Source organism: Silurus meridionalis, chromosome 17, assembly GCF_014805685.1.
Source record: "Silurus meridionalis isolate SWU-2019-XX chromosome 17, ASM1480568v1, whole genome shotgun sequence".
Classification (NCBI taxonomy): Eukaryota; Metazoa; Chordata; class Actinopteri; order Siluriformes; family Siluridae; genus Silurus; species Silurus meridionalis.
In genome coordinates this window covers 9,691,100-9,752,047 of record NC_060900.1, presented here as the reverse complement: position 1 = coordinate 9,752,047, position 60,948 = coordinate 9,691,100, and the positions used below count along the sequence as shown (strand labels likewise).

The 60,948-nt window shown below is 37.1% G+C and overlaps 2 protein-coding genes across 2 annotated transcripts in view; both read left to right on the top strand.

Moving 5' to 3' along the window:
• The first annotated feature begins 912 nt into the window (after positions 1 to 912).
• Positions 913 to 27,847, top strand: LOC124399393 (guanine nucleotide-binding protein G(s) subunit alpha-like). The gene is made up of 12 exons (XM_046870250.1): positions 913 to 2,521; positions 14,493 to 14,565; positions 17,221 to 17,275; positions 17,939 to 18,058; positions 21,242 to 21,339; positions 21,684 to 21,738; positions 22,149 to 22,222; positions 22,926 to 22,984; positions 23,332 to 23,452; positions 24,088 to 24,218; positions 25,785 to 25,852; positions 26,023 to 27,847. Exons 1-12 carry the CDS (start codon positions 2,383 to 2,385, stop codon positions 26,167 to 26,169), a joined length of 1,140 nt encoding a protein of 379 aa, XP_046726206.1. The 5' UTR covers positions 913 to 2,382; the 3' UTR covers positions 26,170 to 27,847.
• A 6,280-nt stretch (positions 27,848 to 34,127) lies between these two features.
• LOC124399392 (dedicator of cytokinesis protein 3-like) overlaps positions 34,128 to 60,948 on the top strand; it is an 81,372-nt gene continuing 54,551 nt past the window's right edge. Inside the window, exons 1-11 of the mRNA XM_046870249.1 lie at positions 34,128 to 34,950; positions 49,025 to 49,108; positions 49,189 to 49,229; positions 50,598 to 50,653; positions 50,836 to 50,932; positions 52,849 to 52,997; positions 54,566 to 54,650; positions 56,269 to 56,310; positions 56,417 to 56,559; positions 60,398 to 60,479; positions 60,602 to 60,662. Coding sequence (XP_046726205.1) covers positions 34,914 to 34,950; positions 49,025 to 49,108; positions 49,189 to 49,229; positions 50,598 to 50,653; positions 50,836 to 50,932; positions 52,849 to 52,997; positions 54,566 to 54,650; positions 56,269 to 56,310; positions 56,417 to 56,559; positions 60,398 to 60,479; positions 60,602 to 60,662 — 877 coding nt within the window. The 5' untranslated portion in view covers positions 34,128 to 34,913. The remainder of the gene's footprint in view (positions 34,951 to 49,024; positions 49,109 to 49,188; positions 49,230 to 50,597; positions 50,654 to 50,835; positions 50,933 to 52,848; positions 52,998 to 54,565; positions 54,651 to 56,268; positions 56,311 to 56,416; positions 56,560 to 60,397; positions 60,480 to 60,601; positions 60,663 to 60,948) is intronic.

Genomic DNA, 60,948 nt, shown 5'->3' with positions numbered 1-60,948 from the left:
TATATTTTTTTACAGTATATCATATCATTTGTAGCCTATATACCTATATTTCACACTTCACCATTCTGTTATCCGTCCTAATTCTAGACTGAGGTGTAACAGCTGTATAGAATCCTGATGTCAGTTTAGCTATGATTCAGAAAAAGAGAACACTGATGAAAAGAAAAGATGTTTAACTGGTGCCTTGTCTGCGTTTTTGATTGGTCAAAGAGAGAAGGAAAGTCAGATGATTTATGCTTTTCGTACTGGATCATCTGGTATTGGGTGTTTATTATTTTGGCCTGTGCTGGCCTAAAGCAATAAATGCAATGAATATATTCTTCCTATGGTACATCTAATAAATATATCATCTGTGCCATTGTTATCATTTACCCATATTTCACGCTTCACCCTTTTGTTATCATTCCTAATCCTATAAAGGTATGCATATGTTTTTATTACTGCTGAATAAAGGCATCATGACTAATAAAGCATTGAAGGAAGTAGCAAAGATAGTTGGTGCTCACGTGCTGCTAGAGTATAGCTAGCATGTTTAGATCATGCAAAAGGAACGTTAATGCTAGGCCTGGTATGTAACATGCAAATGTAAAATTATTAAAAAATTATGGGGGAAAAAAATCGTATAATGTGCTTGTAGTAAAAACACACGTTCGCTACTTTCTTTTTAGCAATGGAATTAAACAAAAAAGTTATTGACGATAGGGGGCGCTGCACGTCTTGAAGAGAAAGAGATTTGATTGGAAGAATGAGAATCGAGAGAACTCACGCATGCTCTCTAAATTCTAGATCTGCAGATTCGGGAATACAACTTGTCGTAATTACGACTTTCGCGAGTGGGACATTTTTAACGTGTGAGGGAAGTCGCGCTCGTGCCTCTTCTCCTCCCCCTCCTCCTCCTCCTCCTCCTCTTTCCCCGCGATTTCAGCGTCGCTGACGTTCCGGAGGGTCATGTGATCTGCTCCGTTCCCAGGGTTCCGTGAGAGCCTATTTGCCCCACCCCACCTCTTCATTGCTGCCTAAAGATTGCTTTTGCCCTGCTCTCGGACTGAGACCGGAGAGAGAGAGAGCGCGAGAACGCTAGACAGACGGACAGACGGGACAAGAGGGGAATAAAAAGAATTAGCGTTAAAAATAAAGCATTGTATGGGTCACCGGGGCAGCGGCAGCAGCTCGCCGAGGGACTCGCGCGCACAACGTGGAGGAATGTGAGAGAGCGAGTGAGCGCGCGCGCGGGCGGGTTCACATCTCAACCGGCCTTCTGCACGTGCGCGAGGAGGCGCAGCTCCTCCGGAACGCTGAGAGCCCGAAGCCGAGGCTGGCAGCGCCGAGCTCCGAGAGCCGCTTAAAAACCCACACATCCCCCTCGTTCGGTCTGTTGGAGCGTGTCGGGGTTGGGACTCCTGGCTTTTGGGGGTTGTTTTTTTCCAACGCGAAAGGACAGAAAGACCCTGAATTTCAGTAGAAGCTAAACTAACGAAGGCCCCTTGGATCGGAGCGGGGTGGGGGGAGCAACAGCAGCAGACGCCGCCATCGCAGAAACGGGCGAAAAAAAAATGAGCATAAATTGAGTTCTTCTCATTTTCAAAACGAATCCACGGATTTAGGATTGTTCCTAAACACGACGGGACATGTTTTGTGATTCTTATGTCTGTGTATGTAACGAGAAAAGCACGAAGAAAAAGCAGAGTTGTAGCTAAAATAATTTCTTGCTAGCCAGCTAGCTCGGCTACACGACCGCCACTTGCGTGGATCCGGGCTCCGTGTAGGAAACGAGACGAGGGCCTCGCTGTGCTGAAATGCTTAAAAGCGAACCGGAGCCGTGTGGATGTGTGTGTCAGCGCTCCAGGAAACCGCAACGAGTTGTTTCTTTCAGCCGCTGCTTTGGCTAAAACCCGTTTCGTGACATGAGCTCGTCTTTTCTTCAGCTCTTCGTTGGAAAGTTGAGGGTGGAGGCCTCAAGTGAGCACTGGATGGATCTTACGCGTCTTTGAGCGGGTCTAGGACGTGAGCGTTAGCGTCTATCCGGGGGAATTAAACCTCTGTGGCCTATTTCTGTTTATTATAAAAGAACTATAGAACGAACAATAGAAAGAACAAATCAGACTGGTTTTCCTCTTTCACTCAGAGCTCTGAAAACAGGCAGAATGAACTCGTTAGTCATACATCAATGTCATGGCTGAAATGGTCACTGAGGCAGGCTGTAGGTTCCATCGCGACCACTTGGACCATGTCTAGTCCACATGTCCTCAGCAGTGCGAGTCATTTCGTGGATCGAGCACAACTAGAATAAGCTTGTTCGTTTGTTTTTGGTTTTTTTCTTTCTTTATTATCTCTTTTTCTACGCCGTCACATTTCCCCTGGACCTCCTTTTCCGCGGGAAAGATGGGCTGCTTGGGCAACAGCAAGACCGAGGATCAGAGGAACGAAGAGAAGGCGCAACGGGAAGCGAACAAGAAAATCGAGAAACAGCTTCAGAAAGACAAGCAGATTTACCGGGCCACGCACAGACTGCTACTACTGGGTGAGTTGAAAGGAAAAGAAGGGGAAATGTTTGTTTGTTTTGAAGGCCTCGACGGCGTCTGTTTGGCATTTGATCGCATTCGCCCTGTTTTTTTTCTTGAGCCTTGTATAGGAAAGTGTGTGGCTCTGAGGCTCGGTCGTGTCAGGCACGGGACTGAGGTGATCGCTGGCTAAATTAGCACTTAAAGGTGACTTTTACAGCTGGAATGCCGCTGTCACACCTACGGTGTGTCACAGCTGTGCGCGTGCGCGCGCGTGTGATTATAGTGGTGACATTTGAATAGCGTTAGTGGCCAGACAGAGCGGAAACGCGCGACATGCATCGGCATGTGGGTGTGTTCTGGTTGAACTGGTAAGATGCAGCCCTGCGCTGGATGCACCGTGGCTCGTGTCTCCATTATTTACTTACAGATGTCACTGTTATATTTTTACAGCCTCCGCTCGGTGTCTTAATGTTATATTATTTACTACCAGATTATTTGACTAATAAAAAAAAACCCTTGTTAGGACACCGTAAACCTGTTAGCCTGAACTGTCATTTGTACCGCTCATGTCGAAAAAAGTGGATGTTTTGTTACATATATAAAAACGTAATTTCCGGTGTCTGATGATTGGCTGAGCGCACCATGACGATCTCGTTGTTTACACGTCGTTTTGAGATGTAATAATTATAGTGGCAAATTGTTTTCAAATTCAGTTGGTTTTCCATTTTCTAGACCTACAAGACTTCAGCTTGTTATTCCCCATATCAGGTTTAATGTCACTGATAACCCGCTGGTTCTTGTGATCCACTCTTCTCTTGTCCAAGAGTATGACTGTTCTGTTGCTTTTGATTTATAATTGTTGCAGTAGGTTTTATCCTAAAGAGAAACAACCCAAACAAAACTCACTTGGATGCAACCTTTATAAGTTTGTGTGAGTGGAGGATTGGGGGGAAAAGCCAAATCACTCTAACAGCTGACTGAATATGTGCTATTTAATAGTTTGACTATGGTCATGATTATAAATATGTACCGGAAGATGGAGTTTATTTTACAGGTATATGTTACCAAGAATGTTTAAGAATCAATGCTGTAGCTGCCTGCTGGATTTTCTTTAATATAGATACAAGGCAGAAAACGTGATTGTGGCTTTTTTTGCATCAGGATAGACTCTGGATCTTACTGTGTCCTGTAAGGATGGTTACCCTAAATATGAAGGAATAGTGATCTGATGGTAGTCTAGTATTGTGATTTTATTTACTAACCGAGATTTCAAAGCACTTTTTCAAGTCACTCTTGATATTAGCATCTACTAAATGCCAAAAATCTAAATGAATGAATGAAATGTTGATAAAATTTTACATTAACATTTTAATTTGTGTTAAAAGTGACCTAGTAATCAGGTTTATGGCAAGAATACAGTGTATTCTTATACATTGTATGAGACTCTTGTCAGATTATTTAGGTAGATAAGGGTTAGCATTGTTTTATTTTTCTATTTTAGTGGTTTATGTTTTAAAGAGAATCACGCCCTAACCACCAGTTGTGATGAGTATTGGCATTGTCACGCTTAAACATCATAACATAATTAGAGAGCAACTAATGACGTCCATTTCTATTTTCACACCCCTCTTTGTCAGACCTCTTTTGTGTCACTGGCTGCTGGGCAGCGTAACATGATCATGGGCGGGTCTACCATAGAAAGCCGCTTTTCAGTTGAGAACATTCTGCAGAAGAAATGGACGAGCTGCTTTGGGCATGTTAACAGCTCAAGTGTTTGACAGAGAATTCAGTAAGCACTCTGTTTCCTGTAACAAAACACAGTTTCAGCAAGCCTTTTGCTGTTAGGTGCCATGTCTGATTAGAGTCTGTTTTTCAGTAATATATTTTAAAATCAGTGTACTAGTAGAAAAGTTGGACTCCTTCTCATGAGGTAATTGCAAAAGACATAGCAACACTACAATTGGCACAGAGTGAGACACCTGCTCTAAACGTGCTGTATATTGTTGTTAGCAAACATGTTTCCAATAATTTTACAATTATTTTTACTTTAGTCTTTGTCCATTGCAGAACACATTCTATTGACACGCTCAGACAAATCTTAATGGCTTTTTATTGGTGCCGATTTCTTGAGATTTTAATGCACAAATCCATCTTGAATAAGTTTTACATCAGCCATAATTCATGTGTTCTATTTCAAGATTGATGTTACATTGGAATTCAGAGTTGAATTTCTACATTTAAAAGTCGTTCATCTGCTTGTTGGGTTGTTTGTTTTGTTTAACTATTTCCAACCCATAGTGCTGTTCAGCTGCCAGCTGCTGCTTCTTCTTTCGGCTGCTCCCGATAGGGGTCACCACAGCGGATCATCCGTCTCCATACCCCCTGTCCTCTACATCTGCCTCTTTCAAGCCAACTACATGCATGTCTTCCCTCACCACCTCCACATCCTCAGCACTCTTCTACCTTTGTACTCCATATCCCTCTTCCGCACGTGACCAAGCCGTCTCAATCGTGACTCTCCTGAATGCCCAGTCCCTCTAATAAACACATTCAGCTGCCGGTTTTTAGTTAAACCTAGAAATTTAAAGTTGAAGCACAGATATGACATCTCCTAATCCCTAAGTTTAAGTTGTGCTGTTGGAGAATTGTCTCTTGTCAGCTACAAGCCAGTAAGCTTGAGAACTTAGTGATCAGTGTTATAATTGTTAGGTTCAGTGGTTTATAACAGAGATGCACAAACTAGAGCCCACGGGCAAGAGTTGTCCCGTGGTGTCCTTTGATTTAGCCTGCCGTGCCATGTATGAAAAGAGAAGAAAATGCCATTTGCAAAAACTTTGAATAATAAGCAATAAATTGGATTGATTCACATTGGACTATACATTTCATTAACCTAGAGCTTTCAAATTATATCTACTTCAGTTAAACAGATTTTTTTAATATATATATTATTTTGAGCAGAGTTATTTGGCCCACATCCCTCAAGTTGAATTATTTTACTTTTTCATAGGGAAAATTGTGTGCATCTATGATATAAAGGGAATACACATTCTCATTTTAAAGTAGAGAGGAGAAACTCCACTGTGAACCTTTTTTGTAGGATGGGCTGAAGACAATGTACAACTTGGAAATGTTATTCAGAAGGTGCATTTTGTCATATGGTTCAAATATTAAGCCGTGTGTTTTAGCCGAGTTCAGATTTACTCTTTGCTGTATATGCGCTTGAAGGAACCAGTGCAGCAGCGCTTTAGTTGGTTCAGCTCTCTATCTGTGCTCTATGGTCAAACTTATCAAATTTTTAAGGGTCAGCTTTCATGTTTAATATCCTCATTAAGACCATTATGCTGGCAGCCTAACAGATCTCTAGCCAGTGATGCCACTTTACTAGGTTTATATATTGGGGGAAATAATTATTTGATCCTCCTGTAAATTTTGTAAATTTACCCCCTTACAAATAAATGAACAGTCTAGAATTTTTATGGTAGTTTTATTTGATCAGAGAGACAGAATATAAAACAAATAAACATTTTAAAACATTTTATTAATTCATTAATAAATCCCATAACAACCAACAAGAATTCTCTCCCACAGCCCTGTCCCTTTAGCAAAGAACTCCTAATATCAACTTGTCATGTGTATAAAACACACCAGTCACAGAACCAACCTCTTCCATTCAAACCTCTCCACCACCATGGAAAAAAAACAAAGAGCTGTCAAAGGATGTCAGCGACAAGATTGTAGACCTGCACAAGGCTGGAATGGGCTACAAGACCATCAGATTGTTGCCTTGGCCGTATGTTTTTGTTTATTGGTTTTCATCCAAGATTCTACAGTGCATGACCCTGTTCATACGGTGAAGAAGTTAGAGAAACAGCCGCAAAGCAGAATGTTTCCTCCTCCATGTTTGACAGTGGAGATGGTGTTCTTGGGCTCTTTCTGCATTTCTCTGCCTTCAAACACGACGAGTCGATTTGATGCCAAAATCTCAATTTTGGTCTCATCTGACCACATCACATTTTCCCAATCCTTCTCTGAAGCATTCATGTGTTCTTTGGCAAACTTTAGACAGGTCTGTTCATGTGCATTCTTTAGCAGAGGGACCTTGGTATGTTACCAATGGTTTTCCTGGTGATTGTGGTCTCCGCTCCCTTGAGATCATGGACGTGCAATTTTTTGGCTGATCCCTCACCTTTCTTAGAATCATCTTGAGGTGAGATTTTGCATGCAGCTCCAGAGCAAGCGTCATTGACTTATCTTGTATTTGTTCCATTTTTTAATTATCGTGCCGGCAGTGGTCTCTTTCTCACCAAGCTTCTTGTTGATGGTCTTGTAGCACATTCCAACCTTGTGCAGGTCTACAATCATGTCCCTGATGTCCTTTGACAGCTCTTTGGTCTTGCCCATGGTGGTGGAGAGGTTTGAATGAAAGAGGTTGGTTCTGTGACTGGTGTCTTTTATACACATAATGAGTTGAGGCACAGGAATAGGCACAGGAATAGTTTGGGTGTGTGGGAATCAAAATTCTTGCTGGTTGGTAGGGGATCAAATACTTATTTCACTCAATCAAATACAAATTGATTGATATATAATAATAATACATAATATCTGTTAAAATAATCCTACCATAAACATTCTAGACTGTTCATTTCTTTGTCAGAGGATCAAATTATTTCCCTTTACTGTAGCTGCATTACATTCTGTCAATTGACTAGCACCTAGCAACTAATTAGCACCAGGAGTATTAAAACATGTTTACAAATAAATTAATACATGTCAGAAGAGAGTCAATGGAGTCTTTCTAACACATGTCCAAGACTGATTTTTATTATCTTTTATTTATGAGATGCAGGTAATATTCAATAACAATGTTTTAAAACACGTTTTAACACCTTGTCATTCAAATAAGTTTATATTGTCTGCTGTCAATTTGTAAAGTATTTTAGATACACTAGTGAAAAAAAGAGTACTTTTGTTTTGAATCATGATCACATTGCAAACTCATAGTCTCAGTTCATGGTTATTTATATGGTTTTTATTACACAATGTTTCTTTTTGTGTTTTAGTTAAAGTCTATGAACAGACTTGTTTAATATTTTAATTTGATTTGCAAAGCTTTTGTCTAATTGGCTCTAATTATTACACCATCTTTAATATCTAAGACTTCTGTGTCTGTATAATTGTCTTATTAGCACAATGGATTTGCTAGCGTTCCCCCTCACATTTACTGTCGCTTAAAACAGTAAAAGAACCTCCACTAGACTGGTCACATCACCATAAATAGATCATTTTTCATTTGTTTAGTATATATTCTTTATAGCTAGTGGATCATCTGTACATTCATGCAATTTTCTAATAGTCGGGTTGTGTAAGAGAAATTTAGAATCATGCAGGTTCAGGTTCATTTCATATTCACATGAAACACCAGAATGGTAGAAGTGTGATCTCATTGTCTTTGGCCATTACAGTCAACAGAGCAGTTGCTCACTGTATGTTTTTTGTAAAATATGGTGTAGTGGTCGACTGATTTTACCGACCAGTCGGTTGGATCGTAAACCGCACCTACTGAATTTTACAAATATTTTTATTTTAAACATAAATAAGCCGCACCTGTCTATAAGCCGCAGGTGTCTACACTAATGAACTTTACACAGGCTTTAACGAAAGACACGTTACACACGGTTTAACGGGTGAAATATGTTGCGCTTCCTTTAAGAGCATAGCGGTATTTTGGGAATAGCATGCCGCCGCATTTTTCCAGTATTACTGCGTGTGTTCAAGACGGGGATTATGTCCTTATTATTTTCTGATGCTCATTTCTAAGTTTCTTTGACTAACCCGTAACGCTGTTGCCAAGAAAAATAAAAAAGCACGAGTTTTGGAAACCTGTCTGTGCTTATATGATCTCCCGTCACCCTGACTCAACACGTTACAACGGCTTGTATCTAAACAGTAGCCTACTAAGTAAGTCATTGTTCACTGTCTTCCTCCTTCCTTTCACAACTGTTTCTCTCGGAAGTTTATCTTTTGGCATCGTCGTGCGTTTAAAAAAAAAACAAACAAAAAAAACTTTTTTTTTCCGGAAGCCGTGCAGCTCAGAACACAGGTGAGGTGCGTTTTTCTTTTTTTGTTTGTTTGTTTGTTTCTGTTCGGAAATGTAATTGGTCTAATCTTATGTTGCTCAGTTTTTTGGCCTCAAGTTTGTGAAACCGGGAAAAACCAAGGAAAAATTCATAAATAAGCCGCTTCATTGTTTAAGGCACGGGGTTCAAAACGTAGGAAAAAAGTAGCGGCTTATAGTCCGAATATACGGAACCCCTTCATATAATATAGTACTGTACAGAACTGAATTATGAAAGTGTGCTAAAGGAAATTAATATGAATGTATTAATTAAATCCAATTATATAATTTAATAACATAGCACTCTCGGTGCGGCACGCAGTCTGATGTGCAAAAACAAACGAACGTGGTGTCAGTGATTTGCCTCGGGGGCCGTTCTCGTAATAACAGCGTCCCGGAAGCCAGAAAAATGGTATGAATATTTTTGCAGATAGTTGCAGCAATTCGTGCTGGAATATGGAGTATATTCCAGAGACTGTAGTGCATGAAGCTGTTTTTTCTTAAACGTAAAAAAAAAAAGTTTTATGGCGCTTGCCAGATGCCTTTATCAAGAGCGATCTACAATAATCTCATTGACAGTGAAGCAGTTCAGGGCCTTGCTCAGGGGCCCAGGGATTTGAGTTCATGGTCTTCTGAGCAGAGGTCCAACCACCAAGATCTAGACAAATTGTTATTGAGAGAACATTTTATTCTTGCTTTCTTATCTGAAAATAGTGTATGTATTATAGATGCTAATACAGTATTTATTTCAGCATCAAAACCCTCAATTGCACATTCATAAAAGTGCAAATATTTTCTTCTTATTAAAGCAATTACCTAGTTGTTTGAGATTCATATTTGGCAGTGAAGAACAAAGGATTTAAAGATACATTGTTGCATTCATACTTTATATAATGTACCGCTTTTGTTTAGTTCTATGACTCTGAATACATCACACACACTCGTTATCAACAATCATACTTGTTGAGTCGATGCAGTTTTAAAACCGTATCATAGCCCTTTTGAAACCAGTTTATTTTTGTTTACCATTACACTACATATATATTTAGAATGGTTAATCAAGTGCACCGACCACAGAGGTGGTTCTCCACAACTTGGAATTCCACTTCTCCTGACTGTTTGTCCATGTTTGTATTTTTTGCAGACATCTATTTTTGCAACCGACACGGCCGATTTAGATTTTCTGCCAAAATACTCAATCGTCTGTTGACTGAAAATTTGTTCAGATTTATGCATCTGTGACTTGCCATGCTATCCTTGTTTGATGTGTATGCTACACAATTAAACTCTCTGTGACCCGATGAACTCCCCCAGAAAGCTAAGCAAAACAAAATGGATGCATCTCAAATACTTTATCATCTTACTATATTTTTCAAAATGCTATTGGAGCTGTAGTTTTTATACAGTCATATGGTCATGTGATGCAGATATGGCAGACATTCTGGTTTGTAGAAAATACAATACACAATAAACTTGTTCCTCCTGTGGTCATTTTATTACTGACTGGATGTGAGTTTTATCACTGAGTAGAAATATATATATCTATAAAAATCAATTTTTGAGATGGATCCAGATCGGAATAAGATTTTGTTTCCATTTCCTGAAATTCAAGACAAGTGAATAATTTTAATCACAGCAATTCTAAGCTCAATATAGTAGATACTAAGGATGAAGGGTTGCTTTAAATGCAATTTGTAAAGCTTTATATATGTTATTAAATAAAAAAATGCACACTCCTACAAGGTTTTTTGTTGGTAAATCTCAATGCAGGTGTGGCAATGCAACATTGTGATCTATCATGCAGGAGAGAGAACCACATGTGCTGGGGACACAACTGCAACTGTTTGATCATTTTAAACTACTGATAAAGAGCAGAGAGAGACTTGAAAAATAAAGACACCTTTCCACAAGAAATTTAACTTTTAATGACCTTTTCCCCCCTCCGAATGATCTGCTACGTTTAAACAGTTTGTTCCATGGTGTTGAATGCAAATTGCAAAAGTGTAACTTTTTAATAGTAATAAAATGCCATTTCTTTGCGTTATTGCCAAAGTTAGTTAATAATGACTTTTCCATCACACTGTACAGCTCAGTGAAAGGAGATACAAGATGTAGGAATAGGGAGTTTAAATGTATTTTTTGTTGCATTATCCCAGATTCTATTCTCATGTACATGAGGTGACACACTAGGTAGCGCGTGTTTTACACCCTATTTAAGAAGGAAACACTGTCAATTGAAGAGCTTCGGAATTGGACTTAACTTGATGGCAGATATTACTTTTAGAATAAATACCTAATGAAAAGGAATAATAACGATGAATGCACCAACAGTCTATATGTCCAAATCTGGCATGCCACCAGAGTTAGTCAGGGATCCTGGCAGAAGTGAATAAGGTGAATCTAATTGTTTTAAACGCTAAAAAAAAAACAGTTCCTCCCTGTACTGTTGCCTACAATGTAGAACACGTGTACACACCAGGGAAAATGATAAGCAGATAACTAGAGGCGAATTCCTGTCATTATTGGTTGGCTATTTTTGGTCCACATGATTTATTTTTTATTTTTTTTTGGCAGAGACTAAAGACCAACCTAACCATGGCATAACATTGCTCTTTTTTTAACTTGGTGGCAAAAACTAGGAAGTAAAGACAAATTTAGCATGCGAATGAAATCAGATTATGGCAAACACACACACACACGCACACAAAAAGGAACATTGCCGAATCAACATAAAGATTCAGCCTTATTTCGTTACCCACAGTATTGTCTTGGGATGAATATTTATATTCCAGCAAAAGAATCTTTCATTGGGTGGTGTAATTCAACCCTACCCTGGGCGTAACAATAACTTCAAACCTGTCTGTGCAGTTTATGCTTAACAGAATGCCATAAGTGTTTAACATAGCATTTATATTAGTGCTGTGTAGTGACCTTTCAATTTTGCTAGATTTTTTTTTTTATTATTTGCCTAACACTAGATTAAAGTATTGTAAATGTAATTTATGCTAATTATTCAGTGTACTTAGTAAGAACACAGATGGGACAACCCATGGTTTCAAATTGTATTATTAATATTTCATGTCGGACAAGAAGTCAGTTTGTGAATACTGAGTAATATTTTACTAATTCATTCATGCATTCATTAGTCTGTCTACTGGGCAAGTGAAAGCTCTGATGTACTTGGCCAGTCCCTTTGTGTTGGTTGATTAACTCGCCTGAAAAGAAGCAACCCAAAAAGCGCGATAAGCTGTGATCAATTTATTTGTTAAACCAGTTTTTCAGCTTGATTAAATGATTTATTTAACAATGTTGCAAAAGGTTTTTATTTATTTTTTGTTACTGTAACTCTGTTACGCAAAATGAAATCAAACTCTGACCCTAGGCGAGATTGTAAACATACCGGCATAGAAGCATGAATTATTAGCTTATGGTTGTCATGCCTGTCACTTTAAGTGTTTATAAAAGCACTGGTGCAAAACTGAAGTAAAACCGTAACTATTTGCGAGCGATTTACAAGGCTAAAAGTGCATTCAAACGTCACCATGTGTCAGAATCGAGCTTGAGTATTGGTTGGTATTGCCAATATGTCGCTAAAGTCTCACTCCTAACCCTTTGAAGGTGCTTTGAAGGAGGGCGTGTGGAAGGATAAAATGTAAATGTTTGTTCCGTTTTATTCAGTTCATTTTTGTTTGTATAGCGCTTTTAACAATGAACATTGTCTCAGAGCAGTTTTAGTTTTAGAGATAAAGCCAACAAAAAACAAGTTTGTTACAGCTCACATGACAGAATATTTTATGACAAATAGCCTGCTTTATCATAAAGTTGGTTTAAAGTATGTTTCCTGTTAACCTACTTTGCATCTTATACGAAACTTGGTCAATCTTTCTCTGATGCATGACTGTGTCTGTTATCTGTACTCGCCAGGCTGGTAAACCTGTACCCGCCTTCTACACGTGGAATGTGTTTGCTAATAAAATGTAAACAGGGGTTTGAATTAAGAAAGTGAAACAACTTGAATATACTAGAATTGAGCACGTATTTCAACCATTGTTCAACACAGAACAAGCACCTGAGTTGTATGAGAATGTGTGCGTATTACAAGCGTTCCTGGCCTTGTTTCCTGATTTTATGATTAATAATTAAAACTGGGTCTCTGCAATAATAATAATATGCTAAAATGCTGTTGGATCCTTCACCCGTCTAAAGCCCCAAACGAAACCATCATCAATAAGCAATAGTAATTGCACCTGATAAGATGATGGCATGTTGTATCATACTGTGGGCTTGTGAGGTTATGTGCAGCATGCTCCATAGTAACCACTTCCAATAATCAAGAAATGATGGGGAATCTGGGGGGAAGGAAAAAAAGTCTGGAAAAAAACGTTTGCTAGGTTTCCTCACTGGATGTTAAGTGCAATCGTAGAGATGAATGAACTCCTTATTTTATATTTGCATGTGCCTCAATACTAATAAATACATTCATGAGGCAGCAATGTGGTGATATTGACATGATTCTAAATGGCCAGAAAACTGTTTACTCAGTTTTCTAAACAAGAAATAGCTCTTATATTTTGTCATTTTGCAAAAGTTCTTTTATTAGCTTTTTTTGTTTTTTTGTTTTGTTTTGACGGTTCATATTTTTTAGCATGCGGTTATGGAGTGTACACGGTGTGAAATAAGCTTGTCTCAGCTGGCATTGAAAATATCTCTTTGCTATTATAGAGTGCACTACAATTGGTGAATTTTTAGGCAATCTAGCCGTTGCACAAGCTTGTGTTTTTCCACCATCTGTCTCCCAGCAATGTACTTTCAACAGTAAACTATGAAGAAAAATTATAAATAGCAAGGAAATAATGAGGTAAAGGACAATTGCACATATTCCAGTCCGTCTGACAAAATTCTCAAATGCTTTCTCTGTAATAAAACACGGATGCGTTCTCATCAAAACTCTTCTTACCGCAGGCCTGTGCAGAATGATTATATCAATATTATATCCGTTTTCTGAGATTTTATTTGTAAAGTTTTTTTTATAAGTAGCACTGGTTATGGTACTTCATTTTAAACAGCTTCACCAAATAAGTTTTTCTATTTATTTCTTCATTTATTCTGAAGTATACTGTGTATCAGAAAAGGGTTCTATCATTGTGATATTTGACCATCGCATTTAAAAATAGTGTAGAGAATGAGAACAAGGGCCCTTCTACGGTCCATACTATAGCAATATATTTGATCTTCAAAAAGTTTCAACCATATATTCCAGTTTCCTGTGGTGATGTTTGAATCAGGGGGGATTTACACTGTTCAGTAGCAGCACTAGCCTTGCCACCTAGACTGCTAGTAAACCCGCTTAAGTGCTGCTAGTGTGGTTAAGTAAACCCCCTTTACCTCACCACAAGCTGTTTATTACAGAGAATGTTATCTGTTTACGTTCACTGCAATCTAGCTCAGTACCTTTCAAAGGGGTTGAGGGATTTTCCCTCACCACACCACCTGCTGTCTGCTTCAAAACTTTCTTCTTTTTTAAGGATTCTTCAAGCATATGTTACTCAGGCTTGAGTGTGATTTCCTGTACATTCAGGAGAGTTCCAGATTTGGAATTGCTAGAAGCCTTGTAAAGTAAAAACAGTCCCATTGCCTGATACTGGCTTTTCTCCAGTTACTGATACAAAGCAACACGTGACCTAAATGATTGTGTGGTTGCAAAAGTAATGTTTTTCTGCTATTTAAACAAAAGTGCATGCATATATGCACTTTTGCGGATATATACATTTAATGACCTTTAGTAGGCATAAATCAATAATGGCTTAATTTGTTTTAAATGGTCATCTATTTATTTATTTTTTGTTGACCAGAATCTCTCTCTTTCAATATAGGTGCAGGAGAGTCTGGGAAGAGCACTATTGTCAAGCAGATGCGGATTCTGCATGTTAATGGCTTCAATGCTGAGTAAGTGTACTAATAGTCTTATTTATTTATATATATCAGTTATTGTGTGACTGTTTTACGACAGAATTTATAAAACACAAAATTAGTAAAGAAGAAACAAGCAGTATCTTGTCTGTAACCTACCATAATGCAAGAACAGGTGCATCTCAATAAAATAGAATATCATTAATTTTAGTAATTAAATACAAAAAGTGAAACTTGTATATTATATAGATTCACCACACACATACTGATATATTTTAAGGGTTTATTTATTTAAATTTTGATGATTATGGCTTACAGCTAATAAAGACCCAAAATTCTGTATCTCAGAAAATTGGAATATTGTGAAAAAGCCTAATATTGGAGCCTCGTGGTGTCGCACTCTATTCAGCTACTTGACTTCAAACACCTGCAAAGGTTTCCTTAACCTTTAAATGGTGTCTCAGTCTGGTTCAGGCAGTTGTCCAGAATATGATCATTGACACCCTGCACAAGGTCATCCCTAAAGAAGCTGGCTGTTATTGGAAAGTTGAATAGAAGGAAAAAATGTGGTAGAAAAATGTAAAACAAAGCCCATTCAAGAATTTGGGGAGATTTACTAAGAGGGGACAGCAGCTGGACTCAATGCTTCAAGAGCCACCTCGCACAGACGTATCCATCAGCTACAACTGACTCATTCCTTGTGTCAAGCCACTCCTAAACCACACATCATCACAACATCAGAGGTGTCTTACTTGGGCAAAGGACAAGAAGAACTGGACTGTTGCTCAGTGAGTTGTCTTTTCAGATGAAAGAAAATGAGGTCCAGTGTAAGTTTGCATAGTCAGTGGTGGTTTGGAGAGTCATGTCATCTGTGGGTGTTGGTCCACTGTATTTTATCAAGTCCAAGGTCAGCACAGTTGTCTACCAGGAAGGTTTAGAGCACTTTGTTTTCCTTTGCTGACCAGCTTTATGGAGATGCTGATTTCATTTTCCAGCAGGATTTGGCACTTTCGCACACTGCCAAAAGTACTAATACCTGTTTAAGGACCATGGTATCCATTTGCTTGATTGGACAGCAAACTCACCTGACCTAAACTCCGTGGAGAATCTATGGGGTATTGTGAAGAGGAAGATATGAGACACCAGACCCAACAACGTAGAAGAGCTGAAGGCCGCTATCAGAGCAACCTGGGATTCCAGAACACGCCAGCTGCAGTAATTCATGCAAAGGGAGTCCCGACTGAGCATTGAGTTCTGTACATGTTCATACTTTTTAGTGGACCAACATTTCTGAGATAAACATTTTTTATTTTATTTTTTTATGATTATTATAAAAAAAAATGTATTGGTCATAAGATTTTCATTAGCTGTAAGATATAATCATTAAGATTAATAGAAATAAACACTTTAAATAAATCAGTCCATGTGTGATTAATCTATATAATATATACGAGTTTCACCATTTGTATTGTTTTTTTTTGATGGAATTCAGCAGGTAGGCTGTACCAAATTCCCACCTGTTTGTGGCAGTTCTTTGCTGATGGGACTGTGGGATATCCACCGATGTCAAGGGAAATAAGCATTGTTACTTCTGTTACTGTATCTCCTGCATTAAGTTTCCTTGGCCATCCGCTGTCTACAGTCCTCAACATCCCCCTTTTCATTGTGCTTTATTAAAATAGCTTGACCAGCACATCTTGAACCCTCAGTCTGCTTTAAAATATTTACCTTTGGAGAAACTTTGCTGATGCAGTATACCTTGATGCTGACCACCTTGTGTCTTGTTGCTTTGCTCAGTCTTGCCAAGGTGTATGTCCTGTGGCATCAAACTTTCTCCCACTACCTCACCTTAGTATCAGAGTTTGGCTGTTCCTCGCCAATATTTAAGCCTCCTTTTTTTTTTTTTTTTTTTAATTAATGATTGTGTTTCAACCGACACACATTAAAATTGATTAGTACCTGCTTGGTATAAATGGCTAATCATACGCCTAAATATGATTCACCAAAATCCCTGCCTTTGTGCAATTATACAAAGTGTGCAAAAGTAAGAATCACACTAAATATTTGGATTTTTTTTTTGTTTATTTACTTTCCAATTGTCAACTGATAAAAAAATCTCACAATTTCAGCATTTTTTCCCCCCACAACTGCCTAAAACGTTTACACAGTTAGGTGTGTGTGGGTGTGGGTGTGGGTGTGGGTGTGGGTGTGTCTCTCTCTCGTTGGCTATATGTAGTGTCATTGTCCCACCACCCCTTTAAACCCCTTAAAAAAAAATGTATACTCCAGTTCAGCATGGAATGTCTTGCAGAAATGTTTGAAATGTCTTTTAGATTCTTAACTCTATGCAACCATCTGATTAAAGAAAGTAAATACATCAGTTTCAAGTTTGAATGGGTTACTGTGAGTGCAAAATTCTACACCCTTGAAATGTACCTAGTTCCTTAAGTCTTCTTAATTTTGTCAGGAAAAAACAAACGGTTGCGTAACCATATAATGATCCCCACCCCCCTTTATTTGTGAAACATGCTGAAAATTCATCATGTTTTACTAGAATGCATGGTGTGTGTGTGTTTACAGTAATGCATATATTAAAAGGACAATGTTTTCAAGTGCATCTATAGAAATTTCTTCTTTACATGTTGTACAGTAATCTAATAATTGGTTTGTCTTAATTTCTTTTGATTGCAGAGAGAAGAAACTGAAGATTCAAGACATTAAGAACAACATTAAAGAGGCCATAGAGGTCGGGAAGCTTATTGGTTATTAACGAAAGTGATTGCTTATGGTGTGAATGATGCACATGCAATGCGGGAAAACCCGTATGAACTTTTAAATCTTTTGTGTGTGTGTGCAAGAGGAGTAGTGTTCAACATTCTGAAACCACACTACAAATGTGTTATTACTTTTATAAAAAGTTTACTTTTTATTTTTTTTTTATGTAAATCTGAAAAAAAAGTGTCTTGACCAGTTAAATATTCAATCTGCTGCATGTTATCTGGGTCACTATTTTATATGTAAACAAATAGATGGAGATGTCCATGTTAACGCCTTTGTACGAAATGTCAGATTTTTTTGCCCTTTTATAGAAAGATGTGTTTAGACGACACACTGTTAGATTAAATATACTGTAATTTCCAGACACATTTTTCAACATAAATACGCCGCACGTCTATAAGCTGCATTTTCAGTTAATTTTTAGACCTTACTGTACTTCTGTCTTTCTGTATTGCCATATTATTTCTTTTAATGTTTTAAAGTTTAATATGCCCTGTAGGTTTATCGAGTGCGTGTTTGCTTGGTATATAGAATTGGCCTTGTATAAAGTTACTTTGCTTCACTCATCTGCAAAGGAATGCATTTATGGTGGTAACACTGGTAAACATGTTAATCTGTTTCTCTTTTTCAGACTATAGTTGCTGCTATGACTACTCTAGCGCCACCCGTCCAGGTTGCCTGTCCTGAAAACCAGCGAAGAATTGAATACATAACCAACTTATCTAATCAGAAGAACTTTGAGTTCACACGTGTAAGTATTGTAATAAAGAGGGGGGGAGGATACACACTTTGGTTTTTTGTTTTAGTTTGAAATGATCCCAAACTTTGGAAACATTCTGTCACTTTCTTTGGCCTGAATCAGAGTTCTCTCCAGGGATCAGGGACTTAGTTTGATACATGCGATTCTATTGATTGTGGCCCATTTCATTTCCAATGTGTAAAGCTTTCTGGCACTACAGAGGGGGTGACACTGCCTGGTTGACTAATAAAAATGGAATTGCGATTTAAAACAAAGTCGGAATTAGGCAAACTTTTTTAATGTGGCAGACACGGGCTTCCATATGAATTTTATCCTCGCCCCTTGCCTGTTTTCTCCATGTTCCGCAATTTTTAATTCTGCAGCGTCTTGTGTTTACCTGTCCAGAGCGCTCCAGTTTAGCAGGAGGTGCATCAGTACTAATAGTCCGTGGGGAAACACAGTCCTCCGTGTGTAATTAATGGACTAAACAATTTTTTTTCTTTTTTTTGTATTCCAATTACTTCAGTTACTTGAGGACTTGTTTCATTACTTATTTCAGCATATTTCAAGAATAGTGTTTTTTTATATGAATACATTTGTTAGTCACTCATTACCACCACATCTTATCCTATGGGGATTAATAGAGAGTATAGAACATATTATTGCTGTATTTTGGGTATAATATTGTAGTTAAGAAGCAGCCAGTCACAGTTAAGATGCAGCGAGGGACATTTGAATTTCAGTCAGATCCATAGGGATTGTCTGTATGTGTGAAGTGAGTTGTTAAGAGATTTAACTGGAGAAGGTTAATGAACAGTTGTGCTTTTCTTTTTCCATGCTCATTACCAGCCTCAGGGGTCTTCATTGGCCTTGAAGTGCTCCAAGCTGCCATAGTCTTCAGGGTCAGATACTTAGCAGGAGAGTCCCAAAAGCTCACTACCATAATTCAATTATTTTCAATGCAAGATATGCAAGAGCAATAAATATATAAAGCAACTGTGGAAATATTAGGTTTTTTTTTTATTTCTATCTTTAAACTTTAATTGATATTTTGAGAAGAAGGAGGATCATATAAGTGGACTTATGAGTGGAGGAAAGTGCACACAGGTGGACAATATTTTATGCAGGAGATGCAACCTGAAGGTGATCAGGGTGTTGGCAGAGGACAGCTTAGCTAAACAGCATCAGATGGTTGTCTGCAGGCTGGCTTTGGAGGTGAAGAAGAAGAGGAGCAGAATGATGACTAAAAGAAGAATAAGATGGTAGAAACTGAAGGAGGAAAACTGTAGTGTGAGATTTAGGGAAGAGGTCAGACAGGGGCTCGTGGTGGTGGTGAAGAGGTGCTGGATTGGGCAGCTACAGCTCCTGAGAAGGGAGACGGCTAGAAACGTACTTGGTGTGACATCTGCAAAAAGAAAAGACAACGAGGTGTGGTGGTGGAATTAGGCATTACAGGAATTAAGGAAGGAGAAACGGATTTGTAGCGATTGACCAGGCAGAGGGACCTAGCTGGGAAGGATGTGCTACAAGTTAGAGCAATAAAGGATAGAGATGGAAATGTGTTGACTAGTGAGGAGAGTGTGTTGAGAAGCTACGGAATGAGGGAAAATGAGAGAGAGAGAAGGTTGGATGATGTGAAGTGGATAGGATTAGTAGGAGGTTATTAAGCTATGAAGAGTGAAAAGTCGTTGGCCCAGATGACATACTGATAGAAGTGGATAGATGGCAGTGGAGTTTTTACTCTAGATTGTTTAACAGGATTCTGGAAGGTGAGTGGATGTCTGAGGAATGGAGAAGGATTGTGCTGGTACCGGTTTTTAAGAATACAGAAGATGTGCAGACCTGCAGTAACTTCATGGTGTGACTGATCAACTTCATTCCCCTGAAATGATGGGAAAGAGTAGTATAAGCCAGACCATCTGCGAGCAACTGTGGTTTCATGCAGAGGAAGAGCACTACAGACGCAAGAAGAAGTGAAAAGGTCAGATGGAGTTGCATTGCGGATGACAGGGTGTTGAGAGAGGAGTCGTGGTATTTTATGAGGAAGTCAGGTGTGGCAGAGAAGTATGTGAGGGTGGTGCAGATGATGTATGAGGACAGTGTGACACCAGTGAAGTGTGCAGTAGGAATGACAGACTGGTTTAAGGTGGAGGTGGGACTGCATCATGGATCGGGCCTGAGCCCTTTTTTTTGTTTGCAGTGGTGATGGGCAGGTGGACAGACAAGGTCAGACAGGAGTCTTCACTTTGCAAGAGTTCATAGGACTGTGGTGAGACCTGCTATGTTGTATGGTTTAGAGACAGTGGCATTGAGTAAAAGACTGGAGGTGGAGCTGGAGGTGGAGCTGGAGGTAGCAGAGCTGAAGATGCTGAGATTTTCATTGGAAGTGACGAGGATGGACAGATTAGAGTCATGCAGGTAGTTGGTTTGAAAGAGGCAGATGTAGTGGACAGGGGGTATGGAGACGGATGGTCTGCTGTGGCGAACCCTAACAGTAGCAGCCTAAAGAAGTTGTCTTCGTGCAAAATTAATTGAGCAAAGCTGCAATGAGTTTGCCATTATTTCTTGGTTTGATTCTTGTTGTTTTCCATTACTATAGGTATCATTATAAATAAAGAAAGAAACACTTGAAATGCTGTCTAGTTGGTGCAGTTTTGTACAGAGAATAAAATGTATGAATGAAAATGAACAATAAAACCACTAGCGTCCAGAGACTTGGATGCATTTCCCCGTATGTCTGGTGTATGTATAAATGTGTAAAGTTTTTTATTTTTATGAGAAATTCCCAATACCTAAAGAAAGATGTCTTAAAGAGAAATTAACAAAAAAATACGTTTAGCCAATATGTTTAGCTTTAATTTGGGACCAATTTGTGGCCTATGACAAGCAGGCTGTGTAAAAGGCCATGATGGCCATAAGGCCTGTGTTTTTTGTGTCTTGTGTTTTGCAGACACATGATCAGGGTCGAAGCATGTTTCATCTGGGAGTCCAGTTTAGCAAATATGGATGTATATGTATAATATAATGTTAACGTTTAATATTTTGTTTTTCTCTTTCTTCAATTTTATTTTTAATTGTAAATGAACCGCTTTTAATTACTAATAATCATTGACCTTTAGTTATTTTTCAATGTAATTGATGTTTTTCCAGTATATTTTATCATTTCTTTATGACTAATTTGTCATCTTGTTTCAGGAATTTTATGAGAATGCAAAAAAGCTATGGCAGGATGATGGAGTGAAGGCCTGTTATGAGCGTTCCAATGAGTATCAACTGATCGACTGTGCACAGTAGTAAGTATCTGTAAAATGATGCACACTGAGTGTTCATCATTTGATTTGTTTTCATCTCCTGGCTTTCTTTTAGCGATTAAACATTCTAGCCCTAAAGTTAGACAAATGTCTTTTTTTTAAGGCTTTAAATGAACAATCTGTGTTTAAAACTCAGGGTTTTAATACAATATTGTAGGTTTATTATTTTTTTTCACAAGAGAAAAAAAGGCGCCATGATCAGATCTGATTGGCTGTACTTGATTGTGTGCTGATGTTGGCTTTTAGATGTCGTTTGTACTGTTATCTAAGAAGATCCAGGGTTTGTATTTTTTTCAGCATGCTTATTTTTTTTTTCTCTCTTTTAGCTTTTTAGACAAAATAGACATTGTGAAACTAAGTGACTACACACCATCTGACCAGGTGAGTCTAAAAAAGCAAAGCATACAAAAATAATTCATAGTTTACTACAGTTTAGCTTAGCATTACTATAAGAACAAATTTAACATTTATGCCAAAACCATTAAAAGGGGGTTATATAATAAAAAAAATAAATAAATAAATTGTATTACTAATCGAAAGAACTTGATGTATAATAACAGCAAATAGCAATACATGTTATATAAATGGATTATGTTTTTCTAATACTTGTGAATGGCATACAGATAGAGAAGTAGTCTTCTATATTTATAGTTTGCTGGAAGAATTAAGTTCTCACATCAATACTTTCACATCATTCGTATTTTCTAATCTAGCAGACACAACTACCACATTGTCTCATCGGTAAAACAGAAGTTTAACTAAAAGTGTACATTTTTGTGCCCCCCCCCCAGGACCTGCTCAGATGCAGAGTTCTGACGTCTGGGATTTTTGAGACAAGATTCCAGGTGGACAAAGTAAACTTCCAGTAAGTTTTCTCAAAGTGCCAAACAAATTCCTCTTTTCTTGTTGTGCGTTCTGTGTAGTCATAATGCTTTCTTGAGCCAAAGCTGTGTTAAGGGAATAATCACTGCAGATGCAAGCTCATGTAGAGACGCTGCAGATTCAAGTACTGAATGTGATCTGAAACACTAACATGGAGTTATGCATATGAATGACCACCTGAGGGCATTATTTCTAAGAGCCCATTACTTTTCACAATACAGTACTGTGAAATTCTTCCTCTGCATTTTCCAGCTTGTTGTGAAGCTGGGGGTCAGAGTGCAGGGTCAGCCATGATACAGCACCTCCTTGAGTTGTATTAATATTAAATATTTGATTAAATATTATAAACTAACATTATCTATGTAGTTTATTAGTGCATATTCAATTAGGGTTTAATAAAAAAAAAAAATTAACAAATTAATAATTATTACAAATAATGTTAGAAATATGAAGATAATTTTAATAAAAATTATATTAGTAGAAAAGTACTAAGGTTTTGCACAAAAGTTAGAAAAGCTATGTTTATAAAAAATGTCCTGCAAGAATCAGTGTCATCAGATCCGTGTCATAGCAGATTCAAGGTCAATTCTGTTAAATTAAAAAAAAGCGGCAGAGCAAGAAAGGAATTTGTGCATAAAGTAATACAATGCATAATGTTAAATAATAATTTTTATACTTTCTCTTAGCATGTTTGATGTGGGTGGGCAGAGAGATGAGCGTCGGAAGTGGATTCAGTGTTTTAATGGTAAATATGTCTAATGTTCTGGAGAACTGACAAGTATCTCTTCTAAAAAATTAACTTTATTTATTTTTTTAATCCTGTAATTTTATATTGTTGAAATTGCATGTGTTGCCTTTTGTATTTCCTACTTTACAAAAATCACAAAATGTACACAATCTGTTTAGATTTGTATACTTATATCATTTATATTTTCATTGTATATATTATATTTACTATTATAGTAATTTACTGTTACTCATACTGTTAGAAACATTACCCATGCAAATGAACATCCAACACCAATATAGTAAACCTTTCTGAGACACCACAGATGCCATGACATTTACAATTTTTGTTCCTTTTTTTCTCAGATGTAACTGCCATCATCTTTGTAGTGGCCAGCAGTAGCTATAATATGGTCATCCGAGAAGACAATCAAACCAACCGCCTCCAAGAAGCACTTAATCTCTTCAAAAACATCTGGAACAACAGGTGAGTCTGTCCTTTATTTGGCAAATGCCAAAATGAAAAAAAAATAATAATAATTAGGGATGCACCGAATATTCGGCCACTGAAAATGGCCCAAATGTGCATTTTCGGTTTTCGGCCGAAAGACTTTGATCACCCAAAAAACACGGCCGAAACAGTTTGTTGTGATGACGCAAACAGAAACCGCGGCCTGCACGTGCATGTCTGAAGCAACATGTCTGCGGTGTGGACGTATTTCAGTATGTCTGAGAAAGACCCACGGATAGCGATGTGCAAAACATGTAATGCCGAAATTTCAAGATGGGATGCGTCAATTTGTAATTGATTTGTTCTTTGAAACTTTAATATTGATTTATGCAATTGAAATGCCTTGATTTTAGTATGTTTAGTACACAGTCATAGCCATAAATGCAATGGTAATAATAATTGGCACAATTTCTTTCGGTGTTTCGGTTTTCAGCCTTGATTTCCTCTTTTTCGGTTTTCGGTTTCGGCCAAGAATTTTTTATTTTGGTGCATCCCTAATAATAATAATCGACTAACAGATTATTGCATCCAAATGTATTTGAAAAGATGAACTGCTCTACAGATAAACACATTTCTTTTTCTCTGTTCCCACCTTTGTTTTTGTTTTTAAGATGGTTGCGGACGATCTCTGTAATTCTCTTCCTGAATAAGCAGGACCTCTTAGCTGAAAAGGTCTTGGCTGGAAAGTCAAAAATTGAAGAATATTTTCCTGAGTTTGCGCGCTACACCACACCAGACGACGGTAAGAGCCGCTCACACACTCATTCACCATACATCTCATGACATGTTCCATATCATTAATACTGTTCCAGTAAATGGCAAGAACAGTAAATACCATTCACTGCAGACAGATCATCATGTGCATTATTATAGATGTTGAATTGCAGACTGTATATGCACTACACCATCCAGAGACACGTGTTGAATCCAAACATTTCTACACTTCAGTACAAATCACTGTAACCCTTATATTTTTCATAATCTATGTTTCAACACATTCACTGACATGCTTTAGGCACATTGTTGTCAAATGTAGCTATTTACCCTCAGATTAATAGGATTTTCTTGTTAGCTGTGTTGGCTCTACAGCGTATGGGTGGAGCCAAAATAGTGCAGGCCATTGATTGATCGAATAGTCATCACAGAACAGTCCTGATTTATGTCTCTGGCAGAAATTTTCAGCAGTAGGCTAGTGGTCTGCCAAAGTTTCAGAAGTATTTTTGTTCTGCTTTTATTCGCTTTATTCAATCAATAGTTCTTGATTGTAAAGTAATACATGAGATTTTCGACCCATTGATGTTAAATAGGGGCAGATTTAAACAATGTAAGACAAGCAAGCTGGTCAAAAAAGCAATCTAATTTACATTACTGTAATCTAAGCAACGTTTTGTTGAGGTTAAACCAAATATTAATAGAATGAGATAAGGGTTAATAGATACATGCAGGCCTTCTAAAATTAAATCATGTATGAATCTACCAGTAGTTAATAAGCTTAGAACATAACTGAAATGTCTATGGTTTGCTACCTCGATCCCACGCCTATCATACAAGGAGTCTATGGCGATGAACAACTTTAACTAATTACTGCTAAATACTACTCTGAATAATTGTATGCCATGGATAAAAGGAGGTCAAATGAGTCTGATTCAAAAAATTATGTAGTGTTTCCTCTAAAGATTAAGCTAAATGACAAGGTAATTATCAATAAATAGATCTTTTATTGTGGCAGTTCCTTACTTTGTCAGTACAACATAAATCCAGCATTCGATCTGATCCCTGGTTTAAGGGTAGTAGTCTATTTCTATGCCTATCAAGTTTTTTAGCCTCTAGTGAAACTCCTCCACCGTGATTGGGTATATTTCTGTAATGGAAAGTGGCACGTGAACTTGGATGGGGTCGTATTGGGTTTGTGTAATGAGGTGTGCTGCTGCATGGAGAAGCACTATAAGTAATATTTTTTCTGATTTATGCTTGACAGTTTTCTGTGTAATGAAATGATGGCATGGTGGAACTCGCCATCTGTCCTTTAAATTTTCAAAGTCAGTGATTACTGCAGCAAGATCACTTGTTTCTTTGCAAGCTACTTGTTTTACAATAAAACGATTAGGAAGCTGAAGTTGGACATAATGAATAGTTTAACATTACTTTACAATTCAGTTTAATGTTTTCATAATAATAGGCTATTTTTTTCCTATAGCCAAGGTACATTCTTAAACCTTTTGCTAGAATAGATAGGGTTTTTTTAATAATATTTTTGACTTCACAATTTTCCTGTGGATATGCATTTACATGGAAATTACTTTTTCAGCAAGCCCCGAGCCAGGAGAGGATCCGCGAGTCACGAGGGCGAAATATTTTATCCGGGACGAGTTCCTGGTGAGTGATTTTAAAATTGTATTTATTTTTAAGTAAATAAAAATTTAAAAAATAATAAAAAAACACAACACTGCCATGTATCCATCTGTATCTTTTCTATTTTTATTTTTTTAATGACTGAATTATACATTCCTGTCATTTACCCGTCTCCTCCTCCTTTGTCCCTTCAGAGGATCAGCACAGCAAGCGGCGACGGCCGTCACTACTGTTACCCACACTTTACATGCGCAGTGGACACGGAGAACATTCGTCGTGTCTTCAACGACTGCCGAGACATCATCCAGAGAATGCACCTCCGCCAGTATGAGCTCTTGTGATCAGATGAGCTCCAAAGGCAGACTTTTAAAATAAGCCAGACTTTTGAAAATCTTGTGTTTTGGTGGAGTTTGAGAGTGATGGATCGTCTAACAGCTGTGGGCTTTGGGCCCCTTGACACCACACACACACACACACACACACACACACACTCACTCACTCACTAAATCATGCTGTTGAGGACCAAATATCATGCAGTATCCATTTGAAGCAGCAGCTCCGTTTCAAGGCAGTTAACTGCATAAACACATACTGACTAAGACATAATCAAAAGTTTATTTAAAAGTCAAAGTCATATGATCATTTACATAAGTAGTTGGCGTACAGACGTATCTAAAATTGCTCTACCTGACAAAATTGTACTCCTACAAACACAGCTTACAGTCTCTAGTTTTGCTTCTTGTCAGCTCACCCACTCATCAGTGTGTGTGTGTGTGTGTGTGCCAAAACATACACACACACACCCCCACACACACCGCTGACCCCTGCAGTACCCGAGAGTCTTGAGCTAATTTGTGATGGCCCCACTTCTGGACCTGAATCACAGGACTTTGCTTGAGTGTGTTTTGAGTTTTCAGTTGGCTGGATCAGCTTTACATGCCATCCATTGTCCTCTCTAATGGAGAGAAGGATGATTTCTTACCAAATGCTAGAAGAGCAGGACAGGCTGCAGTAACAAGATGGACACTTGAGACACTATTCGTGTGACTTGCTAGCTGCTTATGGAACGATAAACTTGAAAGATCGCAACTCTCCACTCCGCTTCCCCAATCCCTTCTTTCATCTACTAATTTAATGCAAATAATTTGATTGAGAGCACTCTTGCTTTTTTTTTGGGGGGGGGGGGACACAGACACACAGAGACATGCACACCAGGTAAAGATGACTTTTTGCCAATGGAATACTGTTTCCTTCTACCGTATTTCCTATTGGTCACTCTTGCCATTTTCCCCAGTTCTTCTTTTCCTGTTCTCCTGTTCTCTCTTCCCCTCCCACCCTCTATTTTATTGCTGGACTATTATTCTTGTACAGACTGCAAAATGTATTATTTTGTACTTTATTGAAAGAAAAGACTTGTAGAAGTTCCTGTGCCTTGATCACAACACTGCGTGTAAAAAGAAAAAGAAAAAAAAGAGCTAAAGGCGTAAGGTATGTTTGCGCTGTATTGCTTAGCGTCTTAGCCATCTATCCAACCAATCATTTGAGCCTATTTGTTGCTCTTGCTCTACTCTCTCTCTCTTTCTCTCTTTTTCTCTGTCTCATGACTCTGCTTCTCCCTTATTGTGTTATTCCAGATTGCTTTACATTCACATACCCCCTTCTGCTTCCTGAAGAGAGAAATAATAATTAGAACACGTATGGATGTAAAAACGAACAGCTTCTTGGTTTTAATTGAAACAAGCAAATGACTGCATCAACTGTGTGCACCACTTCATGTTTTGTGCATTACTTCAATTGCAGTCCTGTTTCCAGGGGACTGGAAGATGACCTTAATGTTTTATTTCAGTTTTAGCTTTAAAGTTAAGGGGGGGGGGGCTATCCAATGCAAAACCTGGTTTGTTTCTACATTATTCCATTTTTCCTAACTAAAGAAGCTAAAATAGTTCTGTTTTGAGTCATTCTTGGCTGTGTTTTAAGGTAATCATTGTGTAAAGAGAATATTAAATATGATTATTATAATTTTTTTTTTTTTTTTTTTGAAGCAAAAGACTAAATCCTGATGAGTAAAGTATCTTCTAAAGGAAAGAATAATCTCGCTTGGCATCAATCATAAGTGTGGGCTTTTAGGGTATACCCAAATACAACCACTAGATGCTGACAAACTCGACAGGTTGTAGCTCTGCATTTTGCAGTACACTTTTTCCTTGCAGTCGGAGGTATTAAATGTAGTTGTTTTATCTGCGTCAAGCATGCATATTAAAAATCTAGTGTTTTATATTTCACATTATGTAGGCTAATTATGTAATCCTAAGGGATTAGGTTATGGGATTCAAAGCTGGTTTGCCCTGATTGTTATTGTTAAACCTGTATATCAAACCAATTTGACAATCTCCCTCTCCAAATAAGATCATTTCTATTATTTAATCAAAGAGGAACTAATCTTATAAAGCGGCAGAACCACCAAACAGCACAATGGTACGTAATTTTATAGTACCAATGAAACCATATTTCTGCTGCTTTACACTTTAAAACCTGCTTGAAAAGTCAAAAGATTTCCTTCTTTCCAGCCTCACAACAATCTATATGCTGCAAATATTATCAGTGAGTTTGTCAACTTTTCATTATATATATATATATATAATATATATATATATTTTTTTTTTTTAAACACTATTGAAAATGCCACTTGTTCTAATTTCTAGTTTCATAAATATCCCATACCAAGAATAGAACTGTTTCTTCTAACCATTGAGGGTTCCCATCGCTTTGCCTATTATATGCTCATACTCATATCAGATTTTCTCTAAAGTTTAGGACGGTGAAGTAAGATGCCTAGTGTTTATTTGGTGATGAAAAATGAGATTTTTTTTCCTAAGTTGTTTTAATGATTCATTAATTGACCTACTGTCAATTGCCCCATTTTATAGACATTACATTTGACTAAAAATGTTCTAGTATATGACCATAAATTTCTGGAGTTATTTGGAATACAAAATGCCAATGTGTTGTCCATTTTAAAAATAATGAAACCAACAGGAAAAATTCTCATTTGATTTCACAAATATTTTCACACAAAAATGTAATAGTAAAATAATAACATTAAATATAAATTCTATTTCATGGTCTGGAAATGTGGAATTTATGCCCCTTTTCATTAAGGATTTTGTCACTAAGGACATAAAATAAACGTGCATTTATGCCATTTAGAGTCGCATAAAAAAATTTGAATAATTGTAGCACATGACCCTAATTGCTTTCTCTGCTATAAAATTTTAGTCAGTTTCCAACAATTAACTAGGTTTCTAACAACAACCTTAAACAAACTTCAAATGAATTTGTTTGGTAAATAAAGTGGAAAATAATTTAATTTACATGCAAAAACTTCGTTTGAAACTTTTGTGTAACGTTGGTTACATTTCTGGGAAAAACTGATTAGAATACAAACATTCCACTTGCATAAAATGTAGTTGGTTTTAAAACACTTTTTGTGATTATACCACAGCAGTGAGCGTCGGTCTCATGCAGCGACAGTAAAGATCGACAACCACAAAGTTTACACGAGACATCTGTCTATGTTGAACAAGATCACTGAACAGGTAGAGTATATTGGAAGGGGAAAGGTGGTATGAGGAATATATCTGATATCATATAAAAGCCAACTATGCCTTTTGAAATATTGTATAGTATGTTTATTTTCCAAATAATAAGTCTGTAAGCATTTGCTCAGAGAACCTTTTTTTTCTTGTTTAAGATCTAACTAATTACGGCTTGACAGTTTTGTACCAATGATGCTAAAATGCTGGATATTTGTGAGTTTCCACTTGCAAACAACGCAGCTGGTATGTGCTGAGCAAAATTTACTATTTAAGAAGAAACATTATGTGGTCCAATTAAAGTCTTAAAGTTGATGTGTTTGGAAGCAGGAAAAATGGTGTAAAATTTCTCACTCCACTGAGGCCACTTACAGGATTTTAAGGATCTGCTACTATTGTTTTATTTCCAGATAAAAAGGCACATCTTCAGAGGTCTTGTGGTGTTTATGCATTTTTGTGTCAGATGTGAGACAAAATAGCTTCCACCACTTCTGGTATATATATATATATATATATATATATATATATATATATATATATATATATATATATATATATATATATATATATATATATATATATATATATATATATATATATATAATCATTTATTAATTTTACTTACCAGCTTTGCCATTTTTTTTTAGTTTTTTTGGGCATCTTTGAATGCACATCAGTTTGGTTGTGCACGTAGCTGGTAAAGTGATTTTGTAGAAAAATAGAAAAGTGTTTGTAAATGGCTGGAAACATTTATACACATTTTTATGAACACATTTTTAAATGAATGTTATTTTTAAAGGTTCATATGTAGAGAGAAATGTTCTGGTAATGTAGAAATGGATTTGCTTTCCTCAGTAATTTATATATATATATATATATATATATATCTCATCATGAACACAATTCCTGGATATTTGAAACAGATAGCCATTTCAGTTGTTTTCAAGAATGAGGTTGCAAAAAAAAAAAAAGACTAAATAGAGCTAAGAGTAAAATATTATACTATATAATATTGAGCAGGATAATTCTCAGGAAATCTCTCAACTGCCAAATAATGTTTCACCCATATTTTATTAAGATGGAGAATTTCCCTCTTTAGATTTATTTGTATTTATAGGCTAGTATTCAGCAGCATATTTTTTCCATAGTCTTTTATTCCATATTTTTTCCCCAATCATTTCTAAAGGAACAGAATAAAAGCCGAGACTAATCACATCAGTCTAGTCACTGATCTCATGCCTACTACTGATGTCACACCTATTTCTGACTGCACAATGTGGTCTAAAATTGTGTGTACGCCAGGCAGTGGCAGATGGATTTCACACGCTTTTCTGCACTCCAACTGATGTTCCAGCACTCAGCATCCCTCCGCTGTAAGATACAGTGAATATTGTACTATTATGATTTTATTTTTATTTTCATCAAAAGTAGAAATACTAGCAACTGCAAAATTATATGTATATAACAAAGATCCTTTTGGAAATATAGGGTTTATATCAGCATACGAATGGAAATTGCTTTTCTCTAATGAAACGTCTTACATTTTCATGAAGTGAATCAGGTTTGCCTTTATAGTGGGTGCAGTATTAATCATCGCCCATGGGTACGGAAATAAATCTCGATGTTGGAATAGTATGTATGACCCTTAGTACAAAACTAGTGGTTCTGGTCACAGCTCATAAAATAATGAGCACATCCGGTTGTAATAAAATACTCATTTACTGTCACCCTGTTCCTCAACTGAGTCAATGACTCAGTTCTTGCTGGGAAAGCCTTTGTCTATGCTATTAAATCAGCCTGGTCTCTATCTTTCTGCACACCCATTCCTTTTCCTGTCAGGGTTAATCATGAATGATTACTATTGTTATCTTTATATACAGAATTTTCACTAGAACACTGCACATGAGTCACCATAACTATGGCATGTTTAGAGGGCTTTTATTAGAGCATCTTAGAAGTGTTTGTACAAACTGCTCTCAAGACACCACAGTGAATGACCTTGTCCACTTGACCATTGTGTATGGGGATTCTGAGTAAATTATTGGATACATTCTGTTCTTGAATTATGTCTTTATAACAGACTAGTATCAGGTGGTCATTATAGATGGGAAGGATAAAATCTTATCTATACATAAGTTGATAATGAAAATGTTCAGGTTATGTACTGTATTATATTGCAAGCCCGGATTAATGGTGTTCTCATAAAGCAAACTATTTTACAGACACTTAAAGGCCGATAGGCAGCTCCATATGTGATTCCTAAATCTATCTGTAATGTCCTGCTGGCATGTTTTCTCCGAATACCAAACATGGTTAACAAAAACCTGGTACTCCTTCCCATCGTATCCTGAATTTCTGTCTGTTTTCTGCGCTTTGGTGTAATTTGCAATTTGTTTTAATCACCCGGTGCTTAGTCTACTTTGTCTCTTTCAAAGATATTTTGTGGAAAAAAATGAATAACTTCATAATTCACCCTGCTCATGTTAATTACACCTCCAACTGTGTTTGATATGCACTTTCTTAATTGCTACTGATAACCTTTTATGTGACAGAAACGTATTTCAGAAAATAGATTTCAGGCCAAAAGAAGATCATATATGAAAGATTGTTTTGCTTATTGTATTCACTTGATATGAAGGTTACTAATAAGCTGCATGATGGTTTGTGCTAGAAAGAAATCAGCCTCATTTTTTGTCTTTTAAGTCTGTTTATTTTTAATACAATCACTGTGTGGTTGCACTTGTTTCAGCAGAATGCAAAAAAAAAGAATAGTTGACTGTAAGGCATGTGCATTTATTTAGCATTGGGTATGTTAATATTTGGTGGCATGGAAACCATTTGAAGATGCAAGTGGGAGGCAGATTTTTAATGATTCATATTTCCACACAATAAAATTACAATTACAATCACAATCTCAATATTTAGCACTCCCCAGATTTTGCTTTTTATTATTTGTCTATTGAAGTAGCATTACCACTGTCCTTGTAAGTAACAAGCATTTTAAGGTCCCCTGCACATTAGGGCTGCACTATGTGATAATTATGGGGAAAAAAAGAAAGAAACAAATGTCTTAGATAGATATGGTGATGAACGTGAAGCTGGAAGTTGAAGGGGCGATAATAGAGGTCATCAGGGCTTATGCCCGCAAGTGGGTTGTGAGATGGAGGAGAAGAAAATATTCTGGAGTGAGTTGGATGAAGTGGTAGAAGGTGTACTTAGGAATAAAAGATTGGTGATTGGGGCAGATTTCAATGGACATGTAGATGAAGGAAACAGAGGTGATGAGGAGGTGATGGGTAGGTATGGCTTGATGGTAAGGGCAGATGGTGGTAGATTTTGCTAAAAGGATGAAAATGGCAGTGGTGAACATTTATTTTAAGAAGAAGGAGGATCATAGGGTGACGTATAAGAGTGGAGGAAGGTGCACACAGGTGGACTATGTTCTATGCAGGAGATGCAACCTGAAGGAGATTGGAGACTGTAAGGTGTTGGCAGGGGACAGTGTAGCTAGACAGCATCGGATGGTGGTCTGTAGGATGGTTTTGGAGGTGAAGAACAAGAGGAGGAGAGTGAAGACTGAAAGAAGAATAAGATGGTGAAAACTAAAGGAGGAAGACTGTAGTGTGAGATCCAGGAAAGAGGTCAGACAGGAGCTCGGTGGTGACGAGGTGCTGGATGATTGGGCAACTACTGTGATGCTAGTTTGATGCTGGGTCTGAACACAAACCTAATTTTGTCCACCAAGAAATGACAATGAACATTTTATACAAAGCCGCTTTAAAAGAATAGATAAATTCAGGATATAAAATTTCAATTAATACATTTTTCTCTCTAAAATTATCCCCACTGAGCAAATTAGGGGTGTTGAAAGCAAATAATAATAATAATAATTTTCTTTTTTTCTGATATTTCCACTGATGGAACACAATGGCCCTAATTTAATATATTAGCTGACTTTTTTTTTTTTATTAAATCAGGTTCATTCACTGGTTTGTTTATTTTCATTTTGGTCAGTGTCATGGAGAATCTATAACTAATTCTGGAATCATTGGGTACGATGCAGGAATGCACCCTGGATGGAAGGCCAGCCGATGGAAAATACGCGAACCACATTCTACAAATCAATTTTGAGTTAAAAATCAACTTCATGCAAAAGGAAACCGGTAAAACCCATGATAGCACCTGGAGAACAGGAAAACCCCCAATCCAGTTGGAAACAATTCTGCAGCAGTGAAATCTCCTAACTATAAGAACCCAATGATTGAACAGCTTGACAAAGCTGATTTTTATTTTTACCCATTAAACACATTTTGTTAGAATGTGGTTCTCATTTGGTTATTTTTCAGAAACCAAATAATATTCTAGGAACATTGTGATTTTTGTTTGTTTGTTTTGTAAATATATAAACTAACCTTCCCAGAATGTTCTAGGAACCAAAAACTGTTAGTTGGCTAGTATTTTTCTTAGCTCACTGTCCCTCTGGCTAAAGTTCACACACCCACTGCTGTACATCTCCCTAACCTCTGTGTACCTACACCCCATCTCAGCTGTCAAAAGAACCGGAAGTGGAGACAAATAAAGGGAAACTGATCAATAGTGCCAGAAATTTTGTATTGAATTTCTGGTCTCTATAACGCCTGCAGCTGTTATTAGGTCTGAACAGGAGACTATTTCAGTCTCCACAGAGAATGAAATGCAGGTGGAGACTTTGAGTCCATCATGAGGGCAGTCTGTTTCCATCCGGCGAATTATTAGACCATATTTCGAGGTCCAGCAATCTGTCTCCTCCATCCATTTCTGCGCCCTTGGACTTGTAAAAGCTTTGACCCGGGAACATTTTAGAAGGCGTCATGTGACGGTTGTGAAGATGGCGCAGAGTAATCAGATCTCTCACATCCTCCTCAGTAGCAGGAGACCAATTGACGGCACGGCGCTTCAGGAATAGGAGCTCATCACATAACAACCGAGATGCGACAGGTTTTTTTGTTTTGTTTGTTTTGGTTTTTATGCATGTGATCACATGTAATCAGAACCTACATTATTGCTGAATTAATAAATGAGCTGAGGCTCGATCACTCGCTTCTAGATACTGCAGCAAATAACAGCGAAGATCAGATTTCCGCTTTATTCCCTGCCTGGAGAGACTCAGGGCTCTGCATCACACACTGTACATGCTCTTCTTGTTTTTCCCCATTTTCCCTTCTTGCTCGAAAGGATCATCCAAAAGGGGGGTATGACAGTATGCGGAATGGAAAGAAGAAGATCTTGTTTGTAAGGCTTTGTGTTTATTTGGGGCGAACAGTTACCATGTAGTCGTTAATGCATTTACTTGTACATGTAGTGCCTCTGTATCACGCTACACTGCTCAGCCCTTCATCTTCAGCATCCTCCCACGACACCGGCGGAATGGAGCTCGCTTTCCAGGCGATATAAAAAATCATCTCTTACCTTTTTATTTTTTATTTTATTTGAAACATTTCTTTATTGAAATAATGTGGATTCCAACGGAAGATGAAAAATTTGGAGTCGGTGAGTAATACACCCTTCTTCTCTTCTTTTACCGTTGTGTTCTGCATATTTATTGACATATATAATGACACGTAGATCTCCAGATCTCCAGCTTTCCTCTATGCAACAATTTGCTCTTGATTCAAGAAGTGCTCAATGGCTCAATCGATCATCGTGTTAACAATCTAAAATATCCAATAATGCGGTTTATAAATGATCGTTATATATATATATATATATATATATATATAAAACATGCCGTTTGAGAAGTAAGGAAAGGTATGATGATATATATATATATATATATATATATATATATATATATATATATATATATATATATATATGACTGGATTGCTTGTGGATATAATTAACTATATATTTTTTTGTTGTTGTTATTTTGTGTTTAGTATGAATTTTTATTAAAAAAGCGAATTTTTTTTTCCTCTCTCTTCCCACACAACCATTGCACACGACTGACAATAATGATCGTATCCACGCAGTAGCACGGGGGCTGAGCGCGTCTTCCTGTGGCCGCGGAGGGGCGCTGTGTGCCTTTTCGCGGTCTAACAGGTGCGCGTGAGAACACTGCGCTCCTGACGCAACGCTCCTGTGCGACCACGTTTCCCAACGCCCCATTCACCGCTCCGAACACTGTGTCCGAGCGTCACACCGCTTTCTCTAACTATCTATCAGCTCAGTGGTTAAAGGTCGGTTACTGAATGAAGGATCAGGGGTTCAAGTCCTAGTTTTGCCAAGCTGCCACTTTTGGGCCCTTGAGCATGGCCCTTACGATATTAAGATTCCTGGGTTACGTAGACAAACTGTCTTTGCAGTGTGATGTCCACTTTAAAAACAAGTCTCATTTGTATTCAAAAATATGCTTTTATCACAAGAAACGATTAAATTCTATTCATTTTTATTCGTATAGCGCAGTGGTCCCCAACCCCCAGGCAGCGGACCGGCACCGGTCCGTGGGTCAATTGGTACCGGGCCGCACAGAAAGAATACATAACTTACATTATTTCCGTTATATTTATTATCTGATTCTGAATAATGTTTTATTTTGGAAAATTACCGGATTCTCTCCTCCACACCTGTCTATGACTCACTCTTGATGCATGTCTTGATGCCTCGGTCACATGTCTTACCTCCATCCACTACCTTCTTAAAGGGGCTGCTCCGGCCACTAACACATAATACATTACCGCTAAATTAAAACCCCCAAGTTTTAAAGTTTGTTCCTTATAATTGTTTATCCCTGATGAGCAAGCAAATTGTCCCAGTATTGCCAAGCTGCCCCTTTTGGGCTCTTGAGCAAGGCCCTTATTACTATACAAGTTTCCTTCATTACTTGGATGACTGGTAGTCTGATGTCTATTTTAAAAATGTTGAAACCAACAAGATTCTCATTTGTATACACAAATATACACAAATATTTATTTGCGTCATGCTTTTAACAATAGTCATTGTCTCAAAGCAGCGTTACACAGATAAAGCAGTAATAAAGAAGGTCTACGTTTGTACCTTATAATTGTAGGTTTGTCCCTAATGAGGGAGTCGATGGCGACTGTGGGAAGGAAAACCTCGCTGAGATGGTATGAGGTAGAACCCTTGAGAGAAACCAGACTCAAGAGGAAAACCATCCTCATCTGGGTGACACTGAATGTCCACTTTTTACAGTATATTGTTGTAGAGGTGTGCAGTGATAGGTGATTAAATGCAACTCGTGGTCATGAGCCATTTTAGCAGACTGTTGATATTAAGTACAGCAAACCTTTTTAATGGTAAAATATTAATAGTAAAACTAAATTATCTCACAGTAGGTAAATTTGGATTTTTATACCCATTTTAACTATAACCTTAAATTGCTGTTTTCCCAACTGATGCAACAAATTCAGTGTTTGGTGTAAATGGTTTTTATGTCATTTAGAGTAAAAAAAGTTACACATTTATTTGTCCAGAGAATGACCCTAAAACCTTTTCCCGAAAAAGTTTTCCCATCTGATTTGAAGTTTGGTCCGTGTCTAATAGTTATTATTTAGATTTTTAAGAGGAAGAGCATTAAACAGTGATTGAGGCTCTGGGTTACTGATCAGAAGGTCAGAGGTTTAAGCCACAGTATCGTCATGCTGCCGCTCTTGGGCCCTTGAGCACGTAGTGATGTATCATGTGCTCGGACCCCAGCATCCTAACATCGCTGGGATATGCCAAGCAAGAATTTCTCTTTGCTGTAATGTACATAGGACAAGTAAAAAGCCCATTTATCTTTTCAAAGCACAAACCCAGGCAACTATCTTTGCCATCTAGGAAGTGCTGGCATTAAAAAACTATTTCTGAATGATCCTGCACATGTTATACACATTTGAAGAAAACATAAGAACATCTTTTTATTATTAACTTTAATAAAACAATTATAACATCATAATGGTCTCTATTGATGACCAGTAGATACCGATATGCACCATCGACCTGTTGCCTGGTGATCTATTGGTCCACTAGACAAAACATGCCACCAATAGAAGGCAACAAATTCCCGTATAAACATTAAACTTTCAAACCAATACAGTTCCAGTTATAACTATTAGAACCATCCCAAATTCTTTAAAGTTTTCTTTTTTTCCAGCAAAGAATTACTGTAAGCTGGTAGTCAAGCAAGGTGTGTTTTAGCAGCTAGGAACTTAGACCAAGTTGTGTTTTTAGCAGTATTATACTTTGCTTGTTCTGGGAATGCTAGTGGTTAATATATCCTGGATCGGGAACACTAATCCACTGCAGGGCATGACAAACACACACACAAGTTCACACACTCATTCACGCCTAATTAGCATAGTCGGTGCGTCTCTCAGCAAGGTTTCGGACAGTAGGAGGAAACTAGGGATTGCTTGATTTTGATTACATGGATTTGGGTTTAGTTTTTGTGTAAGCAGGAAATTGTGTTCTTTGCTTATTCTTAGGCATCATAGAAGTGCTACTGCACAGAATATCCAGGGCCCCTAGTTGGAGCCCTTAAGCAACCATAACCAAAAATTCTTTCATATTTAAGACTTAGAACCCACAAAGATTGTAATTAACCATGGACCAAAAAAGTGCTAATGTTATTGTCACCCTGATCCTGATTCCCTGTTTAATTGAGCTAGTTCAGTGGATACTGTTATGCACTTTATTTACCTCTGAGGACGGATAGTACATCAACAATCTAACGACTTTGGAAACCTCTTCAATGGTATACATTTTTATTTGCACAACATTGGGCTGCTGCCATTTCCAATGAGAGAATACCGTGGATTATTAGTTCTCATTTCAGATCAGCAAAGTAAAAAAGAAATTGGAAGTATTTTTTGTGTTATTGTCAGTGCTTTGTTTTTGCTGTATGTATCTCTTTAAAACACATATTAGTAATATAGATATGGGTTTGCAGCTGTGATTTTTTTTACTTCAATAATACATGGATAGATATGTATTGAATAAATGGTAATATAAAAAAAAAAAACAGTCAATGCAAATGTAGATGGATTAATGCTGGCACAAGTCTGGAAATAACTTAATCTATAAAGGATTAAGTTACATATCTCAGATATGTTACACATATTGACTTACCTATATCTCTTTTTTATCTACCTGAATAGGACATATTGTGTTCTCTTTGATCTACTTTTAACATTTAATACTAAGTGAGGCTCTTTATGTGTGTGTGTGTGTGTCTGTGTGTCTGTGTGTGTGTGTGTGTGTGTGTGTGTGTGTGTGTGTGTAAAAAGGTGTGTTGTGTAGATGGCAGAATGGCTATCTGCCACTTTAGCTTGTGCTATCAAATTCCCCTTTCCTCAGTCTACTTTAGTGTAAGAAACAGTAGATGATCAGCTAATTTACCAAAGCCATTGTTTACAGGAAAATCAGTGGTATCTTGGATGTGAGTTTTACACTGTGCACCAAGTCTCAAATTCAGTCAAATTCAACTGTAAAACTACAGATAACATCTACTGTATGAGCAGGAAGCAATGTGTAACATAAAATGCTTGTCTAATTCTGTTTGGAATAAATGCAAACATATTTTACTAATACAAAAGAAATGTATGGGAATATTTCATGCTGGTTATAAGCAGAGCTTGTATGCCCACTGATCATTTAATCTGATCTTGTATTGGTGTTGTTTACTAATGATGTGGTAAAGAGGTAATTTGCATGGTCTGGTAGTTAAGGTCATTAAATTTGACCTCCTGATTCTTAGCCATGTGTGCTGAATTGGGATGGTGTGGAGGGACACTGAGAAGATCAGCACAGTGGAGATCCCAGCAGGGCCTTCCTTCAGGAAATGATGTCAAAAAATATTATGAGTTCAATATTGGTTTCAGTTTATTCTTCTTATAGCAATAATTGTGATGTTATGGTTATGGTTTCCGTACAGCTTCTGAACATTTTTCACTGCACCTTTATTTATTTGTTGTACATACATTTACATATTTACCTGCACTTGTCAGTTTGCACAATGCTACAATTTGCACTTCTGGCAGATGCTTAACTGCATTGCGTTGCTGTGTACCTGTACTGACAATGAAGTTGTATCTATCTATCTATCTCTCTATGAATGTTACAGAATATCAGAATGTGTTGCAACACCATAATTTGTGTGTGTGTGTGTGTGTGTGTGTGTGTGTGTGTGTGTGTGTGTGTGTCTGTGTATGTTTTAATTCTGCAGGGTAAATAAAGAGGTAGCATCTGTCTTCTGTCATACTTCAGCTTCTCAGCAAAACAGGGACATGTTAAAAAAAAGAAAAGAAAAGAAAAATAACCCAAAATGGTGGTTTGAAATAATTTCAGTTTAAGATATTATGACAGCTTATACACTGGTAGAGGGAAAGTAGTGGTTTTATAGTAAAACAACAGGGTTTTACAGCAAGAATAATGACAAGTGTCTGTTCAGCTATCATTAGTATTATATTCTTCTGTGCATTTTTATAAATTAGGCAACATTATGTTGAGTTAAATTAACATTAAGCATTTTTGGTGCATCTTTAAAAATTATATACAGTGGAACTGTACTTTTTAAATTTATACTCGTCCTTAGAGAAGGGAAGTAATGAAGTACAAATACTTTGTCACTGTACTTAAGTAGATTTGTCTGGTATCAGTACTTTACTTCACTATTTATATTTTAGACACTTTTTTACTTTCACTAATTACAATTTTAACACAAATATCTGTACTTTTTACTTCTTACATTTTCAAACCAGGCATTGTTTACTTTAGTTTTAATCTATTTGTTGACATGATCAATATTTTTTCTTCTTATCATGCGCTGTTTTCAGCCCATCAACCTATTTCTTGTCATTGCATGGCTTTTTCAATCCAATACTGGGTATCATTTCCTGGCTCTCACACACCACAGACGTTGACTAGCTTACGAAGCAAACAATGAGCAAGACAGAAGGCAACAAGAAGTCTGGGGTTAAAGTGGATGAGACAGAGGGAGTCAGTGATGTAAACATGACTAAGAACAAAGACATTTCTGATCACCTGATCATCATCATCTTTTCTCTGCTTGTGTTCTATATGGTGGATGTTCAGCCTGGATACATTCATTAGATAACAACATTTGAAACTTTCGTATTAATATATTAATATGATGTGAGGTCCAGTTACCAGCGTGACACTAAAACAGGTAGTAGTAATAGTTAATTCTTACTTAAGTACATGTCAACTTTTTTAATTTAACTTGATTGAAAAATTGGTCAGTACTTTTGCCAGAGTCTTTTAAAACATAAGTATCTGTACTTGAGTAAAGGATGTGTGCACTTTTGCCATCTCTGTTCATCCTTGTAGTGCAACACCGTTGTTCTTTCCGGGTTCCATGGGATATACATTTCAGGTTGCACATATCAGAAGAAAAACTTCTTCCATTACCATGCGGAAAACCGAAGAAATGGATTGTTGCTGACCACAACTCCGCTAATGGATGTAGAAAACTCACAGAAGCAATTAAAACCACCATTAAACACGTATAAAAAAGTTTTTTTCCCTACTAAACCCGTTATGTTGGCTGAAAATAGATGAGATGAAGATGAAGCTATTTTGCAACTTCAGCAAGTCAACTAAATGTCTCTCTATGCAAAGTTACTTTTCTTTTACTGTAATGTAAAAGGAAACAATGCTACACTATAGGTTTGTGTACACATAACCATATGATTTGTATGTGCTTTTTAAACTTCCCACTCCACATGGAGATCTGTGCTCATTCAGCCACAAGGGTGATAATAAAGTGAGGTACTGATGTAGGGTGAGGAGGCCTGGAGTGCAGTCAGCGTTCCAGTTTATACCAAAGGTGTTCAATAGGGTTGAGGTCAGAGGTCTGATGCAGGCAAATCAAGATCAGATGTCTTCCCCTTGTAATGTATTTAATAGTGATTTCACTGTCGATATTTTCCATTTGGTGTAGTAACTATGAATAGTCTGTCAGTTAAAGTAATGAGGCTACAAATGGCTGCTTTGCATTCTCCCCTTTCCAAGTCCCCTCGAGATTCTACTTAAAATTCAGTAGTCTGGTGTTAATAACCACCAGGATGCAAGTTAATTATTATGCAGAAGAGGCGTGAATATTTTACTATATGTCTGATATGTTCATAACAAAGCATTAGGTTGATATACAGTATAAACTGAGTCAACTATGGTTAACTTCTACTTAGAAGCCAAACAAACTATTCGGTGAAACAATGTCTCCATTATTACACTGTACGACCAAAATAATGGACTCTTGGGGATTGAACATCCATTCCACTGTGGGCAGTAATATTTATTGAAATGTTTCTCCTTTGCTGCAATAACAGCCTCCACTCTTCTGAGAAGGCTTTCAACTAGATGGAATGTGGTTGTGGCCATTTGTGTCCATCCAGCTTCAAATGCACAAGAAGTAAAGCAGTAAAGTCTGACAAAAAGCCCTGGTTTGCATTTATTGTTTAGATTCAGATCATAACTACTGCTAACCTGCTGCTGTGGGGTTCTTAAGCAAGACTATTAAACTTCCCTGCCTACAGAGCACCATAATGGTTCACCCTGCTTTTTTAACCCATACCCCAAATAAGCTAGGGTATGTCAATAAATTAAAAGTAAATACTTTTTGTTCATTTGCTTTGAAGTCAGAGCTCTGTACAGACCACTACTTTTGTATTCCTCACTTTGTGCACAGTCATAATAAATTCCCCATAATGGCCAGTTTTCCTTCCAATTAAATAAACTAATAATGTTATTCCATACAAAGACAATTGTGCATTTCTTTGTATCAACATTTTAGGGACACATAATTTTTTATCACATTGTATTTTATCTATGCAAATTATATGGTGAAGACATTTTAAATGTTTTATATTATAGCTCCAACAAAGCAGTTTCCATCAAACCTCATCTCCAGCACATCACATTTTTACTCTGATGAGCACCAAGTTCCTATGTTCCAGGATCTTATAGTAAAGCTTTTGTTGCCATTTGTCCCATAGTCTTGTTTAAAGTTGAGCATATTTTTGCCTTGTATCTTCTGTTTAGGTGACATTTCCTGTGCTTATGATTTTAGATATCATTTAGCAATTTATACGCTGAAAATCTGCACTTGCATATGCCTTTTCTACAAAATCCCTGACAATCATTCCAGTGGTGTTACTAAAGTGTGCTAAAACACTATAACAGTTTGACATTCTCAAAATCTGTCGTCAGCATATGGCAACTAATTCACACCAACAGGATCATCTGATTCACTGAATTAATGATTCAGCTTAATTTATCTGCCAGCACCTTTCTTACTCTGAGCTCCTGCTACCGTGTTATGGAACAGAATATTAATTATTTGAAGGTTTATTAGAATTACTCGTATCTTTAATTATCCTGATCATGGTCATGGAGGATCCAGAGCCAATCTTGGAAACACTGGTTGTGATTTAGCAATTCATCTGAATGGTTATATCAGTCTATGCGCACACACATTCATACACATCATACGCTCGTTCACAGCGAGCAGCAACTGAGCAATCTTGTGAGGAAACATGGGGAGAACATGCACAGCTCCACACAGTCCAAACACCACTCAGATATAAGGCAGTATTATTCTGTCACAGCTTTTTCTTTAACTTTTCAGGTAAACACACACACACACACACACACACACACACACACACACACACACACACACACACACACACACACACACACCGCTCTGCATGTTCAGCTCTCTCTTTCAAAGCTTTTGTTTCTCCCACTTTTATCCTTTTTGTTGCTCAGTCCAACAGAGAGCAGTCATTAGTACAATTACACACAGGCATTTGATGCTTACCAGTCGTGGCTGATGTACAGCATGGGGCACGTCTCTCCTTCCACCACCTGGTATGATATGGACCCCTGCCCCCTGTCCAAAACATCTGTCTGCATTATAAAAGGGAGGGAAAAGTCTGGGGAATGGTACAATGCCACAGATTGCAACTTCAGAAAAGCCTGTTGGCATGACTTTATAAAGTGGACCGAATCAGGTGCTCTCTTTTTAGTGAGATCAGTAAGGAGACTGGTGACATCCAAATAATTAATAATAGGCTATATTAATTAATTCATAATTAAATGGCTTTAACGTTAAATAATAGCTAGCCCCAGAAACTGTATCGCCTTTTTGGTCTTAGTTCTTGGGCAGGCTGCAATCACTGCCATCAGCTATCAGTTTATGGTCCGAGCAGTTACCTACAGTATAAGCAGTTACCTGCTTATGGTCCGAATGGATCCAATCATATACTTTTTTGGTGTTTGCTATGAGTCACAGCCATCTCAGCAATCTCAGGACTGTCCTTAGATGTTGGAAATACCGCTGCAAATTATGACTATGGATACTAATATAATCTTAATATGTTGCATTGAACGCAGGCAGAGTATTCAGTCTATTGTGGGAGCTCCAAACAACCCAAAAGGAAGGGTTACAATTTGATGTACCCCAAAGTGAGTGGGAAATGCCTTTTTATTTTATCCCTTTATTAAAGCAGGTGACTGGTGAATAATCAGGCACATACCTGTAATAAAAGCCAGCTAACACCAGAATCTTTCTTATCACCTTTTATGTCTTTAGTCTTGTTCTGTCTTGTTCATTTGGAAACTCAAATAGGAACTGAAAAGCCAGATATCACGCTTGCATACTTTTTTGGATTTGCCATGAGTCACACTCATCTCATCTCATCAAATTGACTCAATTTGTGCAATTTTGCTCTCAGGTCAAAGACACCCTAAATTTCATTTTCACCATTAAAAGGTTCTTTTCCTCAATTTTCATTAATAATGTCTAGCACACCACATGGCTTATGGCTATATAATAATTCAAAAGGGGAATACCCATTAAAAGCTTGTGGGACCTCTTGCACTGCCAATAATAGGTGCTTGAGCCACTTGTCCCAATTACGTACATCATCGCGAACAAACTTCCAAATCATATTTTTGAGTATTTGATTAATCTACTCCACTAAACCATCTGTTTGTGAAAGATAAACACTCATGTGGATTGATTTAATGCAGTAATTCGTACAGCTTGCGCAGTATATGTTATAAAAACGCAGTGCCTTGGTCAGACAGAATAAGAAGATAATTTGAAAAAGTGTCTCTGCAACATTTCCCACTGAAATGCTCACTGGTTACATGTATCAGGATCTTTTTTTTAACCCCAAAATTACATAGAAGTGATTACAAACCGACTTTCATGCATGTCCGCATGCATACACATTAATTCAGGTTCCAAAGCCTCAAAGTGAACCAGGTTTTGGTAAACTGAGTTCTGATTACAGCCCAATTCCAAGAAAAGCAGGGTATGTACCCTTTTAAATACTCAACCCATCTTGATCGGGACCAGCTTGTGGCACGTCAGGGATCTGGACCAGTGAACCACTTCATCAAGTAGCATTGGTCATGGCGATGCCTGGGTTTCCCACAATGCCAGCAGACTGGCCTAGGCTTTCCTTCTGCATTTGTGATGCTAAGATCACTCACCTGTGATGGAGAAAGAACAGACACAGAGGAGTTAAAAGAGGGTCTGAAATCTGGCCCCAAGAGCAGAGAGAGTGAAAGAGAGCAAGGAAGGGGTAGCAGCGTGGAGAGCTCAGTGGCTTAGGGAAGAAGAAATGGGAGGCAGGCCACAGCCATATTTTGTTAGACTTTTTTTATTTTTTTACAACATACATACTGTCATGTAAAAATAAAAATGCACTCTATTTAAATTCTTGTGTTTTTAGATATCATGGTTTTACATATAAAAAATTATTTGGTCCTTATCAGGTCTTAAAATTAGGTAAACACAAGCTCAGCTGAACAACACCACGTCATATTACACTGCCATTATTTATTTTGAGGAAAAAAAATAAAAGATCAATCCAAATTGGAGAAAAACAATTTGTGATATTACACCTTATGTTTCAAAAGCTTTTAGCAGTAGAAACTAGAAATAATCTTGTTCTGTTTGACAAGATTCTTACATCAAGCTCATTCTTCTTTACAACGTTTCTTCACTTCACTGAGGTTTATTGGCACAGCTCTCTTGAGGCATATCATTTAAGTTAAGGTCTGGACTTTGACAGGGTCATTTGCTGTTGCATCTGATAATTGTGCTGTTGCATGACACAATTTTGGCCAATCTGTAGCTGTTAGATGGATGGACTCACATTTGACTATAAAATGCACTGGTATACAGAAGTGTTCATGGCCACCTCAATAACTACGAGTTGCCAAGGAACTGTGGCTGCAAAACAAGTCCAAATCATCATCATTCACTACCATGCTTGATGGTTGGTATGAGGAATTTGTGCTGATATTCTCTGTTTGTTTTTGGTTAAATGTAGTGATGTGCATTATAGACAAACGTCTCCACTTTGGTCACATAAGTTCAGAGGGCATTTTTCCAGAAGTCTTGGCAGGACAGCTTAGGCTTTTTTCTGGCAACCCATCCAAACAAGTCATACACATTCAGTCTTTTTTTCATTGTACTGTTATGAATTTAAACATTTAACACACCAACTTAAGCCTGTAGAGTGCACAGTCTGATTTTTGGGTGAATATTTTGGGAAGATTGCCAAGTGTCTTGATTTATGAATAATGTAGACTTATGAATAATGTTCCCTGCTGTAGAATGATGGTCTTTAAATATTTTGGAAATGGCCCTGTAACCCTTCCCAGATTAATTGGTTGCAGCAAATGCTTCTCTGAGATAGTTGCTGATGTCTGTCCTCCTTGGCACACACCTGAATGCTCCAAATTCTAATATATATATATATAAAGTGGTCACACTTACTGATGATTAATTAATTATGAACATTGTTTTAGCAGCAATTGGCTACTTCTTAATGTATACTTAGTCTTTTACACTTTCCTTTATATTTTGGCTTAATTTTTTAAAATAAATAATGACAGTGTAACATGTCACGTGTTGCATTTACCTAATTTTAAGAGCTGCTAAGGACAAGATGATTTTTAGCATGCCCTGATAACATAAAACCATAGAGATCAAAATAGGCTTAATATCTTATTTTCATGTTTACTTCTCTCTTTTTATTTTAAATATATGGTTCTTTGCAAAGCACTGCATTGCAGCTATGTAAAAAATTAAATGTTCTGAAATATACTGTAAGTGGATTAAGACTTAATATATACGGTATATAATATATTATGTCTAGTAATTGTTAATTATTGTAACTGCAAAACCTAAATATTTTACAAAAGTCTGCTTAATGTATAATTAAATTTCTTATTGGATTCATCAATTATTTTATATGTGAAACAGTAAACATAGAAAATAGTTAATACCACCTGAAAATCCAGACCAAAACACACTCCGCCTTTAGTGGAGTTTCAGTGTTGGGAGGCAGTTTTTTGTATTCATGGTTATAATTTATGCTTCATAATTGCATCAGTGCTTCACTGTTCATCATAAACCTTGGATATTTTGTACTTGCACAGGCCTTGCCCCTTATGATCCTGATTATTTTGAAAATGCTCACTTCACTTTGCAGTGTCCCGCAATACTAATTTAGCATTTTTATTTGTTATATTGACTTGCGTGGTCTTTACATCATTATAAATAAATTAAACTGTAATTTATTTTGTTTGCACCCTTTCACATATAACAAATTCAAAGAGGTTGCTCCTGTATATAACACTTTTATATAATATATTACATATTTTATAGCATTTATATTTTATAGCATTGCATTTATAATGTGTATAAATGCTGTATTATATTATATTATATTTTATATTTTATATAATGCACATTTTCATATATTGTAGTATGAAAACATGTGTTAAATTAAGAATTCTGACCGATATAGTATTGTGATTCAATTACATCTATGTTAAATAAAATGTAACAAATAGTTATAAGAGAGAAACACAGAGAGAGAGAGAGAGAGAGAGAGAGAGAGAGAGAGAGAGAGAGTGAATGACCTGCATTAAACTGAATGCATGCAACTGTAACAGTATGTTACTATAGTAACAATTGTGCATTAATATAAAATGATGATTAAACTGACTGGAATTACCTCTGCATTCAACGGTTGATTGCACACTTTCCAGCCAAACAGAATCAAATACAGAACTGATATATACAGTATATATGTACATACCGTGAGTTTTAAGAGTCTGAGAGAATTAGTTAATATGTTCTATTGGCATTTGTTTTCAGTTTAAACATTATTTCCAGCAACTTACAAACTTACATGAAATATTTACATGAATTACATAATTTCTTAGTATTTACTTAATTCCTTACTTCATATATATATATATATATATATATATATATATATATATATATATATATATATATATATATATATATAAACACACACACACACACACACACACAAATACATACACCAAATGCTGATATTTATACAGAACTGCACTTTTTTTTATAGCTTCTAGGACTTTACAATGGTGTTTGTTGTTCTGTAATTGTAACTAATTATCACTAACTAATTATATGGTTTTCATGATTTCACCTGTTTGCACCAGAAGAGCAGATGGCTTTAGAATTATTTATTTCTAAATCTTCTTTTTCTTTCAGGGAATCCACAGCAGATCATCCGTCTCCATACTATTCTGTCCTCTACATCTGCCTCTTTTAAACTGACTACCTGCATGTCTTCCCTTTCCACATCCATAAACCTCTTTGGTGTTTCTCTTTTCCTCCTGCCTGGTGGCTCCATCCTCAGCATTCTCCCCCCGATTTATTCCCCGTGTCCCTCCTCTGCACATGTCCAAACCATCTCTCTTAATTTGTCCCCGAAACGTCCTACATTCGCTGTCCCTCTAATAAATTCCATTACTCCCAATGAAAATTTCAACCTCTTCATCTCTGCTACCTCCAGCTCCACCTGCTGTCTTTTAGTCAATGCCACTATCTTTAATCCATACAACATCGCAGGTCTCACCACAGTCCTATAAACTTTCCCTTTCACTCTTGCAAATACCCTTCTATCACAAATCACTCCTGCCACTCATCTCCACCCACTCCACCCTGCCTGTAATCTTTTCTTAACTTTTCTAACACACTCTCTATTACTTTGCACTGTTGACCCCAGGTACCTGAACTCCTCCACCTTCTCCACCTCTTTTCCCTGCAACCACACCACTCCACTGCCCTCTCTCTCATTCACAATCATGTACTGTCTTACATCTACTGACTTTCATATTATTAGTTCAAAATGAATGTAGCTAAATAAATTAATTTGCCTTCTGATCTGGTATTATATTATTTGGTATTACATATTATTATATTATTAATTCTAATTATATTTATTTAAATTCCAGATTGTACACTACAAAAATGTGTTAAAGGTTAGATTCATGAAAACGTATGCAAGGACCTATAAAGTGACCTCAACAAAAATATTTGTATATTTTTTTTTGTTAGAATATCTGTCTACACTGTCATTTATCTCAAGCTTTATGTCCTAGTAATAAAACCTTGAATTGTTAATTTCAACATTTAGTATCAGTGTTGTTTTTTTCTTGTCAGTCTTTTCTCAAATAATGCTTATCCACTGTGCTCTGGAGAGAGCTGGTATTGATTGTTGTCTATTCCTCTATGTCTCAGTGATAGGCAGTTTTCGAAGTTCGGTCAGTCATTCCCTGGTGCTGGAGCTTGGAGAAACTGTCCAAATCCTGGAGAAATGTGATGGTAAACCTACAGTCAATCTATTCATCAATAGATTTTTATGAGTATGAGTTAAAGTTTTTTAAGTTTGAGTTTTTTTTTAGGCTGGTACAGAGGATTTTCTACCAAAAGACCAACAGTTAAGGTGAGATTGCTTTATTCTGATTTAAGGTTAAAGAATAACAAATTATTTGACAGGATTTGTAAGGAAATTTGTAAGGAAATGTCCATGTAAGGAAAGCTTTCCATACTGAATCCTAACCAACCCCTTTGGTGATTGTAAAAAAAAAAAAAAAAAGATGTGCATACAACTTGCTTGCAAAAAGACCCAAGTAGCCTAGCAACCTGGTACCGCTTTTGTAATCTGACTAAAGAATCTGTCCAGAATGGGTTTGACATTCAATATTACTTATTATTATAGATTAGCACTAAAAGACAAATGAACTAAACGAACATGTTCAAATGGTTCAACTTTGGAACCATGGCTGTGTGAGAATAAATAATGCTAAATGATGACATCGCCTACAATGACCAAGCATTTAAGCATGCAGTATCTACTGTTTATACTAGAGTAATTTAAGGCAAAAAAGTCTATTAATGTTTACAGACTTTGGGTATTTGCGCACAGTCAAGATGTTAATGTGTCAATCATATACAATTCCTGTGTAAGAACATGACCCATAAATACAATGTTAGCTAGCTTGTTTCTTGATGTAGATATTTGCTGAGCTATGTGCTTTTGTTAAAGTTTGTTAAATGCTTTGTTAGCAAACTCACTTGACTGATTTCATAGTTAATTATCACATTCAAGTTTGTCAGAGCAACTATTACTCCTAGTTGACTGTAAACATAAATCATATTTGTCAGCTAGAAAAGGGGCCTGATTTGATAGAATATGGTACAAAGGAATGTGTTTGTGAAAAATTTTCTTATTGTGACATTTTAGACAAATTACCAAACACACAAGTTCTTATTAAAACTATAAACTCCTGGTATGTTTTTGCAACCGTTTGACGTGTTTTGCCATCAAGATGAAGTGCATCTCTCAGGGGTCGACAAGTAAAGACAATAAGTGACAATTAAATAGAAACAAATGAAACGTGCATAAACAGACTGACGTACACCATGCCAACTTATGCCGCTCTGTATCTCCCACTCTTCTTTGGCTCCTTCTCTCTCTCTCTCTCTCTCTCTCTCTCTCTCTCTCTCTCTCTCTCTCTCTCTCTCTCTCTCTCTCATAACTCTTACTCCCCCTCATCCTCATGGGACGCCTAAATAAGCTCATATTTACTCATGAAAAAAATGATCATGTTAAAGAGAGGTAAAGAGAGATGCACAGAGAAAAAGTAGAAAAAGAAGAAGAAGAAATCTGCCCTGTAATTTCTCTCGGGTGAGGGTGTACAGTAAACCTCTCGGGTAAATCATTAAAGATACTTGTTTCCATGTTACATAATGTACACTTGCTGATTTACTAAGAATACTATATTTTTACATCCATTCTTTGTCTTATCAGGGCATTTTTCCAGCCAACTATGTGCACTTAAAAAAAGCTACAGTTACCAACAGAGGGTAAGTGTTTGATTTGAGAATTCATTATAACTGCATGCTATCATCAGCAACTGAAAATATGAGAGCAAATAAACTCCATGATGAATGACCTTCAGGAATTCAAGTAACATCAAATGGCTCAGCACTCTGAAAACGTTAGCATGGATTTAAAAAAGCCTGTATGCGTATGCATTGCATTTCAGGCAGTGTGAGACGGTGGTCCCTCTTGAGGATCCCATCATCACTGAGTGCACCAGCACGCTGCAGGAATGGGGAGTGTTGTGGAAACAGCTTTATGTGGTACAGATTTCTATGGCTACTCTGAAGTCCGTTATTTGTGTCTTGCATCCCACATGTGTACATTTTATTGCGTGCACGTATCCACACGTGCGTGTATGTGAGAGTGTGGGTGGATTCAGTCTGGAGAAACCACAGTTGTCCTGGTAACAGTGAATTGTGTAATTTCTCTCTACTCAGTTTAAGCAGAAAGTGGGCCTTGGGCAATGCTGTTATAAAGCAACTGCATTTTAAGCACGGTTAATGCACTGTCCTGGTCTCTCTTGCTCTCTTTTTTATGGTAATTCCTAAGAAAAGAAATGCATAGGAGTTATGGTTTATGTCACGATACATTTCAGCTATGAATGTAACTAAAAAAAGAATACATTATCCAGGTTGAACAGATAGCATATTCTAAACATACAGTATAGAAATACAAATACAAATACAAATTTGTACAATATTTCTATGCAAAATATCATGAACTTCATAAAAGAAATATACATGAGATTATGATCTGAAGATACTGCTATTTGGTTTTTTTTTTTTTTTTTTTTTTCTGAATCAAAAATTACAGTATTTTCCAGCAGTCATGGGTTAATTTCTTAATTTCCAATGGGACACTGGTAAAAATGAACCTCACAACCAGTTTAAATCAGGATACATATATATATAGATAGATATAGATAGATAGATATTTCGATCACTTAACAGATAGATAAAGTCATGTGAAAACGAAATTACATCCTTTTTTAATTCTATTTTAATTTATGTATCAGGACATAATAAAAATCATCTTGTCCTCAGTAGGTCTAAGTTTTAGATAAATACAACCTCAGATGAACTGCGCAAGAGATATTTCACTGTCATTATTTATTGTTACAAATTTAAGCCAAAGTGGAGAAACCATGTATGGGAAAACTAAGTAAATCTTAAAATTCAACATCTTGTAGAACTCCCTTTAGCTCCTTTCACGTGATTGTGTGAGGAATTTTTACTAACTCTTCTTTACAACTTTGCTTTGAGTGGCCCATTGTAACACCTTGATTCTGTAGCATTTTAGCCCTTTCCTTCCAAACAAACTATAATTGTTATAGCTTTTTCTAATTGTACTGTCATGAATTTTAACATTTACCATGCTAATTGAGGCTTGTAGCCTTAGATGTAACTCTTGAGATTATTGCAATTAATAAGAGTATTAAGTAATCAAATATTGCACAGTCCGACATTAATGTCCACTCCTGGGAAGATTGTCAACTGTCTTCAATGTTTTCCACTTGTGAAATAATGGATTTAAATTGTTTGTAAATTGCCTTATAACCTTTCCCAGTTTGATTAGTTGCAGCATTTGCTTTTAAAGAGTTGGTCACATGTGCTCATGATCAAATTAAACAAGGGCATTTAATTAGCAGCACATGGATGTTACTGGAAGCAGTAAAGGAGTTTTTAGTTTATCACACGTTTTATTTTATTTTGACACTGTGTAATATGTCATGTGTCATTTGTTCATCTGAGGTTGTATTTTTTCTCATTTTAAGAGCTGCTAAGAACCACATGATTTTTTATGCTCTGATATGTAAAACCATAGAATTTAAAAAGGGGGTATCTTTATTTTCACAAGACTGTCTATAGGTAACAACTTTTTTTGTGTTACACCTATGATATCAACATTTTAGTGCCCCTTTCCTTTTTTATTCCAGGGTGTGTAGCTTTAAAATGAAGGAAGACTTTACAAATGGTATCATGTCATTAGGTCAGCTGTTTCCAAATTAAATGAAAATCAGTCATTCTTTTCAAAAGTATCTTACTAACAATTAAGATTAATTGGTAAATGTTTCATTCATCTTATCCTTAATGTTGTGCATTCTGAATTTGGCACTGAGTAATTCAGTTCTAGTGTTTTTACATTAACCTCTGATCAGAGTCTTTTGATTAAACAGAAACACAGGGTAGAGCTCTTCCAGAAACTGAGGCATGTGATGAACGAGCTGATGGACCTGCGGCGTCAGCTGATCTTGGGTCACATGACTCAGGAACAGAGCCGGGAGGTCAAGCGCCACATCACTCTGCGCCTGGACTGGGGCAATGAGTAAGATCTTTACCAAGCAAACTCTTTTAACTCTCTGCTCTCACTTATATGTTCTGTTGTTTTCTGTCCATGTATTAAACTGTGATATTATGATCTTGATGATCGTGTAACTGTATAAACAGTCATATGTCAGGAACACTATTCTAAAGAATTATGTGTAGTTCCTACAATCCAGTTCCACAAAATTATTATTTTTTAATTAGAACAAAAACAAGTGGAACATAAATTAAATTCAATTCAATTCATTTTTATTTGTATAGCGCTTTTAACAATGAACATTGTCTCAAAGCAGCTTTACACAGATAATGTGGTAATTAAAAGTGAATATGTTCTTTATAAGTAAGTTTGTCCCTGATGAGCAAGCCGGTGTCGACTGTGGCAAGGAAAAACTCCCCTAAATGGCATGAGGAAGAAACTTCAAGAGGAACCAGACCCAAGAGGGAACCCATTCTCATCTGGGTTGCACCGAATGTCCATTTGTAGCAGATATATGATGTTGCGGGGTACAGTGATGATGATCAAAAGCAAAAAGTTGTCCTGAGTCAGTGTAGGAGACTGTTGACATTAACTACAGTCCAATCCATCTTCAAAGTGCCCGTTCTTACTCTGGAATTTCATGGAACCACCCAAGGCGTTGATGAGAAACCGTCCCAAGCTGCACAGAGTGGCCTCCATAAATGACAGCCATGCTGGCTGTTAGGGCATGAGCTTTATTATATACTGGAAACCAACATTATACAAAGACAATTTTATTATCCAATGATTTTTCCAAAACCGTGTAGGTATTCAACGCACCTCTCTTTATATGCTTTTAATATAAACTATGAAAACACATTTTCAACCATGACAACCTTTTGAAAATACGCTGTTTCTTTGAAACATTTGTATACCTGCTTCTTTATCCAACCAGCCAATCAGGTCACAGTATCAAAATGAGTAAATTAGGCAGATACAGGTCAAGAGCTTCAGTAAATGTTGATATCAACTATTAGAATGTCTTAATTCTATAGTAAAAGCAAAGAATTTGCCTTGCCATCCAAATGCTTTTAGAGGGGACAGTATTATCACATATAATTAGTCATAGTATCTACATCTTATTGTCTCCCTGCATCTAAAGCTAAAAACAAAACTACAGACTTTATGACTGTATCCTATGTCGTTCAAACTATCAGCCATGCTGGTGCATGTTTGTAGACCAATTTTGCTTAGCAACAGGAAACACTGCACTGCCTCCTACCTTCTTTCTTTGCCTTCGTCTTGGCAAATAAATGGGGGTAATTTGTGTTTTATAGAACCACATTGACACAGAGGCAGATGGTACAGGCAGCATTGAAACTCCATACATAAGTTGTAGTTTTTGCTATTTTGGAACCAATCGTCCAACCAACAAATAAATTACTACATTTGCTTAATTTCATACTTATTCATGATTCAATATAAATTTTTAGAGCTGAAAAAAATATTTTTAATGTTCTCTGGAGTTAGAAAGTCTTGCAAATAGCTTATTGTACAATAAAAATCAAGCCACCACCTTATTTATATGTGTAAATTCCCTTTCCTTATTACAGACACCTGGGTCTAGACCTAGTACCGAGAAAAGAGTTTGAGATGGTGGATCCAGACCAGTTCAGTGTATCTGACCTCTACAAGATGGTGAGTGATTGGCGAAGCTGCCTGACAGATTGTGCTAGAATGAGACCATATGTACAGCACCTTAATGTGCTCTGGGTGGTGAAACTGCATGGAGGTGTGACTTTGTCTGGTGTGTGTGTGTGTGTTCACCCACAGAAATATTATTGTTATTATTGTTGCTATTTCCAATAAAAAATATTTTTTATTTTGAGATTAGTGACCATGCTGAGCCTGGAGCACACTACACTGTAATGCAGTAATTGTTTTGAAAAAACTGATGTTATTGCATGAAATTGGGTTTTAAAGAAATACAATTTTAGTTCCCAGTACAAGCGTGGACTATCTAACAACTACAAGAAAATGTTGCCATAAGCAAAAACACGCTTTATTGACTCATGGAAACAAACAGATTCGGATTCTGGTCATTCTACATTCCTATCCTCACCTATGGTCACGAACTATAGGTGATAACCGATAAGCAAACAAAGGAGTAGAGGTGGTGGAAATGAGGTTCCTCAGCTGTGCTTATTCTTGGTGATAGACTAGGATTAATATTGGAAAACCTCATAGCCACTGCTAGAGAAGGTAGATTTATCTCTTCACAATGTATTTCTTCAGGGCACCTTCTGCTAGAGCTGTACCAGGCATGTCACCAAGCGATCCTGGGTCAGACCCAGGACCCACATACATTTCACACTTGGCTTGGTAACATATGGGGATCATCCAGGACAAGTTGATTCTCGAATCTCTGGAAAATCACTGAATGAATGAGTCTGCCAGAAGACCTCTAGTAATAAAGATTAGACAGATTCACACAACAATTATTTATTCATAAACAATATTCAAAACACCCAAAAATCTCACATTTATTCAAATATTTGGACTCTTTTTCATGCCACATGTGTCCTCATTCCATTTATCATCAATGAGATGTTTTTACCTGTTCATGTGTGGTAAATTATGTTGAATAAGAAGGAATGTTTACCTATATTTGTGCATTACAAAACCATGGTCATTAACTTGGAGTCGGTCCTTCCTTTACAGTGATAATAACCTTCACTTTTGTACTGTAATTTGACTTGCGGCTGTAGGTATTTTTATACACATATTTATATAATACAGGATTTGTTGGAATATGAATACATTACATCAATTTCTGCCATTATGTATTTGACCACAACCCTTTTGGGGATGAAGAAAGTTCCTAGATCCAGAACAAAACTGAATATGTGTGAGACTTTGTGTGTCTTTTTTCAGTTTTATTTCAAATTTCTTATCAAAATGATCATATACACCACATTATTTGGATTACATACAAAAATGTAGCTTAGTAAAGCCATTAGAAAATGTTTACAACAGCTGTTTCACTCTGTATTCAACTATAACAAGACAAGCTGAGTTGTCTTAAGTACTGTGTGCTCAGCCTAGCAGGAAAGAACACACTCACATCCTTTAGTGAATAATTGAATTTCTTGCATATTCCATGGACATGTGGTACAACCTTATGAGGCAATGGTTTACATTTAGAATGGTGATTAAACTAACTGCCTTCAGCCAACAAGAATTGAGTATTCAGATAGAGCATGGTACAAACACAGATATTCATACACATGTCTTGTTTGTCTTTTTTTTCCGTTAGCATGCCTCCAACAAACATTGTGGTCAATCGAGTACAGCACAGGTTTGAACTCACACTTTACACTACTTTTAACACAACTATTTGGCAATAATACATTTTAAAACAAATATACACAGAAAATCTGCATTTGTTTTTTTTCTTTTTTCAGGGCCAGCGTCATGGAGATGGCTACCGGATACCAATTGCTCACCATCTCTTTCTTAACCTCAAAAACTTCACATATAACAGCATCAATGAAGACGTAGAGGTGTTTTTCAGTCTCTACGATGCCCGTGAAAACAAATTTATCAGGTTAGATTCGTGTACAAGTGCAGCGAACACTGGAAGCCAAACAAGAAACATTATGGGATCCAAATTTTAGATGCCTTCATTATAATGTAATTGTAAATATTTTTGAAGAAGCTTCAGTCTGCATTAAAATTACTGTTCCATCATAAATATAGAGCTCGTTTATATTATGGTTTGAGAATGCGACAGAACATTCAGAACAGTAGCTCCACTTTGTTTGCAGGGAATAAAATATTGATTTTAGGCCATTGCTCAGCTGAATGACTCAGAGGAAATAGTTACAACTGACTGATGGACTATGAATCAAGTTTAGTGTGTGCATAAATAATAATGTAATACATACATACTCTTGTCCAATAAAATGTAAATGACAAGCAGTATGGAAAATAATTTAATTAATGCTAAATAAAATGTTTGTCCTGCATATTATTATTTAGAAAATAAATCACAAAAAGCACAACAACTAGGCATTTAAAATGCAGGGTAGTATACAGTGGCAAAATAATTAGTTATTTAGTTTATTATAAGTGAGAACATATGAGATATTAAGGCCATGAAAAAAAAATGGAGAAGCAACTGACAACAAAAGCTAGACATTTGCTGCGTCCCAATTATTTGTCCTAAATAATGTCTGAGTTTAGAATGTGTGTGTCCCAAATCTTACAATGCTGAACTGAGTATCCTAAAGGTACCTGAATTGTCTGCTACTTCTGATAGATTTTTATACTCTCAATCCTTAAACACTTGTTTTAGCTAATATTGTTCATAACGATGCGTGACGTAGGAGTTCTATGATGGGATTCATTTCTGAGAGGTGTAAATAAGATGTGGGAAAATAATAAATGTCCCAGAACCTTAAAGGTGTGTACCTTTTTGGGAAAAAAATGCAAATTGGGATACAGCAAGTGAGTGCAATACAAGATATGACAAAAATGAATAAACATCATCTTAAACAGGAGCAAATGCTTATGTAAAATGTGTGGTTATGATCAAGTTATATGCATTGGCTGATATGGGTGATATGGCCGTATGTCTGTAGTGTATTTGGAGCAAATTATTTCTATCTATATCAATAATTAGCTATAATAAAATTAAACCTGCAGGAAAAATAAAAGGGGAATAGCTGTAACCTGTAGAAAGTGTTCTGGACAGATGAATCTAAAATACTGTGCTTCTGTTTTTGCATTGTGCAAGCTTGCCAATCTAAGCTAGTCTATAGTCTTAACACTAAACAAATGACAATCTAAGCTAATATTTTGGTATGCCATGTAAAAATATCATTTGCGAGCCCAACATTCTCAGTAAACTTATTCGAATTTATTGGTTTATCTAGGAAAATCTGTTTAGGTCCTGTTCCCCCAAATAACACAATAATAATTTACCACTGATAGCCATCATAGATTTCTAAACAATTAGCCATCAGACTATTCATAAACCTTTTACAACTTTTGTGGATTCTGGGATTCATATTAAAACTAATATATATATATATATATATATATATATATATATATATATATATATATATATATATATATATATATATATACACACACACACACACACACACACACACACACACACACACACACACACACACACACACACACACACAGTACAGACCAAAAGTTTGGACACACCTTCTCATTCAAAGAGTTTTCTTTATTTTCATGACTATGAAAATTGTAGATTCACACTGAAGGCATCAAAACTATGAATTAACACATGTGGAATTATATATGGAATTATATACATAACAAAAAAGTGTGAAACAACTGAAAAATGTCATATTCTAGGTTCTTCAAAGTAGCCACCTTTTGCTTTGATTATTGCTTTGCACACTCTTGGCATTCTCTTGATGAGCTTCAAGAGGTAGTCACCTGAAATGGTCTTCCAACAGTCTTGAAGGAGTTCCCTGAGAGATGCTTGGCACTTGTTGGCCCTTTTGCCTTCACTCTGCGGTCCAGCTCACCCCTAAACCATCTCGATTGGGTTCAGGTCCGGTGACTGTGGAGGCCAGATCATCTGGCGCAGCACCCCATCACTCTCTTCTTGGTCAAATAGCCCTTGATGCCTTTAGTGTGACTCTACAATTTTCATAGTCATGAAAATAAAGGTGAACTCTTTGAATGAGAAGGTGTGTCCAAACTTTTGGTCTGTACTGTATATATGGCAGTGGTGAATACGTATTTTAAGAAGAAGGAGGAGCATATAAAAGTGGAGGAAGGTGCACACAGGTGGATTATGTTCTATGAAGGAGATGCAACCTGAAGGAGATTGGAGACTGTAAGGTGTTGGCAGGGGACAGTGTAGCTAGACAGCATCGGATGGTTTTGGAGGTGAAGAAGAAGAGGAGAGTGAAGACTGAAAGAAGAATATGATGGTGGAAACTAAAGGAGGAAGACTGTAGTGTGAGATTCAGGGAAGAGGTCAGACAGGGGCTCGGTGGTGGTGAAGATGTGCTGGATGATTGGGCAACTCTTGCAGAAGTGATAAGAAAGACAGCTAGAAAGGTACTTGGTGTGACATCTGGAAGTAGAAAGGAAGACAAAGAGACGTGGTGTAATGAGGAAGTGCAGGAATGCAGACCAGCAGTAACTTCAGGGGAATAAAATTGATCAGTCACACCATGAAGGTATGGGAAAGAGTAGTGGAAGCCAGGCTGAGAGAAGACCATTTGTGACCATTTGTGAGCAACAGTATGGTTTCATGGCGAGAAAGAGCACTACGGACGCAATATTCGCTTTGAGAATGCATGGTGTTTATGGATTTAGGGAAAGCATACAAAAGGGTGCCAAGAAAGGAGTTGTGGCATTGTATGAGTAAGTCAGGTGTGTCAGAGATGTATGTGAGGGTGGTGCAGGACATATATGAAGACAATGGAACAGCAGTGAAGTGTGCAGTAAGAATGACAGGTGGAGGTTGGATTGCATCAAGGATCGGCTCTGAGCCCTTTCCTGTCTGCAGTGGAGATTGACAGGTTGGTGGACGAGGTCAAACAGGAGTCTCCGTGGACTATGATGTTTGCGGATGATGTGATTTGTGGTGAGAGTAGGGAGCAGTTTGAGAAGAGCCTGGAGAGGTGGAGGTATGCGCTAGAGAGAAGGGGAATGAAAGTCAGTAGGAGTAAGACAGAGTACGTGTGTGAATGAGAGGGAGGGCAGTGGAGTGGTGCGGTTGCAGGGAGAAGAGGTGGAGAAGGTGGAGGAGTTAAGGTACATGGGGTCAACAGTGCTAAGTAATGGAGAGTGTGTTAAAGAAGTGAAGAAAAGAGTGCAGGCAGGGTGGAGTGGGTGGAGAAGAGTGGCACGAGTGATTTGTGATAGAAGGGTATCTGTCAGAGTGAAAGGGAAAGTGTATAGGACTGTAGTGAGACCTGCTATTGTATGGTTTAGAGACAGTGGCATTGACTAAAAGACAGGAGGTGGAGCTGGAGGTAGCAGAGTTGAAAATGCTGAGATTTTCATTTGGAGTGACAACGATGGACAGGATTAGAAACGGGTTTAGAGGAACAGCGCATGTAGGACGTTTTGGAGACAAGGTGAGGGAGGCGAGATTGAGATGGTTTGGACATGTGCAGAGGAGGGACATGGGGTATATTTTGGTAGAAGAATGCTGAGGTTGGAGCCACCAGGCAGGAGGAAAAGAGGAAGGCCAAGGAGGAGGTTTATGGATGTGATGAGGGAGACATGCAGGTATCCTCTGTGCCGTACCCTAATGGGAGAAGTCGAAAGAATATATATATATATATGTATATGTGTGTGTGTGTGTGTGTGTGTGTGTGTGTGTGTGTGTGTGTGTGTGTGTGTGTGTGTGTGTGTGTGTGATTTTATTTTTTCAGCGAAAAGTTTTTAGTGAAGCTGAACAAAAATGGAGGGCCTCAGAATCCTGAAAAAGCTGATAGACTCTGTACACTTTTTATGGTAAGCAGGCATTTCATAACCAGTGTTTGAATGTATGTACAACATGCATAGATTATTTTCCAGAAACAAATGTTTGTACTGTCATGTCTGTTACATAAAAAAAATACATATTTTCCTTCTAGGACTTGAGCACAAAGGATCTCAAAAAAGAGCTTTATATTGTTGCACACGTCATTAGAAATGGTAAGCTTTTGGCAAACAGAATATTTAATTTCATCCCAGATATTTTAGTTTAATCTCTAGTCCAGGGGTCACCAACATGGTTTCTAAAAAATAGCTCACCATAGCGCCACTTACCAGTGAGCTACATCTAATTGATTTTGTTGCTATTCTTTTGTTGCGTATCTTTCACGGGTCCAAGACCAAGAGTCGGAAACTGGAATATGGTTAAACACCTTGTCTTTATTTAGTCTAAACATATACAAGGCAGAGGCTTGAGGAGAAGTACGAACTGGAGAGCGGGTATAAA

Excerpts from the sequence above, each read along its gene's own strand:
- LOC124399393 (XM_046870250.1), top strand. The coding sequence starts at position 2,383 with ATGGGCTGCTTGGGCAACAGCAAGACCGAGGATCAGAGGAACGAAGAG. Across the intron at positions 17,276-17,938 it reads ACATTAAAGAGGCCATAGAG|ACTATAGTTGCTGCTATGAC; the intron begins GTCGGGAAGCTT and ends TCTCTTTTTCAG. Across the intron at positions 22,985-23,331 it reads GTGGATTCAGTGTTTTAATG|ATGTAACTGCCATCATCTTT; the intron begins GTAAATATGTCT and ends TTTTTTTCTCAG.